The sequence below is a fragment of the Salmo salar genome, unplaced genomic scaffold (genome assembly GCF_905237065.1).
Source record: "Salmo salar unplaced genomic scaffold, Ssal_v3.1, whole genome shotgun sequence".
Lineage (NCBI taxonomy): Eukaryota > Metazoa > Chordata > Actinopteri > Salmoniformes > Salmonidae > Salmo > Salmo salar.
In genome coordinates, this window is record NW_025548478.1 from 86,912 (window position 1) to 159,000 (window position 72,089).

Consider the following 72,089-nt stretch of genomic DNA (forward strand, 5'->3'; position numbering starts at 1 on the left):
AAAACATACCCGATTTAATCTGGTTACCACTCCTACCCAGTAACTAGAATATGCATATACTTATTACATATGGATAGAAAACACTCCAAAGTTTCTAAAACTGTTTGAATGGTGTCTGTGAGTATAACAGAACTCATTTGGCAGGCAAAAACCTGACAAGGTTTCAGGCAGGAAGTGGCCTGTCTGACAAGGTGTCGTTCTTCTTGTCTCTGTTTATTGAAGAGTGAGGATCTTAGCTGTCCCGTGACACTTCCTACGGCTGCCATAGGGTCTCAGAAGGCGGTAAAAAGCTGAATCGTGGCTTTGCAGGCTCTGGCTGAAAAAAAAGTAGCGCGTTTGGGTAGTGGCTGGTTACAGTACTGTGAGACTCAGGCTCGTGCCCGCGTCGACCGAAAGCTTTGTTTACTTTCCTCAGTTTAGCTAAAAGGAGATTCCCGGTCGGAATATTATCGCTTTTTTACGAGAAAAATGGCATAAAAATGGATTTTAAACAGCTGTTGACATGCTTCGAAGTACGGTAATGGAATATTTAGATTTTTTTTGTCATGAATTGCGCCATGCGCACGACCCTGATTTACCATTTCAGATAGTGTCTGGGACGCACGAACAAAACGCCGCTATTCGGATATAACGATGGATTATTTTGGACCAAACCAACATTTGTTATTGAAGTAGCAGTCCTGGGAGTGCATTCTGACGAAGACAACAAAAGGTAATCAAACTTTTATAATAGTAAAGCTGATATTGGTGAGTGCTGAACTTGCCGGGTGTCTAAATAGCTAGCCCGTGATGCCTGGGCTATGTACTTAGAATATTGAAAAATGTGCTTTCACCAAAAAGCTATTTTAAAATCGGACATATCGAGTGCATAGAGGAGGTCTGTATCTATAATTCTTAAAATAATTGTTATGCTTTTTGTGAACGTTTATCGTGAGTAATTTAGTAAAATGTTAGCGAATTCCCCGGAAGTTTGCGGGGGGTATGCTAGTTCTGAACGTCACATGCTAATGTAAAAAGCTGGTTTTTGATATAAATATGAACTTGATTTAACAAAACATGCATGTATTGTATAACATAATGTCCTAGGGTTGTCATCTGATGAAGATCATCAAAGGTTAGTGTTGCATTTAGCTGTCTTCTGGGTTTTTGTGACATTATATGCTAGCTTGAAAAATGGGTGTCTGATTATTTCTGGCTTGGTACTCTGCTGACATAATCTAATGATTTGCTTTCGTTGTAAAGCCTTTTTGAAATCGGACAGTGTGGTTAGATAAAGGAGAGTCTTATCTTTAAAATGCTGTGAAATAGTCATATGTTTGAAAAATTGAAGTTTTTGTATTTTAGAGGAGTTTGTATTTCGCGCCACGCCTATCATTGGATATTGGAGCAGGTGTTCCGCTAGCGGAACGTCTAGATGTAAGAGGTTAACACTGTACATCGCCTCGGCACGAGAAGGCAGGGTGACTCCAAGCCCAGAGGTGTCCTTCTCCAGTTCACATCACGGATCTACAAGGAAAACCACTTTGAAAGCAGCAAAGAGCTCTACCTTCCTACGTGACAACAACCTGCGGTTTGCTGAAGACCTCCAGAAAGCAGAATAGAGAAAGGAGAGAAAAACTGTGGCCAGATGTGGAAAAAAAGGAGAAAGCAGCTGTCACGTCTACTCCCACTCCTCCCCTCCGGGGTTCAACGTCGCTGGTTTACTAACCACCGGTCCTGGCAACCATCATTACGCACACCTGGCATCAATGATTACACGCACCTGCACTTCATCATGAGGCACACCTGGACTCCATTACCTCACTCATTACCTCTCCTTCATCTGGCACTCCCTTAGGTTCATTCCCCAGGCAGTATTGACTATGTTTCATGTCTGTAGGTTACGCTTGGGTCCTGTATTGGGGCATATTCCATTTATTATTAAACTCACCACTTGCTTCCAGACTCCCAGTGTCTACGTTACAGCGGCTTACTTCATCGGAGGGCGTGCTTTCATCAACGGATCTGAAATCAGCCTTCCTCCTTGACTACTGCCATAGACTGTGACTGATGGTCAACATAGGCTACCTAGATATCTACCTCTGATGGGAGCAGATCTCACTCCTGGCTGTGGCTGATGGTCAACATACCTAGATATCTACCTCTGATGGGAGCAGATCTCACTCCCGGCTCTGAGGTGATTTAACTTTAGTGATACCTGATTGGAGAGGGTGTATTCTAACTGTACAGGACTACTGGAGTGTTGGATATTTATTATTACATTTTTTTTCTCTCTCTTTTTGCTATTTTTACCTGCAGTAAAGGCAGTGAGCTCTTTGTTTCTTGGTCTGACAGTTATCTTTGAGTGAGAATAGTATCAGCATAACAATCATTTAAATCTATATGGAGGTCAGACAGTTATCTTTGAGTGAGAATAGTGTCAGCATAACAATCATTTAAATCTATATGGAGGTCAGACAGTTATCTTTGAGTGAGAGTAGTGTCAGCATAACAATCATTTTAATCTATATGGTGTCCAGCTCTGGTTTCTTCTCAGTTTTACTGGAGTTTGTAATTGTTGTTTATCTCGTAGTACTTCCTGTTCTATATTCCACTTTGTCATTGTCTATAGTTTCACTCAATGCCGGGGGGTTTAAGAAATCATATATAGCGCAATGCCTTATTTTTATATTGCCAAACAGCTTAAAACAGATTTACGTCAACTTCTGCAGATCTCAGTGGGGAAATGATTTATGTCTTTCATGGTTCTGTACTCTCTGCTGGAGTTACCACTCTAATGAATCAGTTCAATGGTTTCTGTCTCTCTCATGGTTCTGTACTCTCTGATGGAGTCACCACTCTAATGAATCAGTTCAATGGTTTCTGTCTCTCTCATGGTTCTGAACTCTCTGCTGGAGTTACCACTCTAATGAATCAGTTCAATGGTTTCTGTCTCTCTCATGGTTCTGAACTCTCTGCTGGAGTTACCACTCTAATGAATCATTTCAATGGTTTCTGTCTCTCTCATGGTTCTGAACTCTCTGCTGGAGTTACCACTCTAATGAATCATTTCAATGGTTTCTGTCTCTCTCATGGTTCTGAACTCTCTGATGGAGTCACCACTCTAATGAATCATTTCAATGGTTTCTGTCTCTCTCATGGTTCTGAACTCTCTGATGGAGTCACCACTCTAATGAATCAGTTCAATGGTTTCTGTCTCTCTCATGGTTCTGAACTCTCTGCTGGAGTTACCACTCTAATGAATCATTTCAATGGTTTATGTCTCTCTCATGGTTCTGAACTCTCTGCTGGAGTAACCACTCTAATGAATCAGTTCAATGGAAGTATTTTGCCCTCAGACCGGGACCCTATTGGTCACTTTCTTTGTCTTGTTATCAACTGTGACATCATCATCATTATTACCAACATTTATTGGTTCAATTCCAAACTTGAAAAGGATCAGTGACTTGATTCTTTGGAAAAGCCTATTCTCCATTGGCTAACCAAGTTCCCTCATGCTTTACTTATAGTAGGTGGGGATTTATTTATTTCTCTGAATCGTTTAATTGACAGTTTATGTAAAGGTTTGATATTATTAATGTTTGGAGAGTAAAGTTTCCTAATGACTAGTCTTCCACTTGGAGTAACTAGACCCGGTCCAGACAATCACCACAGATCTTTGGTTGGTGTCTAAATGTTTTGATAAACAGGCTATTTCTGTTAACATCCTGGTCACTCCCCTTACTCATCATAGAGCTGTTTATATTGACATTACACTGTTTATCTCTGATAATGGCCCTTACTGATCATAGAGCTGTTTATATTGACATTACACTGTTTATCTCTGATAATGGCCCTTACTGATCATAGAGCTGTTTGTATTGACATTACACTGTTTATCTCTGATAATGGCCCTTACTGATCATAGAGCTGTTTGTATTGACATTACACTGTTTATCTCTGATAATGGCCCTTACTGATCATAGAGCTGTTTATATTGATATTACACTGTTTATCTCTGATAATGGCCCTTACTGATCATAGAGCTGTTTATATTGACATTACACTGTTTATCTCTGATAATGGCCCTTACTGATCATAGAGCTGTTTATATTGATATTACACTGTTTATCTCTGATAATGGCCCTTACTGATCATAGAGCTGTTTATATTGACATTACACTGTTTATCTCTGATAATGGCCCTTACTGATCATAGAGCTGTTTATATTGACATTACACTGTTTATCTCTGATAATGGCCCTTACTGATCATAAAGCTGTTTATATTGACATTACACTGTTTATCTCTGATAATGGCCCTTACTGACCATAGAGCTGTTTATATTGACATTACACTGTTTATCTCTGATAATGGCCCTTACTGATCATAGAGCTGTTTATATTGACATTACACTGTTTATCTCTGATAATGGCCCTTACTGATCATAGAGCTGTTTATATTGACATTACACCGTTTTTTTTTTTTTGAATATTTTATTTTTGCATTTTCCAATTAAGAACATTCAAAACAAAAGTGAAAATATGTTAGACAACAAAGGACAAAGTGACGGTAACAGACGAGCGTAATAAAAAATAAAAATTACATATACGGGCATACATAATACATAAAAAACATACATGATACATAAATCATAATAAAATAAATAAAAATAATAATAATGAGACATTGATTCATATGGTCACCTGCTGTAAGCTACATATTATACATTACGTGTGAAACATTATATAAGAATTATATAGAGATTCAATCAATGTGATGTGAGGGGAGATTCTCCATATAGTCAATAAAAGGTTGCCAAATTCTGTAAAATGTCTTTAACTTATTCCTCAAGCAGTAAGTGATTTTCTACAGTGGGATACAACTATTAACTTCCGAGAGCCACATTGCCACTGGCAGGGGGGAATCCGATTTCCATTTCAAGGCAATACATTTCTTGGCAATCGCTAGCAATATTTCTGTTAGCTTTATAGTATGACTTTGCCTAAGATTGGTGTTAGTATAGTTACCCAGTAGGCAGACCTCGGGGTCTAAAGGGAATGCAACCCCGTGGATTGAGGATATGGTATCGCATACCCCTGCCAGAAACCATGTAGTTTTGAACACTGCCAAGTGGAATGGAGGAATGTTCCTTCATCTGAGCCACATCTAAAACATAGGGAGGAGATATCAGGGTTGAACTTGTGCAGTCTAGATGGGGTGATATAGAGCTGATGGAGGAAATTAAACTGGATCAGTCTGTATCTGGAGTTCAATGTGGATGTAACACCATCCCTGCATAGGTCACTCCATAGGCCCTCATCAAGATCAATATCCAGATCTTTTCCCCATCTAAGTCGGGGTTTATCTAGCTCAGGCAGTGTTAGTACTGACATTAGAGCATCGTAAACACGGGAAATGGTCTTGAGTAGTGGTTGGTCTGCATGGCAGAGTTGTTCAATAGGTGACATCTTCGGTAGGTTCCATTGTCCCTTGAGAGTCACCCTAATAAAGTCTTGTAGTTGTAGGTAGCTAAAGAAGTCCCTGTTAGACAAGTGGTATTTCTGTTTCAGCTGTTCAAAAGACATAAGAACTCCCTCCTCATAACAGTGTTCCAGAAGAGTGATCCCCTTATCAGACCATGGTCTAAAGTTACTATTCTGGAAAAACATAGGGATCAATCTATTGTTCCATAAAGGGGTTTTAGGGGAGAGAAATCCCCCCTCGTCCGAAAAGCTCATGCAGTTTACACCATGCCAGGACAGAATGTATGATTAAAGGGTTGTCTGTCCTGGTTTTTATAGATTTTCTGTCCCATTTGTAAAACAATTCTGCCCCCGTGTCATCATTCATCTCAAGCTTTTCAATGTTCAACCATGAGGGGGAGGGACCATTGTCAAACCTCTGAGCCAGAAACCTAGACTGTGCAGCCCAGTAGTACATTCTAAAATTGTGGAGGTTTAAGCCCCCTTGACTGTAATCCAGGGTCAGTTTGTCCAGGCTAACCCTTAGGGTTTTGCCATGCCAGATAAACCGTCTGGTCAGCTTGTCGAGAGAGGAGAAGAATGCTGCGGGCACAGGGATAGGGAGAGATTGAAACAAATATAGAAATCTGGGCAGGATATTCATTTTAATCACATTGATTCTACCCAGTAGGGTGAGAGGCAAGTCCATCCACCTACACAGGTCACCCTCCACCTTTTGCAACAAGCCGGCCAGATTGAGTTTATAGAGGTTGTTCAGGTTACCATCCACCATTATGCCCAAATATGTGAAGCCCAGAGGCGACCATCGAAAAAGGAAACTTGTGCTTGATGGTATGATGGTCAAAGACAGACAGCGGTAAGATTTCGCTTTTATCGAAGTTAACCTTATATCCAGAGAAAGAACTATAACACTGTAGTAGGATCTGCAAGTGAGAGAGGGAGTGTTCTGGGTTTGTTAGAAATAAGATAAGGTCGTCCGCAAAGAGTGATAGTTTATGGGTATGGGGGCCCACCTCAAAGCCATGTATGTCAGGGCACAATCTAATAGCCTCAGCCAACGGTTCGATGGCGAGGGCAAAGAGGTGGGGGCTAATTGGGCAACCTTGTCTGTTCCCCTATAGAGAGGGAAAGAGGAGGAAGTAATCCCATTGGTAGCAATCCTAGCTTTAGGAGATTTGTAGAGTGATTTTATCAAATTTACAAACACGGTACCTAAACCAAACTTTTCCAAGACGCGAAAGAGGTATGGCCATTCAACCCTATCAAAGGCCTTTTCAGCATCGAGGGAGACCGTGACACTAGGTATTTTGTTTTTGTTAGCAAGATGAATTATATCAAAGAACCTTCTGAGATTATTGGAGGAGTCTATTAATTATGAAGCCAGTCTGATCTGGGTTGACCAGCAGGGGAAGACATGACTCCAGTCTCTTAGATAGCATCTTGGTGACCAGTTTACAATCTGTGTTAAGGAGAGAGATTGGTCTATAGGAGGCGCACTTTAGCGGGTTTTTCCCTTTCTTGTGGATTACAGTAATCACTGCTTGAGAGAAAGACTCTGGAAAGCAGTTGTCATCCCCGGCTTTTTTAAGTACCTCCATGAGGTAGGGGACCAACAGCTCCCTAAATTCTTTATAGACCTCTGGAGGGAAGCCATCCTCCCCAGGAGATTTATTAGAAGGTAAGGATTTAATGGCTTCCACCAATTCAGGAACTGAGAAGTTTTCACTCAGGCGCTCTCTGTCTTCCTCTGACAGGCATGGGAGGTTGAGAGAGGAGAGAAAGGAGTCGATCTCCGACAGATCATCGTTTGATTGGGAAGTGTAGAGGTCTTCATAGTATTTCTTAAAGGTATTATTAATTTCGGTAGGGTTGAAAGATATCTCATTAGTAAGGGTTTCTATAGCATTAATTGTCCTCTTACTTTCCTCTGCTTTCAGTTGCCATGCCAGTACTTTGTGAGCTTTCTCTCCAAGCTCTTAATAACGCTGTTTTGATTTAGTGATGGCCCTCTCAGCTTGATATGTGTTCAGAATATTATATTTCAGTTTTTTATTTACCAAAAGCCTATATAGATCTTTAGTCGGGCCTCTTTGGTAGGTTTTCTCCAGCTCAGAGATTTCAGATTCAAGGACATTCAGTTCCGCACCGTGTTTTCTCTTCAACCCTTTAGTATAGGAAATGATCTGTCCCCTCAGATAGGCTTTCAATGTGTCCCAAAGAATGAAACTGTCAGGAGCGGAGGGTTTGTTTGTCAAAGTAAAAATATTGATCTGCTCTTTGATAAATGCACAAAATTCAGGTTGCTTTAGGAGTGTAGGATTTAGTCTCCATCTATATGCTCCATTTACCTTGTTAGGAATGGAGATTGATAATACCAGAGGAGAATGGTCGCTAAGCAATCTGGGGAGTTACTCGATATCTAACACTCTATGAAACAGTTGGGTCGATAGTAAAAAGTTATCTATGCGTGTGTGTGTCTTGTGTGGGTGTGAATAAAAAGAGTAGTCCCTATCCTGTGGGTGCAACTGTCTCCAGATGTCTAGTAAATTAAGATCTTTCATGAATGACATGGTGAGCTTGGCGGCTTTGTTAAGAAGGGAGGGTTTATCCGAGGACCTATCAAGGACTGTATCTAAAAAATGTAGATCTCCTCCAACCAGTAGCCATCCTGGTGGTGCTTGAGCGACCTGAAGGAAGACATTCTGTATAAACATATGGTCATCGAAGTTAGGAGCATAAATATTCAACAGGGTCCAAGACTCTGAAAACATATGCCCCTGCACCAAAACAAACCTGCCTGAGGGATTAGAGATGGTGTTGTTGACGCAGAAGGGGATGTGTCTACTTATCAAAATTGCAGTTCCTCTTGCTTTGGAGTTAAAAGAGGACGCAAAAACTTGTCCTACCCATTCCCTCTTCAATTTCTTGTGTTCGCTGGCTGTAAGATGTGTTTCTTGTAGAAACACAATGTCAGCCTTTAATTTCTTAACCTGTTATGGCTAGGGGGCAGTATTTTCACGGACGGATAAAAAACGTACCCGATTTAATCTGATTAGTACTCCTGCCCAGAAACTAGAATATGCATATAATTATTAGCTTTGGATAGAAAACACTCAAAAGTTTCTAAAACTGTTTGAATGGTGTCTGTGAGTATAACAGAACTCATTTGGCAGGCCAAAACCTGAGAAGATTCTGTACAGGAAGTACCCTGTCTGACCATTTCTTGGCCTTGTTGATTATCTCTATCAATTACAGGGGATCTCTGCTCTTACGTGACACTTTCTACGGCTCACATGGACTCTCAGAGGCGGCAAAATGCTGAATCGTGGCTTTGCAGGCTCTGGTTGAAACAAAGTAGCGCGTTTGGGTAGTGGCTGGTTACAGTACTGGGAGACTCAGGCTCGTGCCCGCGTCGACCGAAAGCTTTGTTTACTTTCCTCTGTTTAGCTAAACGGAGATTCCCGGTCGGAATATTATCGCTTTTTTACGAGAAAAATGGCATAAAAATGGATTTTAAACAGCGGTTGACATGCTTCGAAGTACGGTAATGGAATATTTAGAAATCTTTTGTCACGAATTGCGCCATGCTCGTGACCCTGATTTACCATTTCGGATAGTGTCTGGAACGCACGAACAAAACGCCGCTATTCGGATATAACGATGGATTATTTTGGACCAAACCAACATTTGTTATTGAAGTAGCAGTCCTGGGAGTGCATTCTGATGAAGACAACAAAGGTAATGAAACTTTTGTAATAGTAAATCGGAGTTTGATCAGGGCTAAACTTGGTCGGTGTCTAAATGGCTAGCCGTGATGGCTGGGCTATCTACTGAGAATATTGCAAAATGTGCTTTCACCGAAAAGCTATTTTAAAATCGGACATATCGAGTGCATAGAGGAGTTCTGTATCTATAATTCTTAAAGTAATTGTTATGTTTTTTGTGAACATTTATCGTGAGTAATTTAGTAAATTCACCGGATGTTTGCGGGGGTATGCTAGTTCTGAACGTCACATGCTAATGTAAAAAGCTGGTTTTTGATATAAATATGAACTTGATTGAACAAAACATGCATGCATTGTATAACATAATGTCCTAGGGTTGTCATCTGATGAAGATCATCAAAGGTTAGTGCTGCATTTAGCTGTGGTTTTGTTTTTTGTGACATTATATGCTAGCTTGAAAAATGGGTGTCTGATTATTTCTGGCTGGGTACTCTGCTGACATAATCTAATGTTTTGCTTTCGCTGTAAAGCCTTTTTGAAATCGGACAGTGTGGTTAGATTAACGAGAGTCTTGTCTTTAAAATGCTGTAAAATAGTCATATGTTTGAAAAATGGAAGTTTTCGGATTTTAGAGGAATTTGTAATTCGCGCCACGCCCATCATTGGATATTGGAGCAGGTGTTCCGCTAGCAGAACGTCTAGATGTTTATAGACTCTTTTCCTTTTAATCGGGCTGTTAAGGCCTTTTACGTTGAATGTGACATATTTTAGTGGATTAAGCATAGGTTGGGTTTGAAATATGTAACCGAATGGAAATCTCTCATATGTAAATAGTCAGGAAATATTTCAACTTTGGTTTGAACACAGAAGTGACCTATGTGTCTCTTTAGGAAGGAAACAACAATAAACATAGAAAAAAGGAAAAAAATCCCACCCACCCCGATTGTCAGACTAAAACAACAATCCCAACAATCAAACATGAATATACTTGTAGAGATACGTTGCTGCTGGCTTTCCACCTTACTCTTACTAGCTAAACCTTGGCATAAACTAAAACCTGCGAGCTCTCTAAATTGAAAACAAACGTTGTGAATAGACATTTATGGCTGAATAATTACTGCCCACGGTAAGGGCTGCTTGAGTCTCTTTTGGGAGAGGAGAAACATAAATGGGGTGAAGCGGTGGGCCTAAACCCACTTATTGCTTCGCCCAGTGGATATTGACTAAACCAAAATATAGTCTCCTGTAAATGTAATAGAACTCACCCCGGGGAAAAACGGTTAGTTGGAAATGTACAAATCAATTATAGTGACCGGATAGCGGGGTAAACGGATCCGATATCAGCAGTTCAGTCCGGATAAGAGAAAACAAACAGATTGGATCTTATCCCCCAGAGAGACCGTTTTTCACTCGCGGTTCGGTTCTTTGAGAAAAGTGAACACTTCTCCCGGTGTGTTGAAGATATGGCATCGGCCTTTGTACTGAACTTTCATCCGAGCAGGGTGGATGAGGTAGCCGGTGATGTTCTTCTCCTTCAGTGCTTTGGCGGCAGGTCTGAACTGCTTGCGACGTCTGGCGAGATCGGCACTCATATCCGGGAAAAGGCTGACCCTCTTGCCATCGATGGTGATGTCCCCTTTGGCTCTTGCGAGTTGCAGTATCTTCTCTCTGTCTTGGAAACGGAGGAACCTGACCAGAACGGCACGTGGGGGCTCCTCTGGCCGGGGTTTCGGCGCTGATGTTCTGTGGGCGCGTTCGATTTCCAGCGGCTTGGTGAAGTTGATTATGCCTAGGACATCCGGGATCCATTGAGTGAAGAAGCGGACCGGGTCACTGCCCTCGCTGTCCTCTTTCAATCCCACCACACGGATATTACTGCGTTTGCTCTGGTTCTCCATCTGGTCTACTTTGTTTTTGAGGTAGGCATTATCCTTCTGCAGTTCTATCAGAACCTGGTCATGTCGAGCGACGGTGTCCTCAACTGTGCTAATGCGCATCTCGGCCTCAGTCGTTCTCAGAAGGAGATCATTCATGGAGGATTTCAGGTCGGCGATGGAAGAATGGAGTTCAGCCGATTTCTAGTCAATTTTCATAGAAAGACCTTTGTTACCATCCTGAATTTCCCGGAGGAGAGTAGCCAGCATGTCTTGCGAGGCTGCCGAGAGCAATAGTCTGGAACTGTCGTCTGAGATATGAGGGCTAATGCTAAACTTGCTAGCTGTGGCGTTATCGTTGTCTTGGCATTCAACGACGTTTTGGTCGTCCTTCTTGCCTCTCGGTCAGAGGTCCATGGCTCTTTGGGAAGGTAAGTATTTGACAATTTATCAGCCGATGTTAGAATATTGTTTCAACGTTGTTATTTAGGTAATAATAGGATAAATTTGAAGAGCTCGGTTTGTCAACGTCTGTTCAGCTCCGCGGCATCACGTGTCTCCGACATTACACTGTTTATCTCTGATAATGGCCCTTACTGATCATAGAGCTGTTTATATTGACATTACACTGTTTATCTCTGATAATGGCCCTTACTGATCATAGAGCTGTTTATATTGACATTACACTGTTTATCTCTGATAATGGCCCTTACTGACCATAGAGCTGTTTATATTGACATTACAGTGTTTATCTCTGATAATGGCCCTTACTGATCATAGAGCTGTTTATATTGACATTACACTGTTTATCTCTGATAATGGCCCTGGCAGAGCATCCTATTGGAAGATTAATAGCTCTATTAAAACATGAGTTGGTCCAGATGGAGATAAACAATGTAATTACACACTTCTGGAACAAAGCTATAAATAACAATTCATACAGTAATAACTGGGAGCTTTTTAAATATGAGGTTGGAAAATATGCAAGTAAACATGGGAGTATTGTTGCCAAGACCAGGAGAGCTGAAGAAGAAAGTGTTATTACAAAGATCACCTGTCTTGTTCAAAAGCCTGTTGAAAGTGTTTCAGAGGAGGATAAATCTGTTCTGTTTGATCTACAACACCAGTTGGATGATATTTATAGACTGAAAGCAGACGGAACCTTTGTCACATGTAGGTAGAAATGGCTAGAGGAGGGTGGACAAAATTAAACCAGTTTTTCTTTTCAGGTTAGAAAAATACCACTCTAAAAATAATACAATTCAGCAATGAAATATGACTGGTCTCATCACAGATGATCCCACATTAATCTCCATCTTTAGTTCAACTTCTACAGTATTGTGAGGTGTCCTCAACTCTTTCCTTTTGATTGTCTGGGGGATGTGAAATCAGTTGGTGAGGCTGACAGGGAACAGTGTGACGACCCTACTATAGTTGAACACATCATTTATTCTATTGAACAACTTAAAATAATATGTCTCCTGGGACTGATGGTGTAACTGCTGCGTTTAACAGAACTGTTTCTGTTGGAGGTCTCCTGGGACTGATGGTGTATCTGCTGAGTTTAACAGAACTGTTTCTCCCCAGTTAGTCCCTTTTCTGTTGGAGGTCTTTTCTGAAAGCATTGTAAATAATGCTCTCCCTCCCAGTTTGACTCAAGCTCTGACTACATTAATACCTGACCCCAAGAAAGACCTGTCAATATATTAATCTGTGATAGAGGATCACTCTGTAAATGTATTAATCTGTGATAGAGGATCACTTTGTAAATGTATTAAACTGTGATAGAGGATCACTCTGTCAATGTATTAAACTGGGATAGAGGATCACTCTGTAAATGTATTAAACTGTGATAGAGGATCACTCTGTCACTGTATTAAACTGTGATAGAGGATCACTCTGTCAATGTATTAACCTGTGATAGAGGATCACTCTGTAAATGTATTAAACTGGGATAGAGGATCACTATGTAAATGTATTAAACTGTGATAGAGGATCACTCTGTAAATGTATTAACCTGTGATAGAGGATCACTCTGTAAATGTATTAACCTGTGATAGAGGATCACTCTGTCAATGTATTAAACTGTGATAGAGGATCACTCTGTCAATGTATTAAACTGTGATAGAGGATCACTCTGTCAATGTATTAAACTGTGATAGAGGATCACTCTGTAAATGTATTAACCTGTGATAGAGGATCACTCTGTCAATGTATTAAACTGTGATAGAGGATCACTCTGTCACTGTATTAAACTGTGATAGAGGATCACTCTGTCAATGTATTAAACTGTGATAGAGGATCACTCTGTCAATGTATTAAACTGTGATAGAGGATCACTCTGTCAATGTATTAAACTGTGATAGAGGATCACTCTGTCAATGTATTAAACTGTGATAGAGGATCACTCTGTCACTGTATTAAACTGTGATAGAGGATCACTCTGTCAATGTATTAAACTGTGATAGAGGATCACTCTGTCAATGTATTAAACTGTGATAGAGGATCACTCTGTCACTGTATTAAACTGGAATAGAGGATCACTCTGTAAATGTATTAAACTGGGATAGAGGATCACTCTGTAAATGTATTAAACTGTGATAGAGGATCACTATGTAAATGTATTAAACTGGGATAGAGGTTCACTCTGTAAATGTATTAAACTGGGATAGAGAATCACTTTGTAAATGTATTAACCTGTGATAGTCATATAGGTTCACTCTGTAAACGCTTAAATCCCCTTTATGTCATTATTAAATCACCTTAATTATGTCATTATTAAATCACCTTAAATATGTCATTATTAAATCACCTTTATTATGTCATTATTAAATCACCTTTATTATGTCATTATTAAATCACCTTTATTATGTCATTATTAAATCACCTTTAATTATGTCATTATTAAATCACCTTTATTATGTCATTATTAAATCACCTTTAATTATGTCATTATTAAATCACCTTTATTATGTCATTCGTACAGCACCTTAATTATGTCATTATTAGATCACCTTTATTATGTCATTATTAGATCACCTTTAATATGTCATTATTAAATCACCTTTATTATATAATTATTAAATCACCTTTATTATGTAATTATTAAATCACCTTTATTATGTCATTATTAAATCACCTTTATTATGTCATTATTAAATCACCTTTATTATGTCATTATTAAATCACCTTTATTATGTCATTATTAAATCACCTTTATTATGTCATTATTAAATCACCTTTATTATGTCATTCGTACAGCACCTTAATTATGTCATTCGTACAGCACCTTAATTATGTCATTATTAAATCACCTTTATTATGTCATTATTAAATCACCTTTATTATGTCATTATTAAATCACCTTTATTATATAATTATTAAATCACCTTTATTATGTCATTATTAAATCACCTTAATTATGTCATTATTAAATCACCTTTATTATGTCATTCTTACAGCACCTTTATTATGTCATTCTTACAGCATTTGTATCTATTTATAAATGTTGATTTGCGACAAAATGGTTTATCAACTTCCATACTGATGCAGTCTGTTTGTAATTACTGTAGCTATCGAGGAGAAGGTCAATTCTGCTACTTGGCTTCGAGCTCAACTCAATTATAGTTGGATTGTCACGTCCTGACCCTAGTAAGTTGTCATTTTCTATAGTAGAGTGGTCAGGGCGTGACAGGGGCTGTTTTGTGTTTTCTATGTTTTCTACAAGACAAGACCGTGGGACAGGATTCCTGTGATATAAGGACAAGACAAGACCGTGGGACAGGATTCCTGTTATATAAGGACAAGACAAGACCGTGGGACAGGATTCCTGTTATATAAGGACAAGACAAGACCGTGGGACAGGATTCCTGTTATATAAGGACAAGACAAGACCGTGGGACAGGATTCCTGTTATATAAGGACAAGACAAGACCGTGGGACAGGATTCCTGTTATATAAGGACAAGACAAGACCGTGGGACAGGATTCCTGTTATATAAGGACAAGACAAGTCCGTGGGACAGGATTCCTGTTATATAAGGACAAGACAAGTCCGTGGGACAGGATTCCTGTTATATAAGGACAAGACAAGACCGTGGGACAGGATTCCTGTTATATAAGGACAAGACAAGACCGTGGGACAGGATTCCTGTTATATAAGGACAAGACCGTGGGACAGGATTCCTGTTATATAAGGACAAGACCGTGGGACAGGATTCCTGTTATATAAGGACAAGACAAGACCGTGGGACAGGATTCCTGTTATATAAGGACAAGACAAGACCGTGGGACAGGATTCCTGTTATATAAGGACAAGACAAGACCGTGGGACAGGATTCCTGTTATATAAGGACAAGACAAGACCGTGGGACAGGATTCCTGTTATATAAGGACAAGACAAGTCCGTGGGACAGGATTCCTGTTATATAAGGACAAGACAAGACCGTGGGACAGGATTCCTATTATATAAGGACAAGACAAGACCGTGGGACAGGATTCCTGTGAAGACACTGTAAGGACATGGAAGTGTAGTCACCAGCAGACATGGCAGAGGCGTTAGGAGACCCTTTAAGGCATGTCTGTCTGACTGACCAGCTGCACCAGACCAGCCACGATGAGGACGCTCTTCAGAAAGTAGAGTTTTAGGGCACAACTTGATACAAAAAAACTCTAATAAAAAACAGAAAGTAAAAAAGGTAAGGTTATGTTAATAGATAATGCGTGTGGTTCTTGTTAGAAAAGAAGGACAAAGCCTTTCTCACTCAGATTTCCTTGGGATATAGTGTAAGCGCAATGGCTCTGTCTCAGCTGTTGAGATCATTGACAATTTATTGTGCAGACCTTATTGAGATAGTGGGACACGGACAGGGTTCCACTAAGGACATTATAAGGACACTAGGGTGTACAAGTACCAGCAGACATGGCTTTATCATCACACTGAAGGGCTTTACTTCAACAGGTGGACATGTACCTTGTACAGTGGCAGCCATTGGAAACGCTTTGATGTCATAGCATATGAGGGTTTTTGGAGACCCTTTAAAACCTGTTAGGGCTAGGGGGCAGCATTTGCACGTCTGGATAAAAAAATGTACCCGATTTAATCTGGTTACTAATCCTACCCAGTAACTAGAATATGCATATACTTATTATATATGGATAGAAAACACTCTAAAGTTTCTAAAACTGTTTGAATGGTGTCTGTGAGTATAACAGAACTCATTTGGCAGGCAAAACCCTGAGACATTTTCTGACAGGAAGTGTATACCTGATGTGTTGTATTACCTTTAAACCTATCCCATTGAAAAACACAGGGGCTGAGGAATATTTTGGCACTTCCTATTGCTTCCACTAGATGTCACCAGCCTTTACAAAGTGTTTTGAGTCTTCTGGAGGGAGATCTGACCGAACAAGAGCCATGGAACGATGATGTCCCATTAGACACCTGGCGCGCGAGTTCATGTTGGGTACCCTCGTTCCAATACGTTATAAAAGAGTATGCATTCGTCCACCTTGAATATTATTCATGTTCTGGTTAAAAAGGCCCTAATGATTTATGCTATACAACGTTTGACATGTTTGAACGAACGTAAATATATTTTTTCCCCTCGTTCATGACGAGAAGTCCGGCTGGCTTAGATCATGTGCTAACAAGACGGAGATTTTTGGACATAAATGATGAGCTTTTTTGAACAAAACTACATTCGTTATGGACCTGTGATACCTGGAAGTGACATCTGATGAAGAGAATCAAAGGTAATGGATTATTTACATAGTATTTTCGATTTTAGATCTCCCCAACATGACGTCTAGTCTGTATCGCAACGCGTATTTTTCTGGGCGCAGTGCTCAGATTATTGCAAAGTGTGATTTCCCAGTAAGGTTATTTTTAAATCTGGCAAGTTGATTGCGTTCAAGAGATGTAAATCTATAATTCTTTAAATGACAATATAATATTTTACCAATGTTTTCTAATTTTAATTATTTAATTTGTGACGCTGACTTGACTGCCGGTTATTGGAGGGAAACGATTTCCTCAACATCAATGCCATAGTAAAACGCTGTTTTTGGATATAAATATGAACTTGATAGAACTAAAAATGCATGCATTGTCTAACATAATGTCCTAGGAGTGTCATCTGATGGAGATTGTAAAAGGTTAGTGCATCATTTTAGCTGGTTTTATGGTTTTGGTGACCCTGTCTTTGACTTGACAAAACATTACACACAACTCTTGTAAATGTACTGTCCTAACATACTCTAAATTTATGCTTTCGCCGTAAAACCTTTTTGAAATCGTAAAACGTGGTTAGATTAAGGAGATGTTTATCTTTCAAAGGGTGTAAAATAGTTGTATGTTTGAAAAATTTGAATTTTGACATTTATTTGGATTCAAATTTGCCGCTCTTGAAATGCACCTGCTGTTGATGGAGTGCACCACGGGTGGCACGCTAGCGTCCCACCTAGCCCATAGAGGCTAAGAATGGTCTAATGTTCTGTTGGCCATTAGCCCTGTATGGAATGTTTGTGCACATTCCTCAGAGGAAAACAGGAACCAAGTCGTATACTTAGGCCAGGATTCAAATGGAGGCTGCGTTGGAGAACACTTGACAGTTAAATGTAATTTCCGATTCAACCGACATCTGCAGCGTTTACCATAAATTCCATCACTGCTGACACAGGAACATTGCCTTTAAAAAGGTCTAAGGGCCCAGGGATGGGTTTCTACTAAGCTGACATAGGGAATTGTTTTAAGATGGTCATACCAAGTATCATTTAGATATTTCATTTGGACTTTTAGGACCCCTGTAAGTAATGAAAACAGATATTTGATTAGACATTGAATTTGGCCTTACTGCTATTAGCCCACAGAAACACATTGAATAACAACAGTTCTGTAAGGTTATACATGTATATGATGTAGCCTACATAGATAACGCATGCAGACACGTGCACAAAAAACACACATGCAAGCACATGTGTCGGATAGCTACGCACGCACACACACATCCACACACAAACACACCCCAATTAATGATGCGATGGAAGTGAGTCAAATGACCAAATTTCCCTCTAGTGACCTCATGGGTGGAACCTTATTAATATATTTCATCATTAATAAACATTATATTGGTTTAAACTGCGAAAATATGGTGTTTCTGTGTCAAATGGTTTTGTTATATTTCAGTCTTCTGTGATGTATATAAAGTGTAATATTGGGAGGCAAACTCAAAATTAAATACACTATATATATATATATATATATACACTATATATGGACACCCCTTCAAATTAGTGGATTCGTCTATTTCAGCCACACCCGTTGCTGACAGGTGTATTAAATCGAGCACACGGCCAAGCGATCTCCATAGACAAACATTGGCAGAAGAAAGGCCCTACTGAAGAGCTCAGTGACTTTCAACGTGGCACCGTCATAGGATGCCACCTTTCCAACACGTCAGTTCATCACATTTCTGCCCTGCTAGAGATTCCCTGGTCAACTGTAAGTGCTGTTATTGTGAAATGGAAATGTCTTGGAGCAACAACGGCTCAGCCACGAAGTGGTAGGCCACACAAGCTCACAGAATGGGACCACAGAGTGCTGAAACGGATAGCACGTAAAAATCATCTGTCCTCGGTTGCAACACTCACTACCGAGTTCCAAACTGCCTCTGGAAGCAACGTCAGCACAAACACTGTTCATTGGGAGATTCATGGAATGGGTTTCCATGGCCTGCAGCCGCCACTTTGTAAATGTATTAAACTGTTATAGAGGATCACTCTGTAAATGTATTAAACTGGAATAGAGGATCACTCTGTAAATGTATTAAACTGTGATAGAGGATCACTCTGTAAATGTATTAAACTGTGATAGAGGATCACTCTGTAAATGTATTAAACTGTGATAGAGGATCACTCTGTAAATGTATTAAACTGGAATAGAGGGTCACTTTGTAAATGTATTAAACTGGGATAGAGGATCACTCTGTAAATGTATTAAACTGTGATAGAGGATCACTATGTAAATGTATTAAACTGGAATAGAGGATCACTCTGTAAATGTATTAAACTGTGATAGAGGATCACTCTGTAAATGTATTAAACTGTGATAGAGGATCACTTTGTAAATGTATTAAACTGGGATAGAGGATCACTCTGTAAATGTATTAAACTGTGATAGAGGATCACTATGTAAATGTATTAAACTGGGATAGAGGATCACTATGTAAATGTATTAAACTGGAATAGAGGATCACTCTGTAAATGTATTAAACTGTGATAGAGGATCACTCTGTAAATGTATTAAACTGGGATAGAGGATCACTCTGTAAATGTATTAAACTGTGATAGAGGATCACTTTGTAAATGTATTAAACTGTGATAGAGGATCACTTTGTAAATGTATTAAACTGGGATAGAGGATCACTCTGTAAATGTATTAAACTGTGATAGAGGATCACTATGTAAATGTATTAAACTGTGCATTTTACCAGTTCCAGTCCCCTTCCTCCTGGGGATACTTTTTGAGAAGCTCTGTTCTGAGAAACTCAGTTCTGGTGACCAAATAAAAGTACATTCTACTCCAAAATGTATCAAAATAAAATTATGCTGACACCATCTAAAATATAATTTCCACCTCCAGAAATGAGCCCAATAAGATATTGGTAAACATGATAAATGATTTTAACACATTGGAACAAAAAACCTGTATGGATGGTATATTATCAGCTATTAGCAATAAACATTATCAACTGATGCAGCACAGTGGCTATAAATACATAGCCTGAAGCATGGGGTTTGTCTATCTACATTATCACCTGTATCAACTGATGCAGCATAGTGTCTATAAATACATAGGCTGAAGCATGGGGTATGTCTATCTACATTATCACCTGTATCAACTGATGCAGCAGTGTCCACATGGTCTGATAAACACTCCTAACAACCCCACCACTAGGAGGTGTCCACATGGTCTGATAAACACTCCTAACAACCCCACCACTAGGAGGTGTCCACATGGTCTGATAAACACTCCTAACAACCCCACCACTAGGAGGTGTCCACATGGTCTGATAAACACTCCTAACAACCCCACCACTAGGAGGTGTCCACATGGTCTGATAAACACTCCTAACAACCCCACCGCTAGGAGGTGTCCACATGATCTGATAAACACTCCTAACAACCCCACCACTAGGAGGTGTCCACATGGTCTGATAAACACTCCTAACAACCCCACCACTAGGAGGTGTCCACATGGTCTGATAAACACTCCTAACAACCCCACCACTAGGAGGTGTCCACATGGTCTGATAAACACTCCTAACAACCCCACCGCTAGGAGGTGTCCACATGGTCTGATAAACACTCCTAACAACCCCACCGCTAGGAGGTGTCCACATGGTCTGATAAACACTCCTAACAACCCCACCACTAGGAGGTGTCCACATGGTCTGATAAACACTCCTAACAACCACACCACTAGGAGGTGTCCACATGGTCTGATAAACACTCCTAACAACCCCTCCACTAGGAGGTGTCCACATGGTCTGATAAACACTCCTAACAACCCCACCACTAGGAGGTGTCCACATGGTCTGATAAACACTCCTAACAATCTCACCACTAGGAGGTGTCCACATGGTCCTAAATCACACCGTTTCCTCATTTTGTATCACATTCCAATGATAAAACTGGTCATGTTGCCTAGTGGTTAGAGTGTTGGGAATGTAGCTGAAAGGTCACTGGTTTGAATACCTGAGCTGTCAAGGTGTAAATCTGTCTATGTGCCGTTAAGCAAGGCACTTAACCCTAATTTGCTCCAAGGGAACCGTACTACTATGGCTGACCCTGTAAAACAACACATTTCACTGCACCAATATGGTGTTTGTGACAATAAAACATTTTATGTATTTTTCTCTCAATTACAACAATTCATTTAACAATGCTGGTAACAGATCTTGATGACATTCCTCCAAGGACACCTTGACTTGCATTACATTCTCACTGCAGAAAAATATTCTCATGTTATTGAACCATAAATTGTACATATATGTGTTAGATAATAACCCTGGATGATGAATGTGTGAACTATCTTGTCATCTTTTTGGGTAACTACAATGGAACATTCTAGTCTTGAAGGACATGAACTGGCAGAACAGGTTTCAGCAAAGTATGGAGTCATTGTTTTCAGGAAGGTGTACCCATGGCCAGTGGTGTAAAGTACTTCAGTAAAAATACTATAAAGTACTACATAAGTCGTTTTTTTTGGGTATCTGTACTTTACTTTTGAATTTATATTTTTGCAAATTTTACATCACTACAGTCCCAAAGAAAATAATGTACTTTTTAATCTATACATTTTACCTGATACCCAAAAGTACTCGTTACATTTTGAATGCTTAGACAGGACAGGAAAATGGTCTAATTCACTTATCAAGACAACACATGGTCATCTCTACTGCCTCTGATCTGGCGGAGTCAGGAAACACAAATGCATCTTTTGTAATTACATCTTCGTTTTGGTATGTGCCCCCTATCCATACATTTAAAAAAACAAGATAATGGTGACACCTGCTTTGCTTAATAGAAGGAATTTGAAACGATTTATACTTTTAATTTTACTTGGAGATAGGAGAGACAGGAGGCAGACTAAGGGAAAGGGATAACAAACCAGGGTCACCATACTACTGTCTGACCCTGTACAACAACACATTACACTGCACCTATCATACTACTGTCTGACCCTGTACAACAACACATTACACTGCACCTATCATACTACTGGCTGACCCTGTACAACAACACATTACACTGCACCTATCATACTACTGTCTGACCCTGTACAACAACACATTACACTGCACCTATCATACTACTGGCTGACCCTGTACAACAACACATTACACTGCACCTATCATACTACTGTCTGACCCTGTACAACAACACATTACACTGCACCTATCATACTACTGTCTGACCCTGTACAACAACACATTACACTGCACCTATCATACTACTGTCTGACCCTGTAAAACAACACATTACACTGCACCTATCATACTACTGTCTGACCCTGTACAACAACACATTACACTGCACCTATCATACTACTGTCTGACCCTGTACAACAACACATTACACTGCACCTATCATACTACTGTCTGACCCTGTACAACAACACATTACACTGCACCTATCATACTACTGTCTGACCCTGTACAACAACACATTACACTGCACCTATCATACTACTGTCTGACCCTGTACAACAACACATTACACTGCACCTATCATACTACTGTCTGACCCTGTACAACAACACATTACACTGCACCTATCATACTACTGTCTGACCCTGTACAACAACACATTACACTGCACCTATCATACTACTGTCTGACCCTGTACAACAACACATTACACTGCACCTATCATACTACTGTCTGACCCTGTACAACAACACATTACACTGCACCAATCATACTACTATGGCTGACCCTGTACAACAACACATTACACTGCACCTATCATACTACTGTCTGACCCTGTACAACAACACATTACACTGCATCTATCATACTACTGTCTGACCCTGTACAACAACACATTACACTGCACCTATCATACTACTATGGCTGACCCTGTACAACAACACATTACACTGCACCTATCATACTACTGTCTGACCCTGTACAACAACACATTACACTGCACCTATCATACTACTATGGCTGACCCTGTACAACAACACATTACACTGCACCTATCATACTACTATGGCTGACCCTGTATAACAACATCTATCATACTACTATGGCTGACCCTGTAAAACAACACCTATCATACTACTATGGCTGACCCTGTATAACAACATCTATCATACTACTATGGCTGACCCTGTAAAACAACACCTATCATACTACTATGGCTGACCCTGTAAAACAACACCTATCATACTACTATGGCTGACCCTGTAAAACAACACCTATCATACTACTATGGCTGACCCTGTAAAACAACACCTATCATACTACTATGGCTGACCCTGTAAAACAACACCTATCATACTACTATGGCTGACCCTGTAAAACAACACCTATCATACTACTATGGCTGACCCTGTAAAACAACACCTATCATACTACTATGGCTGACCCTGTAAAACAACAGCTATCATACTACTATGGCTGACCCTGTAAAACAACACCTATCATACTACTGTCTGACCCTGTACAACAACACATTACACTGCATCTATCATACTACTATGGCTGACCCTGTAAAACAACACCTATCATACTACTGTCTGACCCTGTACAACAACACATTACACTGCACCTATCATACTACTATGGCTGACCCTGTAAAACAACACCTATCATACTACTGTCTGACCCTGTAAAACAACACATTACACTGCACCAATCCGCTGTCTGTGACAATAAAACATTTTAAAAGCAAGCTAACATAGAAAATGACAGCATAGATTCTTTTTTAAATATAACAACAGTTAATTTAACAATGCTGGTTATAAATCTTGTTGACATACATCCAAGGACAGCTTGACTTGCATTACATTCTCACTGCAGAAAAATATTCTCATGAAATCACATGATTTCTAGTTAGAGAAAAGGATTCCTGTAAACACGGCCTGCTACAAGCAGGAAACAAGTTATGGACGAACCAGAAATGTAACATATATGTTTGATAGTAACCCTGGATGATGCATGTTAGAACTATCTTGTCATCTTTTTGGGTAACCACATTGGAACATTCTAGTCTTTAAGGACATGAACTGGCAGAACAGGTTTCAGCAAAGTATGGAGTCATTGTTTTCAGGAAGGTGTACCCATGGCCAGTGGTGTAAAGTACTTCAGTAAAAGTACTATAAAGTACTACATAAGTCGTTTTTTGGGGGGTATCTGTACTTTACTTTTGAATTTATATTTTTGATAACTTTACATCACTACATTCCCAAAGAAAATAATGTACTTTTTAATCTATACATTTTACCTGACACCCAAAAGTACTCGTTACATTTTGAAAGCTTAGCAGGAAAGGAAAATGGTCTAATTCACTTATCAAGACAACACATGGTCATCTCTACTGCCTCTGATCTGGCGGAGTCAGGAAACACAAATGCATCTTTTGTAAATTACGTCTTCGTTTTGGTATGTGACCCCTATCCATACATTTTAAAAAACAAGATAATGGTGATGCCTGCTTTGTTTAATAGAAGGAATTTGAAATGATTTATACTTTTAATTTCACTTTTCATACTTAACTATATATAGAACCAAATATTTTTAGACTTTTACTCAGGTATAACAATTGGGTACTTTTACACAACTGTCTATGATGATAGGAGAGAAAGGAGGCAGACTAAGAGCAAGGACAGCCACCTGAACTACTGCCCTAGAAAAGACAAGGAGCAGTCTACACACACAGCCACCTGAACTACTGCCCTAGAAAAGACAAGGGGCAGTCTACACAAACAGCCACCTGAACTACTGCCCTAGAAAAGACAAGGAGCAGTCTACACAAACAGCCACCTGAACTACTGCCCTAGAAAAGACAAGGAGCAGTCTACACACACAGCCACCTGAACTACTGCCCTAGAAAAGACAAGGAGCAGTCTACACAAACAGTGAATCTGAGAAAAATGGTTTCAAGTTTGTTTTTTAGTCCATGCATATCAACCATGACCACTGATCTGACCTATGACCCCCTATGTGTCACGGTTGTCGTAGGTTGAAGCGGACCAAGACGCAGCGGGGAAATGTGCACTCATCTTCTTTTATTTAAACGGACAAAGAAGGTGAACCAAAACACAACACAACGACTAATAACAGGCCGGTAAGGCGACAAAGCTATACCCAGCACAATCTCCCACAAAACACTAAAACAAACACATACCTAATTTATAGAACCCTCAATCAAAGGCAACGAGAAAACACCTGCCTCCAATTGAGGGTTCAACCCCCAATTAACTAAACATAGAAATACAAATAACTAGACTGAACATAGAAATACATAAACATAGAACAGTGCCCAAAACCCGGAATACTAAATCAAACACCCTACAACTAACACAACCAACCCGAACCACATAAAACAAATACCCCCTGCCACGTCCTGACCAAACTACAATAACAAATAACCCCTTTTACTGGTCAGGATGTGACACTATGACCCCTAAAACGCAAAAGAAAAGTGCAATATCTAGAAATCTGAATGTGTTTATCCAGCTTTCTTGTTGTTTTTCTGTTTGCTGGAACTAGTTGAGAGTTCTGTGTTATTTCTTATTTTATGTACCTTTATTTAACCAGGTAGGCCAGTTGAGAACAAGTTCTCATTTATAACTGCGACCTGGCCAAGATAAAGCAAAGCAGTGTGACACAAACAACACAGAGTTACACATGGGATAAATGTCATGTCCTGACCAGTAAAAGGGGTTATTTGTTATTGTAGTTTGGTCAGGGCGTGGCAGGGGGGGTGTTTGTTTTGTGTGTTTCGGGGTTTTGATGTATGTTCTATATTTTCTATTTCTATGTTTATTCTAGGTTTCTCTTTCTATGTTGTATTTTTCAATGACCTCCAATTAGAGGCAGCTGGTGGTTGTTGTCTCTAATTGGAGGCCATATTTAGTGTGTTTTTGTTTTCACTTGTGTTTGTGGGTGGTTGTTTCCGGTTTAGTCTGTGCACCTTACTGGACTGTTATCGTCTTTATTTTGTTTGAGTGTGTTTACCTTCAATAAATACGAAGATGAGCAATATACCCGCTGCATATTGGTCCGATGATTTTTCCTCTTCAGACGATGAAGTTTATGACAATTAACAAACGTACAGTCAATAACACAATAGAAAAGTCTATATACAGTGTGTGCAAATGTAGTAAGATTAGGGAGGTAAGGCAATAAATAGGCCAGAGTGGAGAAATAATTACAATTTAGCAATTAAACACTGGAGTGATAGATGTGCAGAAGATGAATGTGCAAGTAGAGATACTGGGGTGCAAAGGATAACAAAAAAACAAAATGGGGATGAGGCAGTTGGTTGGGCAATTTACAGATGGGCTATGTACAGGTGCAATGATCGGTAAGCTGCTCTGACAGCTGATGCTTAAAGTTAGTGAGGGAGATGTGAGTCTCCAGCTTCAGTGATTTTTGCAGTTCGTTCCAGTCATTGGCAGCAGGGAACTGGAAGGAAAGGCGGCCAAAGGAGGAATTGGCTTTGGAGGTGACCAGTGAAATATACCTGCTGGAGCGCATGCTACGGGTGGGTGCTGCTATTGTGACCAGTGAGCTGAGATAAGGCGTGGCTTTACCTAGCAAAGGCTTATAGATGACCTGGAGCCAGTGGGTTTGGCGACGAATATGAAGCGAGGGCCAGCCAACGAGAGCATACAGGTCGCAGTGATGGGTAGTATATCGGGCTTTGGTGACAAAACGGATGGCACTGTGATAGACTACATCCAATTTTCTGAGTAGAGTGTTGGAGGATATTTTGTAAATGACATCACCGAAGTCAAGGATCGGTAGGATAGTCAGTTTTACAAGGGTATGTTTGGCAGCATGAGTGAAGGATGCTTTGTTGCAGAGTTGTATGGCATTGAAGGTCGTTTGGAGGTTTGTTAATTAACACAGTGTCCAAAGAAGGGCCAGATGTATACAGAATGGTGTCGTCTGCGTAGAGGTGGATCAGAGACTCACCAGCAGCAAGAGCGACATCATTGATGTATATAGAGAAAAGAGTTGGCCCGAGAATTGAACCCTGTGGCACCCCCATAGAGACTGCCAGAGGTCCGGACAACAGGCCCTCCGATTTGACACACTGAACTCTATCTGAAAAGTAGTTGGTGAACCAGGCAAGGCAATCATTTGAGAAACCAAGGCTGTTGAGTCTGCTGATAAGAATACGGTGATTGACAGAGTCGAAAGCCTTGGCCAGTTCGATGAAGACGGCTGCACAGTATTTTCTTTTATCAATGGCGGTTATGATATCGTTAAGGACCTTGAGCGTGGCTGAGGTGCACCCATGATCAGCTCTGAAACCAGATTGCATAGCGGAGAAGGTACAGTGGGATTCGAGATGGTCGGTGATCTGTTTATTAACTTGGCTTTCGAAGACTTTAGAAAGGCAGGGTAGGATAGATATAGGTCTTTAATAGTTTGGGTCTAGAGTGTCACCCACTTTGAAGAGGGGGATGACCGCGGCAGCTTTCCAGTCTTTAGCGATCTCAGACGATACGAAAGAGAGGTTGAACAGGCTAGTTATGTAGTTGTGTTTTCATGTTTTGAATGTTGTATTGCAGTAGGCCTAACCCTCACCAATTATTCTGGTGATGGAGAGAGACACCAGACAAGACACAGAGACATAAACAGAAGAATAGGATATGTGTGTGTGTGTGAGAGAGAGAGAGAGAGAGAGAGAGAGAGAGAGAGAGAGAGAGAGAGAGAGAGAGAGAGAGAGACTTTAATCAGTTTGGCTCATTGGACAGGTCAGAGTCTATGTTTGAAGTTGTTGAGTCATTTTTGGCAATACACTGGTGTTGTATTCATGGTTTTAGCTGTTGAAATTCCGTCCCGGACCCAGCTACTGGCTATGAGCTAAGCCACCAATGTCTTCACATCCTAGGGGAGAGAGGAGCTGCTACCCCTGGGGAGAGAGGAGCTGCCTCCCCTGGGGAGAGAGGAGCTGCTACCCATGGGGAGATAGGAGCTGCTACCCCTGGGGAGAGAGGAGCTGCAACCCCTGGGGAGAGTGGAGCTGCTACCCCTGGGGAGAGAGAGGAGCTGCTACCCCTGGGGAGAGAGGAGCTGCCTCCCCTGGGGAGAGAGGAGCTGCTACCCATGGGGAGATAGGAGCTGCTACCCCTGGGGAGAGAGGAGCTGCAACCCCTGGGGAGAGTGGAGCTGCTACCCCTGGGGAGAGAGAGGAGCTGCTACCCCTGGGGTGAGAAGAGCTGCAACCAGCAGAGACTGCGACCATGCTCGGGAAGAGCTTAGTGATTGGTGATTGTTGGGGCATGATTGGCAGGAGCTTCAGTAATGAAGACTGCTGCACTTGCTGATGTTTCACAATATGCCACGGCCGTCTCAGTCACCAGGTCTCAACACAATAGAACACCACCATCCCTCCAATAGACTTCCAGACAGTTGTAGAATGTTTGCCAAGGCTCATTGTAAGAGCTGTAAAGAGAGAGGGACTCGGAGAGAGAACAGGTAGAACCTGATATGTAAATGAGCAGAGCAAACGAATGTAACTTTCAACGACCGAATGATCATTCAGACTCTGTTTCTATTGAGAGACAAAAGGTAAGACGACGATTGTTATGTGTATTAATATAGTTGATGATATTGTTGTGTGTATTAATATAGTTGATGATATTGTTGTGTGTATTAATATTGTTGATGATATTGTTATGTGTATTCATATAGTTGATGATATTGTTGTGTGTATTCATATAGTTGATGGTATTATTATGTGTATTCATATAGTTGGTGATATTGTTGTGTGTATTCATATAGTTGATGGTATTGTTATGTGTATTAATATAGTTGGTGATATTGTTGTGTGTATTAATATAGTTGATGATATTGTTATGTGTATTAATATAGTTGATGATATTGTTATGTGTATTCATATAGTTGATGATATTGTTATGTGTATTCATATAGTTGATGATATTGTTGTGTGTATTCATATAGTTAATTATATTTTGGGGGGGACAGTGTGATAATAGTCCTACTCTCCTTAAAATGTTTTGATATAAATTAGATGCGTGGGGTGAATTCGTTTCTGTGCCCATCTGTGTGCCCCAGGGTGATCGCTCCTACACTATCTACAATCTAAAAGGGTTCTTTGGCTGTCCCCATAGGAGAACCCTTTGTAGAACCCTTTTTTGGTACTAGGTAGAACACTTTTGGGTTCCGTGAAGAACCCTTTCCACAGAGGGTTCTACATGGAAGCCAGAAGGGTTCTACCTGGAACCCAAAAGCGTTCTCCTATGGGGACGGCCGGAGGACCCGTTTGGAACCCTTTATTCTAAGAGTGTACTGTATCATAGGTCTATAGACTTGTCTTCTCAAAACAGGCTTAAAACACAACAAGCAACAAACAAACATGTTCTCTTTATAATCTACAGTTAACTCTTTTCACTCAGGAAGGTATGTTGTGTGAAAGAGAGACTAATAAATATTGTTTGAGAGACTAACAACAACTTACACTTCCTCAAAACAGGCTGAGTGTATTCATTAGTGCCCACCGTAGCAAAACGTTTGGCAACAGAAACCGTTTAGGTCACATTGTACAGCGTTTAGAGTAAACGGTTTATGTTTTATTTAACATCTTAAAACTGTTGGCTGTGGAGTAAACTAATGAATACAACCCAGGTTGTAGCCTACGACTCGGCATGTTGATACCTGCCTCTTGCTGAAACCTGAACGTAGCCTGAAGGGTATACTATGATACAGGCTTGATATACTGGTTTTCTAAAGCTAGCCAGCTTCAGTTAGCTTCACATTCCAGCTCAGGCCTCATCCATCAGAATATACACAACAGAACAGAAAAAAATCTCAATGAAGTTTCAAGGTGAGAATCCTGCCTGGGATTATTGTAAAGTGTGTAGATAAATAAATTTACATTTACATTTAAGTCATTTAGCAGACGCTCTTATCCAGAGCGACTTACAAATTGGTGCATTCACCTTATAATATCCAGTGGAACAACCACTTACAATAGTGCATCTAAATCTTTTAAGGGGGGTTAGAAGGATTACTTTATCCTATCCTAGGTATTCCTTAAAGAGGTGGGGTTTCAGGTGTCTCCGGAAGGTGGTGATTGACTCCGCTGTCCTGGTGTCGTGAGGGAGCTTGTTCCACCATTGGGGTGCCAGAGCAGCGAACAGTTTTGACTGGGCTGAGCGGGAACTGTGCTTCCTCAGAGGTAGGGGGGCCAGCAGGCCAGAGGTGGATGAACGCAGTGCCCTTGTTTGGGTGTAGGGCCTGATCAGAGCCTGAAGGTACGGAGGTGCCGTTCCCCTCACAGCTCCGTGGGGCAAGCACCATGGTCTTGTAGCGGATGCGAGCTTCGACTGGAAGCCAGTGGAGAGAGCGGAGGAGCGGGGTGACGTGAGAGAACTTGGGAAGGTTGAACACCAGACGGGCTGCGGCGTTCTGGATGAGTTGTAGGGGTTTAATGGCACAGGCAGGGAGCCCAGCCAACAACGATTTGCAGTAATCCAGACGGGAGATGACAAGTGCCTGGATTAGGACCTGCGCCGCTTCCTGTGTGAGGCAGGGTCGTACTCTGCGAATGTTGTAGAGCATGAACCTACAGGATCGGGTCACCGCCATGATGTTAGTGGAGAACGACAGGGTGTTGTCCAGGGTCACGCCGAGGCTCTTAGCACTCTGGGAGGAGGACACAAGGGAGTTGTCAACCGTGATGGCGAGATCATGGAACGGGCAGTCCTTCCCCGGGAGGAAGAGCAGCTCCGTCTTGCCGAGGTTCAGCTTGAGGTGGTGATCCGTCATCCACACTGATATGTCTGCCAGACATGCAGAGATGCGATTCGCCACCTGGTTGTCAGAAGCGGGAAAGGAGAAGATTAATTGTGTGTCATCTGCATAGCAATGATAGGAGAGACCATGTGAGGATATGACAGAGCCAAGTGACTTGGTGTATAGCGAGAATAGGAGAGGGCCTAGAACAGAGCCCTGGGGGACACCAGTGGTGAGAGCACGTGGTGCGGAGACAGATTCTCGCCACACCACCTGGTAGGAGCGACCTGTCAGGTAGGACGCAATCCAGGCGTGGGCCGCGCCGGAGATGCCCAGCTCGGAGAGGGTGGAGAGGAGGATCTGATGGTACACAGTATCAAAGGCAGCAGATAGGTCTAGAAGGATGAGAGCAGAGGAGAGAGAGTTAGCTTTAGCAGTGCGGAGAGCCTCCGTGACACAGAGAAGAGCAGTCTCAGTTGAATGCCCAGTCTTGAAATGTAATGTTAGTATAGTGAATGAAAGTAAAACTCTCCTAACAGTCTACTACTACTGAGACAGGTTGGTGTAATGTTAGTATAGTGAATGACAGTAAAACACTCCTAAGAGTCTACTACTACTGAGACAGGTTGGTGTAATGTTAGTATAGTGAATGACAGTAAAACACTCCTAACAGTCTACTACTACTGAGACAGAAAACTCAAGTCTGAAATTTCTAAGTGGAAATTACAGACTTCAGAAGCCTTTTTAAACCTCAAATACACTACAAGTTTTACATTTCCTGCATTGCTGGAAAGTTCTTCTGCAGTGGGGGGTGATCAAATTAAGATCCTACATCTGTACACATAATTGTACATGGGGATATGTATGGGGGTCTATAACATCCAATCACAGAGGTTTACATCAGCTGACAGTTGCAATGTTATTCCTAATAACTCAAACTGCCCTTTTCAGATAAAGACATAAAATCTGTACAGATGTAGGATCTTAATTTGATCACCCTGTTGCAGAAAAACTAAACTTGTAGTATATTTGAGTGTAATTAAACTTTAGAAAAGGTTTCTGAAGATGATAAATTCCACTTTTCCATTTTAAAACTGTTCATTAATTATAATCCACACAATAATTCAAATGTCCTGTTTCTGCAGGATTATTTTCCTGGTGTAGCAAACTGGCTCAAATTAAGATCCAACATCTGCAGCAATATACCTCTCTAATGAATATGGCTCTATTGAGATTCACTTTTGACCATTTGACATCTTGTATTTCCTGTTGTTTAGGCTGGTTGAATGAGCTGCCTGTGAAAGCTACTTCATCTGCAAGAAAACAGGCGGCTGCACCAGTGACTGTCAGAAGTTTTGTGATTTCCTCATATGAACGTGAAAGTAAGTGTGTTGTCTACGCAGTTACAAAAATGGCTGTTGAAACTGTGGCACATATTTCTCGGTAACATTGAATAAATGTGTTGGTATGTAGGAAAGACGGGCAGACTCTCGTACTGTTGGTCTAGACTACCTACAAACTATTATAAGGCTATGATCACTTATCATGCAGACAAACCTGATGTTCTCTGTGAACTGATCTGAACAGGTTTAGGCTGGTCATCTATGATATGTAGGTTATATACAGTACATTCTCTGTCCTGCTACTGGTAGGACTATAACATTATGTTGATCTGAACAAGTTTAGACTGGTCATCTATGATATGTAGGTTATATACAGTACATTCTCTGTCCTGCTACTGGTAGGACTATAACATTATGTTGATCTGAACAGGTTTAGGCTGGTCATCTATGATATGTAGGCTATAGCCGAGGTATAGACCTTGATCTGCATATCACAAACAAACTGCTATTATACATTATAACCTAGTCTACTTTACATAATATAACCTCTCTCACTTGATGCAAAAAACCTTTCTGAATGGATCAACAATTTCCTCCTCGGATCAATCATGTCCGTTTTAGCCCTTCTGTCTACATTCTCAGATACGTTTAGAAAAGAACAGATTGAAAGACAATAAATAGCCTACTGTTAGTGAATACAAATACGTGTGAGACATGGCCTTGTGTTGCTGTACTGTCTATAACTACCTTAACAAACAGTGACTTATTATTATTATTATTATTATTATTATTATTATTATTGTTATTACTATTATTATTGTTGCTGTACTGTCTATAACTACCTTAACAAACAGTGACTTATTATTATTATTATTATTGTTGTTGCTGTACTGTCTATAACTAACAAACAGTGACTTATTATTATTGTTATTATTATTATTATTATTGTTGTTGCTGTACTGTCTATAACTACCTTAACAAACAGAGATTTATTATTATTATTATTATTGTTGTTGCTGTACTGTCTATAACTACCTTAACAAACAGTGACTTATTATTATTGTTATTATTATTATTATTATTATTATTATTGTTATTGTTGTTGTTCTGTCTATTACTACCTTAACAAACAGTGACTTATTATTATTATTGACAGTTACCATGAAGATGAAATGTCACAACTACATGTTCATGTGATGCATTAAATCACCTGACTGTTTCTATGTGTCTGTTAGTAAATGTTTTATTTCTCTAAGAAATAATGAATACATGAGAACAATTGACAGTCAAGAACTAGTTGTCACTGTGTTAACCACAACCAACATGCTGGATCTCTGTTTAGTTGTCACTGTGTTAACCACAACCAACATGCTGGATCTCTGTTTACAGGGGTCAGTGCTCTAAAATGAGTCTCTCTGGGGAGAGAGAGGAGGGGGGCCCTGCCTCTAAAATGAGTCTCTCTGGGGAGAGGAAGGAGGGGGGCCCTGCCTCTAAAATGAGTCTCTCTGGGGACAGAGAGGAGGGGGGCCCTGCCTCTAAAATGCATCTCTCTGTGGAGAGAGAGGAGAGGGGCCCTGCCTCCAAAATGCATCTCTCTGGGGGACATAACACCAAAGCTAAGAGGTGAGATAACAATTTTATGAATAATTCATTAAGTTTATTTCCTAAATAAATATCTATCTTAATAAGGTGAATACACTTACTGTAAATCTCTCTGGATAAGAGCATCTGCTAAATCAGGGGTTCTCAATCCGGGGTCTGCGGAGGTACTGCAGGGGTTCTGCAGGAAGCGTCGGGAGTGGTGGTGTATCCAGGGAGAAAACTAAACTAATATTCTGAAATGTCATTGTGGTCTTATGTTCCCATCTATTGGAATTATTTAGCAACTGCAGTAGTACTGAAAAAATGTGTTATTCCTTACTAAAGTAGTAATTACTGAGAATTGAAAAATATACCATGTTCTTGTTAATTTTATCACTTACAACCATAAAAAAACAATTTATAGCATAACAAACAATTAAACTTACATAAACCAAAAACACTATATATGTAGTTATTCAGTTAATTACCAAATTGAGCCGGTCGGTCACATTTGAGAGTGAGGGAGATATATAGCATTTTGCATAAAAAACATGATTTTTGTCTCTCTGCAATGAAACCATCAAGTGATAGATTTTAAACAAATCCTTGTCTGTGAGAGATGTAATAATTAATACATAATTTCTTTAAACAATAAAAGCTCATTTCTGTAAAGAGATATGTAGCGTTTTGGAACTCTTCTTATGTTTCCCCATCTGAGATCAGAGTAGATGAGAGATGTAATGTTTGTCTCTGTTGTGTTGAAGACCAATCAAGCAGGAGAGACCAGCCTCCCCTGTACCCAGCTGTGTGTCCATGAAGAGTGACAAGTCTATGGAGCCTCCTATATTCTTTAGAGAGGGAGACGTTTCTACTGAACAAAGGTAAGAAGAACTCATGGGTCATGGTCAGTGAGTTAAACAACACTGTCTCTAGTCATTTCTCCTCTCCCATTTTCACAATTCTTTTTGTTGTTTTCATAATCCATAGGCTAATCCTTTAGTCCATTTTCATAGTCCTAAAACAATATTAAACAAACACAACGTTCCCTCCCTGCGTGGTGTGTGTGTGTGTGTGTGTGTGTGTGTGTGTGTGTGTGTGTGTGTGTGTGTGTGTGTGTGTGTGTGTGTGTGTGTGTGTGTGTGTGTGTGTGTGTGTGTGTGTGTGTGTGTACTCCCTGGTTGAGGAGATGTAATCTCATGTTTTGTCCACAGAAACCAACAGGAGAGATCAGCGTCAGAGATTCTCAGTGGTCAGTCTTCCCAGAGTCATCAAACAGACCTGGACTCTATATTCAGTGTATGTGGTCCTGTTATGTACATTTGTTTTTGTTTACCTCAAGTAAAGTTTATCTGTCAATTATTCATGAATGTGTTAATGAGAAAGCATTTCTTCTCTTGCTTAACTTATTTACTTTATTTATTTCAGATGCTTGAAGAGAAAATGATGACATTTGTGAAGAACGAGCTGAAGATGTTCAAGAGGATTCTTAGTCCAGAACTCCCAGAAGGCTTTGAGAGTCAGAAGCAGGATGAGGAAGTGGTGGATGCTGAAGATGAGAAGCAGGAGAGCAGTGCCAGAGAGGGGGCTCTGAAGATCACACTGCACATCCTGAGGAAAATGAACCAGAAGGAGCTTGCTGACACACTGGAGAAATGTAAGATCTGTCTGCCTCATGTTGAATGATGTTTTATAACATTTAAAAGCTGTAGCTAAAGTAGCTGTGAAACACAATGATATTGTAGCAGCCTTAACGCAACACCTTGTGACCTCATCAAGTAGCAGCAGGGATGTGTTGTGGTGATTAATTTAGAGAGAGAGAAGAGGAGAGACAGAGGACAGAGAGACAATTAGAGAGGGAAAGAGAGAGAGAGAGGAGGGAGGGACAACACTAATAATATCATCAATAATACCAATAATAACATAATGGAAACATTTATACAATCAGTTAAGAGAAGAAATTATTATAATTTAAACTTTATAACAGTCCTACAATACTGTAGGCATGAAAACAGATGTAATATTAATATCCTCTGTGGTATTTCTTTATTCAGATGAGCTTGCTGTGATTTGCCAACGTGAACTCAAATCTAATCTAAAGAAGAAGTTTCAATGTGTATTTGAGGGGATCGCTAAACAAGGAAACCCAACACTTCTCAATCAGATCTACACAGAGCTCTACATCACAGAGGGTGGAACAGGACAGGTCAATAATGAACATGAGCTGAGACAGATTGAGACAACAACCAGGAAACAAGCAAGACCAGAGACTGCAATCAAATGTAACGACATCTTCAAACCCTTAACTGGACAAGACAAACTTATCAGAACTGTGCTGACAAAGGGAGTCGCTGGCATTGGAAAAACAGTCTCTGTCCAGAAGTTCATTCTGGACTGGGCTGAAGGAAAAGCAAATCAGGATGTCCAATTTGTGTTTTCATTCCCTTTCCGGGAGCTGAATTTGATGAAAGGGGACAAAAACACTTTGATTGAACTTCTCAATCACTTCTCAATGGAAACCAAACAATCAAGAATCTCCAACTACGGCAAGTACAAAGTTCTGTTCATCTTTGATGGTCTGGATGAGTGCCGACTGCCCCTAGACTTCCAGAAGAACAAGATCTGTTGTGACGTCACAGAGTCAACCTCAGTGGATGTTCTGCTGACAAATCTCATCAAGGGAAACCTGCTTCCCTCTGCTCTCCTCTGGATAACTACCCGACCTGCAGCAGCCAATAAGATCCCTTCAGGGTGTGTTGACCAGGTGACAGAGGTACGAGGGTTCAATGACCCACAGAAGGAGGAGTACTTCAGAAAGAGATTCAGTGATGAGGACCTGGCCAGCAGAATCATCTCACACATAAAGACATCAAGGAGCCTCCACATCATGTGCCACATTCCAGTCTTCTGTTGGATTTCTGCAACAGTCCTTGAACACATGCTGAAACATAAGAGAGAAGAGATGCCCAAGACTCTGACTGAGATGTACACACACCTTGTGGAGTTTTATACCAAACAGAAGAATGAAAAGTATCTTGGGAAAGAAGAGACAGGTCCACACTGGAATAAAGAGAGCATTCTGTCACTGGGAAAACTGGCTTTTCAACAGCTTGTGAATGGCAATCTGATTTTCTATGAAGAAGACCTGAAAGAGGCTGGCATTGATGTCAATGAAGCCTCAGTGTACTCAGGATTGTGCACACAGCTCTTTAAAGAGGAATGTGTTCTGTACCAGGACAAGGTGTACTGCTTCGTTCATCTGAGCATTCAGGAGTTTCTGGCTGCTGTGTATGTGTTCCTCTCATTCATCAACAACAATGAGAATCTAATGGCCGAACCGCAATCAACGTCCAGGACCCTATCTGTGATGTTCAGAGACAAGCCTAAAGTTTCTTTCTACAAGAGTGCTGTGGATAAAGCCTTACACAGTGAGACGGGAAACCTGGACCTGTTCCTCCGCTTCCTTCTGGGCCTCTCACTGGAGTCCAATCAGAAGCACTTACGAGATCTACTGACAAAGACAAGAAGCAGCTCAAAGACCCATGAAAAAACAGTCAAGTACATCAAGGAGAAGATCAGGGAGAATCCCTCTCCAGAGAGGAGCATCAATCTGTTCCACTGTCTGAATGAACTGAATGACCATTCTCTAGTGGAGGAGATCCAAAGCTTCCTGAGATCAGGAAGTCTCTCAGAACCCAACCTGTCACCTGCACAGTGGTCAGCTCTGGTCTTTGTGTTGCTGACTTCAGAAAAGGAGCTGGATGTGTTTGACCTGAAGAAATACTCCAGATCAGAGGAAGGTCTTCTGAGGCTGCTGCCAGTGGTCAAAGCCTCCAGAGCTGTTCTGTGAGTAAATAAAATGACATATAAAAACTAATCATCAGGAAGAAATATTCAGGTTAAAGAAAAATATGCATTATAATATGTGTTTAATATTATATTGAAAACATTGAATAAACGCATTGATTTTCACATTAGTATAACAATATGACCATACAACTCTAGGAGACAGAAGAAGAATATATATGTTGTTTGGGAGAATTAACCAAATGCATCTGCCATTGTCCTTCTACACTAAATTAACAATGTGTTTGAAGTCATGATCTCTTTGTCAGGCTGTGGAGTCACAGAGGAAGGCTGTTCTTCTCTGGTCTCAGCTCTGAGGTCAAACCCAACACATTATTTGTAAATGGGTAACAGCGTAAACAGAGAAAGCTAAGCGTATCATTTTAATACAACCTGTCTGTCATTGTATTTCTTCTGTGTTTGCAGACTCACTGGCTGTAAACTCACAGACACATCCTGTAAAGTGTTGGCCTCAGTTCTCAGTTCAAACCCCTCACACCTGAGAGAGCTGGACCTGAGTAACAATGACCTGAAGGATTCAGGAGTGAAGCTGCTCTCTGCTGGACTGGGGAATCCCCACTGTAAACTGAAGACTCTGAGGTCAGTATTATCAGATATGAAAGTACTTTATGCATGTAGTTCTCCCATTTGAAAAAGTCGTAATTATTCGGACATATTACTTATAGTGTATTAAAATAGTCATAAGTTTAGCATGTTGTCCCATATTCCATGCCTGCTGTCACGTTTCTCTAAGACAGAACCCAGAAGCAGACCAGGACAAGGTGAGTAAAATGAAGGTGAGTATTTATTGGTAGTCTTGATGTGTAATTTGAGTGATCCAGGAGACAGAGCGGCAGCGGAGGTGAGTTGATGAGAGTAGATGGGTGGATTCAATGAAGTCACTGTATCCACCGACGTCCAGGCAAGGGAGTTGAATGTTCCGGGAGGATGACTGTAGACAGAGTAAACGGGGAGTGAGTAACCAGTAACAAGAACAAAACAACAAGACTAGCTCAGGAAACATGAGGCTGTTCGTTGCTAACGAACCAGCAGGGAATGGATGTCAGCTCAGGGCTTATGAAGAGGTGATGATCAGGACCAGGTGTGCAGAAGGTTGATGAGATGCAGGTGTAGGGTAATCACTAGATCTCCCGCCTAACTTCGTCGCCTGGCAACCAGACAGGGTAATAATATCACTAGATCTCCCGCCTAACTTCATCGCCTAGCAACCAGATAGGTTTCTGAACGCACCCTTAGACTCCAAACAGAAAACAGTCAGCTCAGGCAGAAACAGACTCAGGAAGCGGGATTCCTGACACCTGCAGTGATTACATCAAGCTTGTGATTCTACTAACTTGTTGAATTCATTTGCAGTTGGTCTTGGTTGTGTTTTGGATGATGTTTTTCCTAATAGATACTGAATAGTAAATAATGTCCTGTCATTTTGGCGTCACTTCACTTTTATTGTCAGTGACTTCTACATTCATGTGGATGCTACCATGATTATGAATAACCATGAATGAATCGTGAATGATGATAAATGAGAAACGGAGGCACAAAGATCTAACCCCCTCTGTTATTGGTAATGGTGAGAGGTTAGCATGTTTTGTTGTATCCTCTGTTATTGGTAATGGTGAGAGGTTAGCATGTTTTGTTGTAGCCTCTGTTATTGGTAATGGTGAGAGGTTAGCATGTTTTGTTGTAGCCTCTGTTATTGGTAATGGTGAGAGGTTAGCATGTTTTGTTGAAGCCTCTGTTATTGGTAATGGTGAGAGGTTAGCATGTTTTGTTGTAGCCTCTGTTATTGGTAATGGTGAGAGGTTAGCATGTTTTGTTGTAGCCTCTGTTATTGGTAATGGTGAGAGGTTAGCATGTTTTGTTGTAGCCTCTGTTATTGGTAATGGTGAGAGGTTAGCATGTTTTGTTGTAGTCTCTGTTATTGGTAATGGTGAGAGGTTAGCATGTTTTGTTGTAGCCTCTGCTATTGGTAATGGTGAGAGGTTAGCATGTTTTGTTGTAGCCTCTGTAATTGGTAATGGTGAGAGGTTAGCATGTTTTGTTGTAGCCTCTGTTATTGGTAATGGTGAGAGGTTAGCATGTTTTGTTGTAGCCTCTGTTATTGGTAATGGTGAGAGGTTAGCATGTTTTGTTGTATCCTCTGTTATTGGTAATGGTGAGAGGTTAGCATGTTTTGTTGTATCCTCTGTTATTGGTAATGGTGAGAGGTTAGCATGTTTTGTTGTAGCCTCTGTTATTGGTAATGGTGAGAGGTTAGCATGTTTTGTTGTAGCCTCTGTTATTGGTAATGGTGAGAGGTTAGCATGTTTTGTTGAAGCCTCTGTTATTGGTAATGGTGAGAGGTTAGCATGTTTTGTTGTAGCCTCTGTTATTGGTAATGGTGAGAGGTTAGCATGTTTTGTTGTAGCCTCTGTTATTGGTAATGGTGAGAGGTTAGCATGTTTTGTTGTAGCCTCTGTTATTGGTAATGGTGAGAGGTTAGCATGTTTTGTTGTAGCCTCTGTTATTGGTAATGGTGAGAGGTTAGCATGTTTTGTTGTAGCCTCTGTTATTGGTAATGGTGAGAGGTTAGCATGTTTTGTTGAAGCCTCTGTTATTGGTAATGGTGAGAGGTTAGCATGTTTTGTTGTAGCCTCTGTTATTGGTAATGGTGAGAGGTTAGCATGTTTTGTTGTAGCCTCTGTTATTGGTAATGGTGAGAGGTTAGCATGTTTTGTTGTAGCCTCTGTTATTGGTAATGGTGAGAGGTTAGCATGTTTTGTTGTAGCCTCTGTTATTGGTAATGGTGAGAGGTTAGCATGTTTTGTTGTAGCCTCTGCTATTGGTAATGGTGAGAGGTTAGCATGTTTTGTTGTAGCCTCTGTAATTGGTAATGGTGAGAGGTTAGCATGTTTTGTTGTAGCCTCTGTTATTGGTAATGGTGAGAGGTTAGCATGTTTTGTTGTAGCCTCTGTTATTGGTAATGGTGAGAGGTTAGCATGTTTTGTTGTATCCTCTGTTATTGGTAATGGTGAGAGGTTAGCATGTTTTGTTGTATCCTCTGTTATTGGTAATGGTGAGAGGTTAGCATGTTTTGTTGTAGCCTCTGTTATTGGTAATGGTGAGAGGTTAGCATGTTTTGTTGTAGCCTCTGTTATTGGTAATGGTGAGAGGTTAGCATGTTTTGTTGAAGCCTCTGTTATTGGTAATGGTGAGAGGTTAGCATGTTTTGTTGTAGCCTCTGTTATTGGTAATGGTGAGAGGTTAGCATGTTTTGTTGTAGCCTCTGTTATTGGTAATGGTGAGAGGTTAGCATGTTTTGTTGTAGCCTCTGTTATTGGTAATGGTGAGAGGTTAGCATGTTTTGTTGTAGCCTCTGTTATTGGTAATGGTGAGAGGTTAGCATGTTTTGTTGTAGCCTCTCTTATTGGTAATGGTGAGAGGTTAGCATGTTTTGTTGTAGCCTCTGTAACTTTCTCACTCATTCTGATTCATGATTTATTCATGATTTTTCTTAATCATGGCATCATCAGAATTTAATTTTTAATCGTCAATCACATACAGTTGAAGTCGGAAGTGAACATACACTTAGGTTGGAGTCATTAAAACGTGTTTTTGAACCTCTCCACAAATTTCTTGTTAACAAACTATATAGTTTTGGCAAGTCGGTTAGGACATCTACTTTGTGCATGACACAAGTAATTTTTGAAACAATTGTTTACAGACAGATTATTTCACTTATAATTCACTGTATCACAATTCCAGTGGGTCAGAAGTTTACATACACTAAGTTGACTGTGCCTTTAAACAGCATGGAAAATTCCAGAAAATCATGTTATGGCTTTAGAAGCATCTGGTAGGCTAATTGACATCATTTGGATGTATTTCAAGGCCTACCTTCAAACTCAGTGCCTCTTTGCTTGACATCATGGGAAAATGAAAAGAAATCAGCCAAGATCTCAGAAAAAAAACTGTAGACCTCCACAAGTATGGTTCATCCTTGGGAACAATTTCCAAACGCCTGAATGTAACGCGTTCATCTGTTCAATCAATAGTACGCAAGTCTAAACACCATGGGACCACACAGCCGCCATTCCGCTCAGGAAGGAGACGCGTTCTGTCTCCTAGAGATGAACTTACTTTGGTGCAAATCAATCCCAGAACAACAGCAAAGGACCTTGTGAAGATGTTGGAGGAAACAGGTACAAAAGTATCTATATCCACAGTAAAACGAGTCCTATATCGACATAATCTGAAAGGCCGCTCAGCAAGGACGAAGCCACTGCTCCAAAACCACCATAAAAAAAGCCAGACTACAGTTTGCAACTGCACATGGGGACAAAGATCGTACTTTTTGAAGAAATTTCCTCTGGTCAGATGAAACAATACAAGAACTGTTTGGCCATAATGACCATCGTTATGTTTGGAGGAAAAGGGGAGGCTTGCAAGCCAAAGAACACCATCCCAACCGTGAAGCCCGGGGTGGCAGCATCATGTTGTGGGGGTGTTTTGCTGCAGGAGGGACTGGTGCACTTCACAAAATAGATGGCATCATGAGGGCGGAAAATTACGTGGATATATTGAAGCAACATCTCAAGACATCAGTCAGGAAGTTAAAGCTTGGTCACAAATGGGTCTTCCAAATGGAAAATGACCCCAAGCATACTTCCAAAGTTGTGGCAAAATGGATTAAGGACAACAAAGTCAAGGTATTGGAGTGGCCATCACAAAACCTTGACCTCAATCCTATAGAAAATTTGTGGGCAGAACTGAAAAAGCGTGTGCGAGCAAGAGGCCTACAAACCTGACTCAGTTACACCAGCTCTGTCAGGAGGAATGGGCCAAAATTCACCCAACTTATTGTGGGAAGCTTGTAGAAGGCTACCCGACACGTTTAACCCAAGTTAAACCATTTAAAGGCAATGCTACCAAATACTAATTGAGTGTATGTAAACTTCTGACCCACTGGGAATGTGATGAAAGAAATAAAAGCTGAAATTAATCATTTTCTCTACTATTATTCTGACATTTCACATTCTTAAAATAAAGTGGTGATCCTAACTGACCTAAGACAGGGGATTTTTACTAGGATTAAATGTCAGGAATTGTAAAAATTGAGTTTAAATGCATTTGGCTAAGGTATATGTAAACTTCTGACTTCAACTGTATGTATTAAAATACCCTCAAATAAAAGGTGACATTATATACTGTAACCTCATATGAAACATTTGATCTGAAATCCAAAATGTTGGAGTATAGAGCCACATTTAAAATGTTAGCTTCACTGTCAAAATAGATATGGTGTGGACTGTATACTCAATACAATCTAAATCTGATACCTCACTGTCTGTCTTTTGACTGATACTGCTTTTAAACTGGTCTGGTCAGTCTACTCAAATATTTGTACTATACATGTTTCTATCTGCAGGCAATACTTTGATCATTTGTCATTTTTAATGATGATACATTAATTTACGAATAGATATGGAAGGTTTCAGGACACTGATGTATCTGAATATGTTGAAGAAATATACTGCCACTATTTTCACCACCAAAGAATAGCAGTGTGATTTGAATATGATTTGACTCTTTGCAGGCTGTCAGGCTGTCTAGTCACAGAGGAAGGCTGTGCTTCTCTGGCCTCAGCTCTGAGGTCAAACCCCTCACACCTGAGAGAGCTGGACCTGAGTAACAATGACCTGAAGGATTCAGGAGTGAAGCTGGTCTCTGCTGGACTGGGGAATCCCCACTGTAAACTGGAGACTCTGAGGTCAGTATTCCTGTAGTTGGTCAACAAGTGATAACTGTTCACCAGATCCACATGTGTTTACCAGACACACATAGTCCACACCATATGTGTTTGGACAGTGAAGCTTACAGTTTTACATTTGGTGCTATGCTCCAGCATTTTGGATTTGAGATGTTTCATATTAGGTGACCTTACAGAATGTCACCTTTTATTTGACGGTATTTTCATACATATCTGTTTTACCGTTTAGAAATTAAAGCACTTTCTGTACGTAGTTCTCCCATTTGAAGAAGTCTTAATTATTTGGACAAATTTACTTATATTGTATTAAAGTAGCCATAAGTTTAGTATTTGGTCCCATATTCCATGCCTGCAGTGATTACATCAAGCTTGTGATTCTACTAACTTGTTGAATTCATTTTTCAGTTTGTTTTGGTTGTGTTTTGGATGATGTTTTTCCTAATAGAAACTGAATGGTGAATAATATCCTGTCATTTTGGAGTCATTTCACTTGTATTGTCAGTAAGAATAGAATATGTTTCTGAACACTTCTACATTCATGTGGATGCTACCATGATTATGAATAATCATGAATGATTCGTGAATAATGATAAATGAGAAAGTTACAGAGGCACAAAGATCAGACCCCCTCTGTTATTGGTGTTATTCTGTATACTTCTGGCCCTTCTTTGGACACTGTGTTAACTAACTAACCAGACGAGCTTCAATGCCATACAACTCTCCTTCCGTGGCCTCCAACTGCTCTTAAATACAAGTAAAACTAAATGCATGCTCTTCAACCGATCGCTGCCTGCACCTGCCCGCCTGTCCAGCATCACTACTCTGGACGGTTCTGACTTAGAATATGTGGACAACTACAAATACCTAGGTGTCTGGTTAGACTGTAAACTCTCCTTCCAGACTCACTATAAGCATATCCAATCCAAAGTTAAATCTAGAATTGGCTTCCTATTTCGCAACATAGCATCCTTCACTCATGCTGCCAAACATACCCTTATAAAACTGACCATCCTACCGATCCTCGACTTCGGCGATGTCATTTACAAAATAGCCTCCAATACCCTACTCAATAAATTGGATGCAGTCTATCACAGTGCCATCCGTTTTGTCACCAAAGCCCCATATACAGTGGGGGAAAAAAGTATTTGATCCCCTGCTGATTTTGTACGTTTGCCCACTGACAAAGAAAGGATCAGTCTATAATTTTAATGGTTTATTTGAACAGTGAGAGACAGAATAACAACCAAAACATCCAAAAAAACTCATGTCAGAAATGTTATAAATTGATTTGCATTTTAACGAGGGAAATAAGTATTTGACCCCGTCTCAATCAGAAAGATTTCTGGCTCCCAGGTGTCTTTTATACAGGTAACGAGCTGAGATTAGGAGCACACTCTTAAAGGGAGTGCTCCTAACCGCAACTTGTTACCTGTAAAAAAGATACCTGTCCACAGAAGCAATCAATCAATCAGATTCCAAACTCTCCACCATGGCCAAGACCAAAGAGCTCTCCAAGGATGTCAGGGACAAGATTGTAGACCTACACAAGGCTGGAATGGGCTACACGACCATCGCCAAGCGGCTTGGTGAGAAGGTGACAACATTTGGTGTGATTATTCGCAAATGGAAGAAACACAAAAGAACTGTCAATATCCCTCGGCCTGGGGCTCCATGCAAGATCTCACCTCGTGGAGTTGCAATGATCATGAGAACGGTGAGGAATCAGCCCAGAACTCCACGGGAGGATCTTGTCAATGATCTCAAGGCAGCTGGGACCATAGTCACCAAGAAAACAATTGGTAACACACTACGCCATGAAGGACTGAAATCCTGCAGCGCCCGCAAGGTCCCCCTGCTCAAGAATACATATACATGCCCGTCTGAAGTTTGACAATGAACATCTGAATGATTCAGAGGACAACTGGGTGAAAATGTTGTGGTCAGATGAGAACAAAATGGAGCTCTTTGACATCAACTCAACTCGCCGTGTTTGGAGGAGGAGGATTGCTACCTATGACCCCAAGAACACCATCTCCACCGTCAAACATGGAGGTGGAAACATTATGCTTTGGGGGTGTTTTTCTGCTAAGGGACAGGACAATTTCACTGCATCAAAGGGACGATAGACGGGGCCATGTACCGTCAAATCTTGGGTGAGAACCTCCTTCCCTCAGCCAGGGCATTGAAAATGGGTTGTGGATGGGTATTCCAGCATGACAATGACCCAAAACACACGGCCAAGGCAACAAAGGAGTGGCTCAAGAAGAAGCACATTAAGGTCCTGGAGTGGCCTAGCCAATCTCCAGACCTTAATCCCATAGAAAATCTGTGGAGGGAGCTGAAGGTTCGAGTTGCCAAACTTCAGCCTTGAAACATTAATGACTTGGAGAAGATCTGCAAAGAGGAGTGGGACAAAATCCCTCCTGAGATGTGTGCAAACCTGGTGGCCAACTACAAGAAACGTCTGACCTCTGATTGCCAACAAGGGTTTTGCCACCAAGTACTAAGTCATGTTTTGCAGAGGGGTCAAATACTTATTTCCCTCATTAAAATGCAAATAATTGTATAATATTTTCGACATGCGTTTTTCTTGATTTTTTTGCTGTTATTCTGTCTCTCACTGTTCAAATAAACCTACCATTAAAATTATAGACTGATCATTTCTTTGTCAGTGGGCAAACGTACAAAATCAGCAGGGGATCAAATACTTTTTTTCCCCCACTGTACTACCCACCACTGTGACCTGTACGCTCTCGTGGTCTGGCCCTCACTTCATACTCGTTGCTAAACCCACTGGCTCCAGGTCATCTACAAGACCCTGCTAGGTAAAGTCCCCCCTTATCTCAGCTCGCTGGTCACCATAGCAGCACCCACCTGTAGCACCCGCTCCAGCAGGTATATCTCTCTGGTCACCCCCAAAGCCAATTCCTCCTTCGGCCGCCTCTTCTTCCAGTTCTCTGCTGCCAATGACTGGAACGAACTACAAAAATCTCTAAAACTGGAAACACTTATCTCCCTCACTAGCTTTAAGCACCAGCTGTCAGAGCAGCTCACAGATTACTGCACCTGTACATAGCCCATCTATAATTTAGCCCAACTACTTCTTCCCCTACTGTATTTATTTATTTAGCTCCTTTGCACCCAATTATTTCTACTTTGCACTTTCTTCCACTGCATATCTACCATTCCAGTGTTTTACTTGCTATATTGTATTTACTTTGCCACCATGGCCTTTTTTTGCCTTTACCTCCCTTATTTCACTTCATTTGCTCACATTGTATATAGACTTATTTTTCTACTGTATTATTGACTGTATGTTTGTGTAATACCCTTGTTTGAACCAAGTATTGAGTTTATTTGTTATAATTAATTGGTATTATATTTAAAAGATGATTGAATTGCTCCTAAACTGTAATGTTGTTAATGCATTATGCTTTTTGAAGAAATATTTATTTAATGTATAAGTGAATAGTTTGTTTTACTTTGAAGTTTACGTTTTGACCAATAAGGTCGCTTGTTAAGTTGTGGCCAATGGGAGTTGACCTGGTTGACCTGGTTAAAATGTTTTAATACACATATGGAACATTATGTATGTTGCCTTGGTGGAGTCATTAATTGTTTTAATTTAATGCATGGGATGGTTTATCCTGATTCAATAACAGAAACCTATAATCATTTCATCTGAAGTTAATACCCTATTGTCATAACCCTAGATAGTTTACAATAGGAATTCTTATTGGAGATGTCCTTCTCACCTAACATCCCATGCTGCTGAGATACTCTACATATGTTAATGTTGTGACAGTCATATTCAAGCCTGGTGAGAGGGTTACATTTGTTTAACTCCATGTGTCACTCTGTGTTGTTATATGTGTCGAACTGCTTTGCTTTATCTTGGCCAGGTCGTAATTGTAAATGAGAACTTGTTCTCAACTTGCCTACCTGGTTAAATAAAGGTGAAATAAATAAATAAATTGGTAATGATGAGAGGTTAGCATGTTTTGTTGTAGCCTCTGTTATTGGTAATGGTGAGAGGTTAGCATGTTTTGTTGTAGCCTCTGTTATTGGTAATGGTGAAAGGTTAGCATGTTTTGTTGTAGCCTCTGTTATTGGTAATGGTGAGAGGTTAGCATGTTTTGTTGTGGCCTCTTGTAACTTTCTCACTCATTATGATTCATGATTCATTCATGATTCTTCTTAATCATGGCATCATCAGAATGTAAGTTTTAATTGTGAATCACATACAGTTGAAGTCGGAAGTGTACATACACTTAGGTTGGAGTCATTAAAACGTGTTTTTGAACCTCTCCACAAATTTCTTGTTAACAAACTATAGTTTTGGCAAGTCGGTTAGGACATCTACTTTGTGCATGACACAAGTAATTTTTGAAACAATTGATTACAGACAGATTATTTCACTTATAATTCACTCTATCACAATTCCAGTGGGTCAGAAGTTTACATACACTAAGTTGACTGTGCCTTTAAACAGCTTGGAAAATTCCAGAAAATGATGTCATGGCTTTAGAAGCATCTGATAGACTAATTGACATAATTTGGATGTATTTCAAGGCCTACCTTCAAACTCAGTGGCTCTTTGCTTGACATCATGGGAAAATGAAAATGAATCAGCCAAAATCTCAGCAAAAAAAATTGTAGACCTCCACAAGTCTGCTTCATCCTTGGGAGCAATTTCCAAATGCCTGAAGGTAACACGTTCAATCAATAGTATGCAAGTCTAAACACCATGGGACCACACAGCCGTCATACCATCCCAACTGTGAAGCACGGCGGTGGCAGCATCATGTTGTGGGGGTGCTTTGCTGCAGGAGGGACTGGTTCACTTCACAAAATAGATGGAATCATGAGGCAGGAGAATTATGTGGAAATATTGAAGCAACATCTCAAGACATCAGTCAGGAAGTTAAAGCTTGGTCACAAATGGGTCTTCCAAATGCACAATGACCCCAAACATACTTCCAAAGTTGTGGCAAAATGGATTAAGGACAACAAAGTCAAGGTATTGGAGTGGCCATCACAAAAGCCTGACTTCAATCCTATAGAAAATTTGTGGCCAGAATTGGAAAAGCGTGTGCGAGCAAGGAGGCCTACAAACCTGACTCAGTTACACCAGCTCTGTCAGGAGGAATGGGCCAAAATTCACCCAACTTATTGTGGGAAGCTTGTAGAAGGCTACCCGAAACGTTTAACCCAAGTTAAACCATTTAAAGGCAATGCTACCAAATACTAATTGAGTGTATGTAAACTTCTGACCCACTGGGAATGTGATGAAAGAAATAAAAGCTGAAATAAATCATTCTCTCTACTATTATTCTGACATTTCACATTCTTAAAATAAAGTGGTGATCCTAACTGACCTAAGCCAGGGAATTTTTATTAGGATTAAATGTCAGGAATTGTAAAAATTGAGTTTAAATGCATTTGGCTAAGGTGTATGTAAACTTCTGACTTCAACTGTATGTAAAATACCCTCAAATAAAAGGTGACATTATATACTGTCACCTCATATGAAACATTTGATCTGAAATCCAAAATGTTGGAGTTTAGAGCCACATTTAAAATGTTATCTTCACTGTCAAAATAGATATGGTGTGGACTGTATACTCAATACAATCTAAATCTGATACCTCACTGTCTGTCTTTTGACTGATACTGCTTTTAAACTGGTCTGGTCAGTCTACTCAAATATTTGTATTATACATGTTTCTATCTGCAGGCAAAACTTTGATAATTTGTCATTTTTAATGATGATACATTCATTTACGAATAGATATGGAAGGTTTCAGGACACTGATATCTGAATATGTTGAAAAATGATACTGCCACTATTTTCACCACCAAACCATAGCAGTGTGATTTTAATATGATTTGACTCTTTGCAGGCTGTCAGGCTGTGGAGTCACAGAGGAAGGCTGTGATTCTTTGGTCTCAGCTCTGTGGTCAAACCCCTCACACCTGAGAGAGCTGGACCTGAGTAACAATGACCTGAAGGATTCAGGCGTGAAGCTGGTCTCTGCTGGACTGGGGAATCCCCACTGTAAACTGAAGACTCTGAGGTCAGTATTCCTGTAGTTGGTCAACAAGTGATAACTGTTCACCAGATCCACATGTGTTTACCAGACACACATAGTCCACACCATATGTGTTTGGACAGTGAAGCTTACAGTTTTAAATGTGGTGCTATGCTCCAGCATTTTGGATTTGAGATAGAATGTTTCACATTAGGTGACTGTACAGAATGTCACCTTTTATTTGAGGTTAAAGGTGAGAGGTTAGCATGTTTTGTTGTAGCCTCTGTTATTGGTAATGGTGAGAGGTTAGCATGTTTTGTTGTAGCCTCTGTTATTGGTAATGGTGAGAGGTTAGCATGTTTTGTTGTAGCCTCTGTTATTGGTAATGGTGAGAGGTTAGCATGTTTTGTTGTAGCCTCTGTAATTGGTAATGGTGAGAGGTTAGCATGTTTTGTTGTGGCCTCTGTTATTGGTAATGGTGAGAGGTTAGCATGTTCTGTTGTGGCCTCTGTAACTTTCTCACTCATTCTGATTCATGATTTATTCATGATTTTTCTTAATCATGGCATCATCAGAATTTAATTTGTAATCGTCAATCACATACAGTTGAAGTCGGAAGTGTACATACACTTAGGTTGGAGTCATTAAAACGTGTTTTTGAACCTCTCCACAAATTTCTTGTTAACAAACTATATAGTTTTGGCAAGTCGGTTAGGACATCTACTTTGTGCATGACACAAGTAATTTTTGAAACAATTGTTTACAGTCAGATTATTTAACTTATAATTCACTGTATCACAATTCCAGTGGGTCAGAAGTTTACATACACTAAGTTGACTGTGCCTTTAAACAGCATGGATAATTCCAGAAAATCATGTTATGGCTTTAGAAGCATCTGGTAGACTAATTGACATCATTTGGATGTATTTCAAGGCCTACCTTCAAACTCAGTGCCTCTTTGCTTGACATCATGGGAAAATGAAAAGAAATCAGCCAAGATCTCAGAAAAAAATTGTAGACCTCCACAAGTATGGTTCATCCTTGGGAACAATTTCCAAACGCCTGAAGGTAACACGTTCATCTGTTCAAACAATAGTACGCAAGTCTAAACACCATGGGACCACACAGCCGCCATTCCGCTCAGGAAGGAGACGCGTTCTGTCTCCTAGAGATGAACTTACTTTGGTGCAATTCAATCCCAGAACAACAGCAAAGGACCTTGTGAAGATGTTGGAGGAAACAGGTACAAAAGTATCTATATCCACAGTAAAACGAGTCCTATATCGACATAATCTGAAAGGTTGCTCAGCAAGGAAGAAGCCACTGCTCCAAAACCACCATAAAAAAAGCCAGACTACGGTTTGCAACTGCACATGGGGACAAAGATCGTACTTTTTGGAGAAATGTCCTCTGGTCAGATGAAACAATACAAGAACTGTTTGGCCATAATGACCATCGTTATGTTTGGAGGAAAAAGGGGGAGGCTTGCAAGCCAAAGAACACCATCCCAACCGTGAAGCCCGGGGGTGGCAGCATCATGTTGTGGGGTGTTTTGCTGCAGGAGGGACTGGTGCACTTCACAAAATAGATGGCATCATGAGGCAGGAAAATTACGTGGATATATTGATGCAACATCTCAAGACATCAGTCAGGAAGTTAAAGCTTGGTCACAAATGGGTCTTCCAAATGGACAATGACCCCAAGCATACTTCCAAAGTTGTGGCAAAATGGATTAAGGACAACAAAGTCAAGGTATTGGAGTGGCCATCACAAAAGCCTGACCTCAATCCTATAGAAAATGTGTGGCCAGAATTAAAAAGCGTGTGCGAGCAAGGAGGCCTACAAACCTGACTCAGTTACACAAGCTCTGTCAGGAGGAATGGGCCAAAATTCACCCAACTTATTGTGGGAAGCTTGTAGAAGGCTACCCGAAACGTTTAACCCAAGTTAAACCATTTAAAGGCAATGCTACCAAATACTAATTGAGTGTATGTAAACTTCTGACCCACTGGGAATGTGATGAAAGAAATAAAAGCTGAAATAAATCATTCTCTCTATTATTATTCTGACATTTCACATTCTTAAAATAAAGTGGTGATCCTAACTGACCTAAGACAGGGTACTTTTACTAGGATTAAATGTGAGGAATTGTAAAAATTGAGTTTAAATGTATTTGGCTAAGGTGTATGTAAACTTCTGAATTCAACTGTATGTATTAAAATACCCTCAAATAAAAGGTGACATTATATACTGTCACCTCATATGAAACATTTGATCTGAAATCCAAAATGTTGGAGTTTAGAGCCACATTTAAAATGTTATCTTCACTGTCAAAATAGATATGGTGTGGACTGTATACTCAATACAATCTAAATCTAATACCTCACTGTCTGTCTTTTGACTGATACTGCTTTTAAACTGGTCTGGTCAGTCTACTCAAATATTTGTACTATACATGTTTCTATCTGCAGGCAATACTTTGATCATTTGTAATTTATAATATGATACATTAATTTATGAATAGATATGGAAGGTTTCAGGACACTGATATATCTGAATATGTTGAAGAAATATACTGCCACTATTTTCACCACCAAAGAATAGCAGTGTGATTTTAATATGATTTGACTCTTTGCAGGCTGTCAGGCTGTGGAGTCACAGAGGAAGGCTGTGCTTCTCTGGTCTCAGCTCTGGAGTCAAACCCCTCACACCTGAGAGAGCTGGACCTGAGTAACAATGACCTGAAGGATTCAGGAGTGGAGCTGCTCTCTGCTGGACTGGAGGATCAACACTGCAGACTGAAGACTCTGAGGTCAGTATTCCTTTCGTTGGTCAACAAGTGGTAACTGTTCACCAGATCCACATGTGTTTACCAGACACACATAGTCCACACCATATGTGTTTGGACAGTGAAGCTTACAGTTTTAAATGTGGTGCTATGCTCCAGCATTTTGGATTGGAGATGTTTCATATTAGGTGACCTTACATAATGTCACCTTTTATTTGAGGGTATTTTCATGCATATCTGTTTTACCGTTTAGAAATTAAAGCACTTTCTGTACGTAGTTCTCCCATTTGAATAAGTCTTAATTATTTGGACAAATTCACTTATATTGTATTAAAGTAGTCATAAGTTTAGTAGTTGTACCATGTTCCATGCCTGCAGTGATTACATCAAGCTTGTGATTCTACTAACTTGTTGAATTCATTTTTCAGTTTGTCTTGGTTGTGTTTTGGATGATGTTTTTCCTAATAGAAACTGAATGGTGAATAATGTCCTGTCATTTTGGAGTCACTTCACTTGTATTGTCAGTAAGAATAGAAGATGTTTCTGAACACTTCTACATTCATGTGGATGCTACCATGATTATGAATAATCATGAATGATTCGTGAATAATGATAAATGAGAAAGTTACAGAGGCACAAAGATCAGACCCCCTCTGTTATTGGTGTTATTCTGTATACTTCTGGCCCTTCTTTGGACACTGTGTTAACTAACCTCTAGACGAGCTTCAATGCCATACACCTCTCCTTCCGTGGCCTCCAACTGCTCTTAACTACAAGTAAAACTAAATGCATGCTCTTCAACCGATCGCTGCCTGCACCTGCCCGCCCGTCCAGCATCACTACTCTGGATGCTTCTGACTTAGAATATGTGGACACCTACAAATACCTAGGTGTCTGGTTAGACTGTAAACTCTCCTTCCAGACTCACTATAAGCATCTCCAATCCAAAATTAAATCTAGAATTGGCTTCCTATTTTGCAACATAGCATCCTTCACTCATGCTGCCAAACATACCCTTAGAAAACTGACCATCCTACGGATGTCATTTACAAAATAGCCTCCAATACCCTACCATTAAAATTATAGACTGATCATTTCTTTGTCAGTGGGCAAACGTACAAAATCAGCAGGGGATCAAATAAATTTTTCCCCCACTGTACTACCCACCACTGCGACCTGTACACTCTCGTTGTCTGGCCCTCGCTTCATACTCGTCGCCAAACCCACTGGCTCCAGGTCATCTACAAGACCCTGCTAGGTAAAGTCCCCCCTTATCTCCGCTCACTGGTCACCATAGCAGCACCCAACTGTAGCACGCGCTCCAGCAGGTATATCTCTCTGGTCACCCCCAAAGCCAATTCCTCCTTCGGCCGCCTCTTCTTCCAGTGCTCTGCTGCCAATGACTGGAACAAACTACAAAAATCTCTAAAACTGGAAACACTTATCTCCCTCACTAGCTTTAAGCACCAGCTGTCAGAGCAGCTCACAGATCACTGCACCTGTACATAGCCCATCTATAATTTAGCCCAACTACCTCTTCCCCTACTGTATTTATTTATTTAGCTCCTTTGCACCCCATTATTTCTACTTTGCACTTTCTTCCACTGCATATCTACCATTCCAGTGTTTTACTTGCTATATTGTATTTACTTTGCCACCATGGCCTTTTTTTGCCTTTACCTCCCTTATTTCACTTCATTTGCTCACATTGTATATAGACTTATTTTTCTACTGTATAATTGACTGTATGTTTGTGTAATACCCTTGTTTGAACCAAGTATTGAGTTTATTTGTTATAATTAATTGGTGTTATATTTAAAAGATGATTGAATTGCTCCTAAACTGTAAGGTTGTTAATGCATTATGCTTTTTGAAGAAATATTTATTTAATGTATAAGTGAATAGTTTGTTTTACTTTGAAGTTTACGTTTTGACCAATAAGGTCGCTTGTTAAGTTGTGGCCAATGGGAGTTGACCTGGTTAACGGGAGGGAAAAAGACGTTGATGAAAGGATGGACGTTTTACCTCAGGACGGTTGGTGAAGAAAAATTATAAAAGAAGACGACAGAACTACAACAAAACCCATAGCTACTAAGACATGAAGGGAAATACATGTTTTATTTAATAAAAGAGTTGTTATAATTTAGTTAAAACTTAGTAAAGACTGAAGCTACCGTCTCATCATGGAGGTATTAGCCAGCCTAGAGGTTAGCCTAGCATCGTGTGACACCGGGAGATAATTGCTTGGGAAGCTTAACGAGTTGGTGTTGCCATGGGGATATCGGTTACTAAGGAGTACTGTCTGCATGGGTAGCTGTGCTGCCTTGGACTTGGTGAGGAAACCTGCATGGAACTGCCATACTTCGCTGAGGGAATATCTACCATGTAGTGAGTAACCACAATGTGAGGGGCTTATAAATAAATACATTGGTAATGGTGAGAGTGAGATATGGAACATTATGTATGTTGCCTTGGTGGAGTCATTAATTGTTTTAATTTAATGCATGGGATGGTTTATCCTGATTCAATAACAGAAACCTATAATCATTTCATCTGAAGTTAATACCCTATTGTCATAACCCTAGATAGTTTACAATAGGAATTCTTATTGGAGATGTCCTTCTCACCTAACATCCCATGCTGCTGAGATACTCTACATATGTTAATGTTGTGAGAGTCATATTCAAGCCTGGTGAGAGGGTTACATTTGTTTAACTCCATGTGTTACTCTGTGTTGTTATATGTGTCGAACTGCTTTGCTTTATCTTGGCCAGGTCGTAATTGTAAATGAGAACTTGTTCTCAACTTGCCTACCTGGTTAAATAAAGGTGAAATAAATAAATAAATTGGTAATGGTGAGAGGTTAGCATGTTTTGTTGTATCCTCAGTTATTGGTAATGGTGAGAGGTTAGCATGTTTTGTTGTATCCTCAGTTATTGGTAATGGTGAGAGGTTAGCATGTTTTGTTGTAGCCTCTGTTATTGGTAATGGTGAGAGGTTAGCATGTTTTGTTGTAGCCTCTGTTATTGGTAATGGTGAGAGGTTAGCATGTTTTGTTGTAGCCTCTGTAACTCTCTCACTCATTATTATTCATGATCTTTCTCAATCATGGTAGTCACAGGCTTGATGTAGTCATTGCAGTCAAAGAATATGGGACCAAATAATAAACTTTTGCCTAATTTAATACACTATGAGTGAATTGGTCAGAAAACATATGACTTTTTTAAATAGGGGGACTAGATACATGAAGTGCTTTCATTTTTCTAAATGGTGAAACAGATATGTATGAAAATATCCTCAAATAAAAGGTGACATTATATACTGTCACCTCATATGAAACATTTGATCTGAAATCCAAAATGTTGGAGTACAGAGCCACATTTAAAATGTTATCTTCACTGTCGAAATAGATATGGTGTGGACTGTATACTCAATACAATCTAAATCTGATACCTCACTGTCTGTCTTTTGACTGATACTGCTTTTAAACTGGTCTGGTCAGTCTACTCAAATATTTGTACTATACATGTTTCTATCTGCAGGCAAAACTTTGATAATTTGTAATTTATAATATGATACTTTAATTTACGAATAGATATGGAAGGTTTCAGGACACTGATATATCTAAATATGTTGAAAAAATATACTGCTACTATTTTCACCACCAAAGAATAGCAGTGTGATTTTAATATGATTTGACTCTTTGCAGGCTGTCAGGCTGTCTAGTCACAGAGGAAGGCTGTGCTTCTCTGGTCTCAGTTCTCAGTTCAAACCCCTCACACCTGAGAGAGTTGGACCTGAGTAACAATGACCTGAAGGATTCAGGAGTGAAGCTGCTCTCTGCTGGACTGGGGAATCCCCACTGTAAACTGGAGACTCTGAGGTCAGTATTATCAGATATGAAAGTACTTTATGCATGTAGTTCTCCCATTTGAAAAAGTCGTAATTATTCGGACATATTACTTATAGTGTATTAAAGTAGTCATAAGTTTAGCATGTTGTCCCATATTCCATGCCTGCTGTCACGTTTCTCTAAGACAGAACCCAGAAGCAGACCAGGTGAGTAAAATGAAGGTGAGTATTTATTGGTAGTCTTGATGTGTAATTTGAGTGATCCAGGAGACGGAGCGGCAGCGGAGGTGAGTTGATGAGAGTAGATGGGTGGATTCAATGACGTCACTGTATCCACCGACGGCCAGGCAAGGGAGTTGAATGTTCCGGGAGGATGACTGTAGACAGAGTAAACGGGGGGGGGGAGTAACCAGTAACAAGACTAAAACAACAAGACTAGCTCAGGAAACATGAGGCTGTTCGTTGCTAACGATCCAGCAGGGAATGGATGTCAGCTCAGGGCTTATGAAGAGGTGATGATCAGGACCAGGTGTGCAGAAGGTTGATGAGATGCAGGTGTAGGGTAATCACTAGATCTCCCGCCTAACTTCGTCGCCTGGCAACCAGACAGGGTAATAATATCACTAGATCTCCCGCCTAACTTCATCGCCTAGCAACCAGATAGGTTTCTGAACGCACCCTTAGACTCCAAACAGAAAACAGTCAGCTCAGGCAGAAACAGACTCAGGAAGCGGGATTCCTGACACCTGCAGTGAGGCTTGTGATTCTACTAACAAAGATCAAACCCCCTCTGTTATTGGTAATGTTGAGAGGTTAGCATGTTTTGTTGTATCCTCTGTTATTGGTAATGGTGAGAGGTTAGTATGTTTTGTTGTAGCCTCTGTTATTGGTAATGGTGAGAGGTTAGCATGTTTTGTTGTATCCTCTGTTATTGGTAATGGTGAGAGGTTAGCATATTTTGTTGTAGTCTCTGTTATTGGTAATGGTGAGAGGTTAGCATGTTTTGTTGTAGCCTCTGTTATTGGTAATGGTGAGAGGTTAGCATGTTTTGTTGTAGCCTCTGTTATTGGTAATGGTGAGAGGTTAGCATGTTTTGTTGTAGTCTCTGTTATTGGTAATGGTGAGAGGTTAGCATGTTCTGTTGTAGTCTCTGTTATTGGTAATGGTGAGAGGTTAGCATGTTTTGTTGTAGACTCTGTAACTTTCTCTCTCATTATTATTGATGATTCATTCATGATTTGTATTAATCATGTTATCATCAGGATTAATTTAGTAGTGTTTAGAAACATGTTATCTACTCACTTAGACAGAAAATTATCCAGTCATCATCCACCATTTTATTATTGGGCAAAACACAACCAAAACAAACTGGAAATGCAACCAACTAGTTTACAACCAAACACTAATCTTTTGACTACTTTAATACACTATAAATGAATTGGTCAAAATACTTATGACTTCTTCAAATAGGGGGACTAGATACATAAAGTGCTTTCATTTTTAAACGTGAAACAGATATGTATGAAAATATCCTCAAATAAAAGGTGACATTTTATACTGTCACCTCAAATGAAACATTTGATCTCAAATCCAAAATGTTGGAGTATAGAGCCACATTTAAATTGTTATCTTCACTGTCAAAATAGATATGGTGTGGACTGTATACTCAATACAATCTAAATCTGATACCTCACTGTCTGTCTTTTGACTGATACTGCTTTTAAACTGGTCTGGTCAGTCTACTCAAATATTTGTACTATACATGTTTCTATCTGCAGGCAAAACGTTGATAATTTGTAATTTATAATATGATACATTAATTTCTGAATAGATATGGAAGGTTTCAGGACACTGATATATCTGAATATGTTGAAGAAATATACTGCCACTATTTTCACCACCAAAGAATAGCAGTGTGGTTTTAATATGATTTGACTCTTTGCAGGCTGTCAGGCTGTCTAGTCACAGAGGAAGGCTGTGATTCTCTGGTCTCAGCTCTGAGGTCAAACCCCTCACACCTGAGAGAGCTGGACCTGAGTAACAATGACCTGAAGGATTCAGGAGTGGAGCTGCTCTCTGCTGGACTGGGGAATCCCCACTGTAAACTGGAGACTCTGAGGTCAGTATTCCTGTAGTTGGTCAACAATTGATAACTGTTCACCAGATCCACATGTGTTTACCAGACACACATAGTCCACACCATATGTGTTTGGACATTGAAGCTTAAAGTTTTAAATTTGGTGCTATGCTCCAGCATGTATCTTCTCACTTAGACAGAAAACATCCACCATTTTAATATTGTGCAAAACATAACCCAAAACACAACCAAAACAAACTGCAAATGCAACACACGACTTTGAGTCACAAGCTTGATGTAGTTGTTGCATTAAAGGAATATGGGACCAAATACTAAACGTTTGACTATTTTAATACACTATGAGTGATTTGGTCAGAATACTTATGACTTCTTCAAATGGGGGGACTAGATACATAAAGTGCTTTTATTTGTCTAAATGGTGAAACAGATATGTATTAAAATATCCTCAAATAAAAGGTGACATTATATACTGTCACCTCACATGAAACATTTGATCTGAAATCCAAAATGTTAGAGTTTAGAACCACATTTAAATTGTTATCTTCACTGTCAAAATAGATATGGTGTGGACTGTATACTCAATACAATCTAAATCTGATACCTCACTGTCTGTCTTTTGACTGATACTGCTTTTAAACTGGTCTGGTCAGTCTACTCAAATATTTGTATTATACATGTTTCTATCTGCAGGCAAAACTTTGATAATTTGTCATTTCTAATAATGATACATTAATTTATGAATATATATGGCAGGTTTCAGGAGACTGATGTATCTGAATATGTTAATAAAAATATACTGCTTCTATTTTCACCACCAAAGCATAGCAGTGTGATTTTAATATGATTTGACTCTTTGCAGGCTGTCAGGCTGTCTAGTCACAGAGGAAGGCTGTGCTTCTCTGGTCTCAGCTCTGAGGTCAAACCCCTCACACCTGAGAGAGCTGTACCTGAGTAACAATGACCTGAAGGATTCAGGAGTGAAGCTGCTCTCTGCTGGACTGGGGAATCCCCACTGTAAACTGGAGACTCTGAGGTCAGTATTCCTGTAGTTGGTCAACAAGTGATAACTGTTCACCAGATCCACATGTGTTTACCAGGCACACATAGTCCACACCATATATGTTTGGACAGTGAAGCTTACAGTTTTAAATGTGGTGCTATGCTCCAGCATTTTGGATTTGAGATCGAATGTTTCATATTAGGTGACAGTACAGAATGTCACCTTTTATTTAAAGGTATTCATACATATACAGTCGTGGCCAAAAGTTTTGAGAATGACACAAATATTAATTTTCACAAGTCTACTGCTTCAGTGTCTTTAGATATTTTTGTCAGATGTTACTATGGAATACTGAAGTATAATTACAAGCATTTCATAAGTGTCAAAGGCTTTTATTGACAATCACATGAAGTTGAAGCAATGAGTCAATATTTGCAGTGCTGACCATTCTTTTTCAAGACCTCTGCAATCTGCCCTGGCATGCTGTCAATTAACTTCTGGGCCACATCCTGACTGATGGCAGCCCATTCTTGCATAATCAATGCTTGGAGTTTGTCAGAATTTGTGGGTTTTTGTTTGTCCACCTGCCTCTTGAGGATTGACCACAAGTTCTCAATGGGATTAAGGTCTGGGGAGTTTCCTGGCCATGGACCCAAAATATCGATGTTTTGTTCCCAGAGCCACTTAGTTATCACTTTTGCCTTATGGCAAGGTGCTCCATCATGCTGGAAAAGGCATTGTTCGTCACCAAACTGTTCCTGACTGGTTGGGAGAAGTTGCTCTCGGAGGATGTGTTGGTACCATTCTTTATTCATGGCTGTGTTCTTAGGCAAAATTGTGAGTGAGCCCACTCCCTTGGCTGAGAAGCAACCCCACACATGAATGGTCTCAGGATGCTTTACTGTTGGCATGACACAGGACTGATGGTAGCGCTCACCTTGCCTTCTCCGGACAAGCTTTTTCCGGATGCCCCAAACAATCGGAAAGGGGATTCATCAGAGAAAATGACTTTACCCCAGTCCTCAGCAATCCAATCCCTGTACCTTTTTCAGAATATCAGTCTGTCCCTGATGTTTTTCCTGGAGAGAAGTGGCTTCTTTGCTGCCCTTCTTGACACCAGGCCATCCTCCGAAAAACTCACACCTGCCTGCTGCCATTCCTGAGCAAGCTCTGTACTGGTGGTGCCCCGATCCCGCAGCTGAATCAACTTTAGGAGACGGTCCTGGCGTTTGCTGGACTTTCTTGGGCGCCCTGAAGCCTTCTTCACAACAATTGAACCGCTCTCCTTGAAGTTCTTGATGATCCAATAAATGGTTGATTTAGGTGCAATCTTACTGGCAGCAATATCCTTGCCTGTGAAGCCCTTTTTGTGCAAAGCAATGATGACGACACGTGTTTCCTTGCAGGTAACCATGGTTGACAGAGGGAGAACAATGATTCCAAGCACCACCCTCCTTTTGAAGCTTCCAGTCTGTTATTCGAACTCAATCAGCATGACAGAGTGATCTCCAGCCTTGTCCTCGTCAACACTCACACCTGTGTTACCGAGAGAATCACTGACATGATGTCAGCTGGTCCTTTTGTGGCAATGTTTTTGGGGATTCAGTTCATTTGCATGGCAAAGAGAAACTTGGCAATTATTTGCAATTGATCTGATCACTCTTCATAACATTCTCGAGTATACGCAAATTGCCAGCATACAAACTGGGGCAGCAGACTTTGTGAAAATTAATATTTGTGTCATTCTCAAAACTTTTGGCCAAGACTGTATTTTTTACCGTTTTAGATATGAAAGCACTTTCGGCATCTAAACTCAGCAAAAAAGAAACATCCCTTTTTTCAGGACCCTGTCTTTCAAAGATAATTCGTAAAAATCAAAATAACTTCACAGATCTTTATTGAAAAGGGTTTAAGCACTGTTTCCCCATGCTTGTTCAATGAACCATAAACAATTAATGAACATGCACCTGTGGAACGGTCATTAAGACACTAACAGCTTACAGATGGTAGGCAATGAAGGTCACAGTTATGATAACTTAGGACACTAAAGAGGCCTTTCTACTGACTCTGAAAAACACCCAAAGAAAGATGCCTAGAGTCCCTGCTCATCTGTGTGAACGTGCATTAGGCATGCTGCAAGGAGGCATGAGGACTGCAAATGTGGCCAGGGCAATAAATTGCAATGTCCGTACTATGAGACGCCTAAGACAGCGCTACAGGGAGACAGGACGGACAGCTGTTCGTCCTCACAGTGGCAGACCATGTGTAACAACACCTGCGCAGGATCGGTACATCTGAACATCACACCTGCGGGACAGGTACAGGATGGCAACAACTGCCCGAGTTACACCAGGAATGCACAATCCCTCCATCAGTGCTCAGACTGTCCTCAATAGGCTGAGAGAGGCTGGGCTGAGGGTTTGTAGGCCTGTTGTAAGGCAGGTCCTCACCAGACATCACCGGCAACAACGTCACCTATGGGCACAAACCCACCATCGCTGGACCAGACAGGACTGGCAAAAAGTGCTCTTCATTGACGAGTCGAGGTTTTGGCTCACCAGGGGTGATGGTCGGATTCGCGTTTATCGTCGAAGGAATGAGCGTTACACCGAGGCCTGTACTCTGGGGCGGGATCGATTTGGAGGTGGAGGGTCCGTCATGGTCTGGGGCAGTGTGTTACAGCATCACCGGACTGAGCTTGTTGTCATTGCAGGCAATCTCAACGATGTGCGTTACAGGGAAGACATCCTCCTCTCTCATGTGGTACCCTTCCTGCAGGCTCATCCTGACATGACCCTCCAGCATGACAATGCCACCAGCCATACAGCATGTTCTGTGCGTGATTTCCTGCAAGACAGGAATGTCAGTGTTCTGCCATGGCCAGCGAAGAGCCCGAAATCTCAGTCCCATTGAGCACATCTGGGACCTGTTGGATCGGAGGGTGAGGGCTAGGGCCATTCCCCCCAGAAATGTCCAGGAACTTGCAGGTGCCTTGGTGGAAGAGTGGGGTAATCTCACATCAAGAACTGGCAAATCTGGTGCAGTCCATGAGGAAGAGATGCACTGCAGTTCTTGATGCAGCTGGTGGCCACACCAGATACTGACTGTTACTTTTGATTTTGACCCCCCCTTTGTTCAGGGACACATTATTCCATTTCTGTTAGTCACATGTCTGTGGAACTTGTTCAGTTTATGTCTCAGTTGTTGAATCTTGTTATGTTCATACAAATATTTACACATGTTAAGTTTTCTGAAAATAAACGCAAATGACAGTGAGAGGACGTTTCTTTTATTGCTGAGTTTAGTTCTCCCATTTGAAGAAGTCTTAATTATTTGGACAAATTTATTTAATCATAAGTTTAGTATTTAGTCCCATATTCCATGCCTGCAGTGATTACATCAAGCTTGTGATTCTACAAACCTGTTGAATTCATTTTGCAGTTTGTCTTGGTTGTGTTTTGGATGATGTTTTTCCTAATAGAAACTGAATGGTGAATAATGTCCTGTCATTTTGGAGTCACTTCACTTGTATTGTCAGTAAGAATAGATGTTTCTGAACACTTCTACATTCATGTGGATGCTACCATGATTATGAATAATCAGGAATTAATTGTGAATGATGAGGAATGAGCCTCTGTTATTGGTGATGGTGAGAGGTTAGCATGTTTTGTTGTAGTCTCTGTTATTGGTAATGGTGAGAGGTTAGCATGTGTTGTTGTAGCCTCTGTTATTGGTAATGGTGAGAGGTTAGCATGTGTTGTTGTAGCCTCTGTTATTGGTAATGGTGAGAGGTTAGCATGTTTTGTTGTAGCCTCTGTTATTGGTGATGGTGAGAGGTTAGCATGTTTTGTTGTAGTCTCTGTTATTGGTAATGGTGAGAGGTTAGCATGTGTTGTTGTATCCTCTGTTATTGGTAATGGTGAGAGGTTAGCATGTGTTGTTGTAGCCTCTGTTATTGGTAATGGTGAGAGGTTAGCATGTTTTGTTGTAGCCTCTGTTATTGGTTATGGTGAGAGGTTAGCATGTTTTGTTGTAGCCTCTGTTATTGGTTATGGTGAGAGGTTAGCATGTTTTGTTGTAGCCTCTGTTATTGGTAACGGTGAGAGGTTAGCATGTTGTGTTGTATCCTCTGTTATTGGTAATGGTGAGAGGTTAGCATGTTTTCTTGTAGCCTCTGTTATTGGTAATGGTGAGAGGTTAGCATGTTTTGTTGTATCCTCTGTTATTGGTAATGGTGAGAGGTTAGCATGTTTTGTTGTAGCCTCTGTTATTGGTAATGGTGAGAGGTTAGCATGTTTTGTTGTAGCCTCTGTTATTGGTAATGGTGAGAGGTTAGCATGTTTTGTTGTAGCCTCTGTTATTGGTAATGGTGAGAGGTTAGCATGTTTTGTTGTAGTCTCTGTTATTGGTAATGGTGAGAGGTTAGCATGTTTTGTTGTAGTCTCTGTTATTGGTAATGGTGAGAGGTTAGCATGTTTTGTTGTAGCCTCTGTTATTGGTAATGGTGAGAGGTTAGCATGTTTTGTTGTAGCCTCTGTTATTGGTAATGGTGAGAGGTTAGCATGTTTTGTTGTAGCCTCTGTTGTTGGTAATGGTGAGAGGTTAGCATGTTTTGTTGTAGCTTCTGTAACTTTCTCACTATTATTCATGATTCATTCATGATTTTTCTTAATCATGGCATCATCAGGATGCTTTTAGTAGTGTTTAGAAACATGTTATCTACTCACTTATAAATAAAATGACTCCAGTCACCATCTGTAATGAACACGATGGGAGACAGAGAGCTGGTTTCAAGTGCAGGGCTCAGCAGGTGTTTATTGTAAAGGACCACAGGTCCAGGGGCAGGCAGAAGATCAAAAAGGGTCCAAAAATGCAACAGGCAGGGAAAAGGCCGTGGTCCGGGAGATCAGGCAATAGGTTGATAACAGGAAATCCAATAGGCTAAGGTACAGGCAGGGAATAGGTTGATAACAGGAAATCCAATAGGCTAAGGTACAGGCAGGGAATAGGTTGATAACAGGAAATCCAATGGGCTAAGGTACAGGCAGGGAATAGGTTGATAACAGGAAATCCAATGGGCTAAGGTACAGGCAGGGAATAGGTTGATAACAGGAAATCCAATGGGCTAAGGTACAGGCAGGGAATAGGTTGATAACAGGAAATCCAATGGGCTAAGGTACAGGCAGGGAATAGGCAAAAGGCGTCGTTAGGGAGGCAGGCAAAAACTATCATACACGGGAGGAGTAAATTAAAGGAAACTCAGCGCTCCGAATAGCCGTGTGTCGCAAATCAAACATTACATCACAATGATGGGGGTGCAAAGAACTGAACTAAATAGAGTTTGATAATGACATACAGGTGTGTGAACAGGTGATCAGAATTCAGGTGACTGGGATCTGGAGAGTGAGCTGCGTTCAGGGGGATCTACGTGTTTGAGAGTGTGAGCTGGAAGCAGACGTTACACCATCCACCATTTTAATATTGGGCAAAACACAACCCAAAACACAACCAAAACAAACTGAAAAATCAATCAACGAGTTTGAGTCACAAGCTTGATGTAGTCGCATGCGTTCAAGGAATATCGGATCAAATACTCAACTTGTGACTACTTTAAGCCACTATGAGTGAATTGGTCAGAAAACATATGACTTCTTTAAATAGGGGGGACTAGATACATAAAGTGCTTTCATTTTTCTAAATAATGAAACAGATATGTATGAAAATATCCTCAAATAAAAGGTGACATTATATACTGTCACCTCATATGAAACATTTGATCTGAAATCCAAAATGTTAGAGTTTAGAACCACATTTAAATTGTTATCTTCACTGTCAAAATAGCTATGGTGTGGACTGTATACTCAATACAATCTAAATCTGATACCTCACTGTCTGTCTTTTGACTGATACTGCTTTTAAACTGGTCTGGTCAGTCTACTCAAATATTTGTACTATATATGTTTCTATCTGCAGGTAACACATTGATAATTTGTAATTTATAATATGATACATTCATTTCTGAATAGATATGGAAGGTTTCATGAACTGATATATCTGAATATGTTGAAGAAATATACTGCCACTATTTTCACCACCAAAGAATATCAGTGTGATTTTAATATGATTTGACTCTTTGCAGGCTGTCAGGCTGTCTAGTCACAGAGGAAGGCTGTGCTTCTCTGGTCTCAGCTCTGAGGTCAAACCCCTCACACCTGAGAGAGCTGGACCTGAGCTACAATCACCCAGGAGACTCAGGAGTCAGACTGCTCTCTGCTGGACTGGAGGATCCACACTGCAGACTGGAGAAACTCAAGTATGTAGAGGGTTTATGTCAATGTTCATATCAGACATGTTTGACTTTTCAGGCTAGTTAATACAAACATTCTGACCACCACTTGGACAAAGCTATATGCTGTGTGTGTGTGTGTGTGTGTGTGTGTGTGTGTGTGTGAGAGTTCAGGTGTATCCCTCAATGACTGTCTGTTCTTCTGCTTACCGCTACAGTGTGGAACATGGTGGAGAGAACAGAATGAAACCTGGACTTAGAAAATGTGAGTGTTGACTGCTGTGAAGAATATGACTAAGAATAAGTCTTAATTCAAGTTAAGTCAAAGACCACCATCATTACTGACTTGGTCATATTAAATATCATCTGTAGTTCTACAGAAGCAGAAATCAGGGACACCAACGTTTACAAAGAGTTGGTGTGTGTGTGTGTGTGTGTGTGTGTGTGTGTGTGTGTGTGTGTGTGTGTGTAATTAATGTGAATAAGTGTGTATTATATTACCATACAGTATAACATATGATCATTCAACAAGTCTCAAGTTACCTTAACTTCTCCTTTTGATACCTAGAAACATCTACATTAAATGAATTAGTGAAAAGTGAGTTAACATTCTAATGTGAATGATGATGATTTCTAATATTGTGTCTGGTTTCATCCATCAGATGTCTGTGATCTCACACTGGACCCAAACACAGTAAACAGACTCCTCTCTCTGTCTGAGGAGAACAGAAAGGTGACATGTAGGACAGAGGAGCAGCCGTATCCTGATCACCCAGAGAGATTTGAGGACTGGGGACAGGTGCTGTGTAGAGAGGGTCTGACTGGGCGCTGTTACTGGGAGGTAGAGTGGAGTGGGATAATGGGGGCTGGTATAGGAGTGACATATAAAGGAATCAGCAGGAGAGGAAGGGGTGATGACTGTTGGCTTGGATACAATGACAAGTCCTGGAGTCTGTTCTGCTCTGACAACAGATTCATTGCCAGGCATAATAATAATCCCACTACCATAGACGTCCTCTCCTCCAGCTGGTATAATAATAACTCCACTACCATAGACGTCCCCTCCTCCAGGTGGTATAATAATAACTCCACTATCATAGACGTCCCCTCCTCCAGCTGGTATAATAATAACTCCACTACCATAGACGTCCCCTCCTCCAGCTGGTATAATAATAACTCCACTATCATAGACGTCCCCTCCTCCAGCTGGTATAATAATAACTCCACTACCATAGACGTCCCCTCCTCCAGCTGGTATAATAATAACTCCACTACCATAGACGTCCCCTCCTCCAGCTGGTATAATAATAACTCCACTACCATAGACGTCCCCTCCTCCAGATCCCACAGAGTAGGAGTGTATCTGGACTGGTCAGCCGGCACTCTGTCCTTCTATAGAGCCTCCTCTGACACACTGACCCACCTGATCACATTCACCTCCACATTCACTGAGCCCCTCTATCCAGGGTTTGGGTTTTGGGATGTTGGCTCTTCAGTGTCCCTGAAATAATAACTGGACACACACACACACACACACACTGGACACACACACACACACACACACACACACACACACACACACTGGACACACACACACACACACACACACACACACACACTTACACACACACACACACACTGGACAAACGAAAACACTCACACACATACACACACACACACTGGACACACACACACACACACACACACACACTGGACAAACGAAAACACACACACACACACACACACACACACACACACACACACTGGACACACACACACACACACTGGTCAAACAAAAATACACACACACACACACACACACTGGACACACACACACACACACTGGACAAACAAAGTGGACAAACACACACACTGGACACACACACACACAAACACTGGATACACACAGACACACACACACTGGACACACACACTAGACAAACACACACACACACACACTGGACTCACACACACACACTGGACACACACACACACTGGACACACACACACACACACTGGACACACACACACACACACTGGACACACACACACACACTGGACACACACACACACACTGGACACACACACACACACTGGACACACACACACACACACACACTGGACACACACACACTGGACACACACACACACACACTGGACAAACACACACACACACACACACACACTGGACAAACACACACACACACACACACTGGACAAACACACACACACACACACACTGGACAAACACACACACACACACACACACACTGGACAAAACACACACACACACACACACTGGACAAACACACACACACACACTGGACAAACACACACACACACACACTGGACAAACACACACACACACACACACACACTGGACAAACACACACACACACACACTGGACAAACACACACACACACACACTGGACAAACACACACACACACACACACTGGACAAACACACACACACACACACACTGGACAAACACACACACACACACACTGGACAAACACACACACACAAACTGGACAAACACACACACACACACACACACACTGGACAAACACACACACACACTGGACAAACACACACACACACACTGGACACACACACACACACACTGGACACACACACACACACACTGGACACACACACACACACACTGGACACACACACACACACACTGGACACACACACACAAACACTGGACAAACACACACACACACACACACTGGACAAACACACACACACACACACTGGACAAACACACACACACACACACACTGGACAAACACACACACACACACTGGACAAACACACACACACACACACACACTGGACAAAAACAAACACACACACACACACACACACACTGGACAAACACACACACACACACACACACACTAGACAAACAAACACACACACACTGGACTCACACACACACACACACACACACACTGGACACACACACACTGGACACAACACACACACACACACACACACACACACACACACACACACACACACACACACACACACAAACAGGACACATACACACACACATGCGCATCTTCCTATAATTGTGAGGACCTTGACCCATGACCTCTTACAATAACACCGTTAGTCTTTCCACAAGACTCCCATGAAGTTATAGTGTGACGTTATGAGTCGACGTTAAAGTAACATTCTCACAACATACTGCACTTGTTTTATCCTGTTTTAGATGTATCCTCTGTTTAAACATTTAAACTCTTACAATAACACTGTTAAAATACCAATGTGATCATTTCTTGTCTTTTATGTTGGAAAAACAAATTGTACAATTATATGTGGACATACGCTCCATAGTTGTACAAGTATACATGGATATATTGTACTTTTCATAATAAAACATACTTGAAACAAGAAAAAGCATGTTTATTGTGAAAACAATTTCGTTATTGATTTTTACATTGCTTCTCCCTGTCTCATGTTGACGTTTGTCATGAATCTTGACCTGGAGGCAGAACTGTGCGATTTCCTCTAGATATGTCAGCTGCAAAGTCAGAATTGGCTGTGGAAAATAATGTTGTTTTATGGTCTTAATTTAAGGGAAGGATTAGCAGTGTGGTTAGGGTTGAGGTAAGGATTAAAATCTGATTGTATTACTTTGTGCCTGTGCCAGCTAGTGAATACTTTGCTGAACTGCCTAGAGGGCAAGATTCATACCAATAAATGCCAACCTGCCTCCAGGGCAAGATTCATGACAATAAATGCCAACCTGCCTCCAGAACAAGATTCATGACAATAAATGCCAACCTGCCTCCAGAACAAGATTCATAACAATAAATGCCAACCTGCCTCCAGGGCAAGATTCATGACAATAAATACCAACCTGCCTCCAGGGCAAGATTCATGACAATAAATGCCAACCTGCCTCCCATTCATCCCCTCCTTATCTTTACAAGGCTGCAGAACCTGCAAGCTAGTGATGTGGGGGTTCTCTCATAACCCTCAGTCCCCAGGTGGGTAGATGGCAGGTTGAATAAAGAGAAGCTAGTGATGTGGGGGTTCTCTCATAACCCTCAGTCCCCAGGTGGGTAGATGGCAGGTTGAATAAAGAGAAGCTAGTGATGTGGGGGTTCTCTCATAACCCTCAGTCCCCAGGTGAGTAGATGGCAGGTTGAATAAAGAGAAGCTAGTGATGTGGGGGGTTCTCTCATAACCCTCAGTCCCCAGGTGGGTAGATGGCAGGTTGAATAAATAGAAAACAATAGGCTATATAAATCAATCCATAAATGTATAGTTATTATGTAATTTACACAAAACATTAAGGACACCTTTCTTTCCATGACAAACTGACCAGGCGTAACTCAATATTAGGAAGGTATCCTTAATATTTTGTCCACTCAGTGGCTCTGACCCTTTACGTAACAGTCAATCCTCTTTACCAGGAAACCTTCCTTAAATTTCCCCAAATGTTTCCACACTGCTGCTCTCTCACAGCTGCTCCAGGGCCTCTTGGGTTGAGGAGTCATTCTCTTCTAACCTGATCACAGCTGCTCCAGGGCCTCTTGGGTTGAGGAGTCATTCTCTTCTAACCTGATCACAGCTGCTCCAGGGCCTCTTGGGTTGAGGAGTCATTCTCTTCTAACCTGATCACAAACAAAGACAAGATTCAAAAAAATAAACATGATGGTCCAACATAATGGGGGGGGTATAGGGAAGGTAGGGGAGAGGAGGGGGGTATAGGGAAGGTGGGGGAGAGGAGGGGCTATCGGGAAGGTAGGGGAGAGGAGGGGTTATAGGGAAGGTAGGGGAGAGGAGGGGGTATAGGGAAGGTAGAGGAGAGGGGGGGTTATAGGGAAGGTAGGGGAGAGGAGGGGGTATAGGGAAGGTAGGGGAGAGGAGGGGGTATAGGGAAGGTAGGGGAGAGGAGGGGTTATAGGGAAGGTAGGGGAGAGGAGGGGTTATAGGGAAGGTAGGGGAGAGGAGGGGGTATAGGGAAGGTAGGGGAGAGGAGGGGGTATAGGGAAGGTAGGGGAGAGGAGGGGGCATAGGGAAGGTGGGGGAGAGGAGGGGGTATAGGGAAGGTAGAGGAGAGGAGGGGGTATAGGGAAGGTAGGGGACAGGAGGGGGTATAGGGAAGGTAGGGGAGAGGAGAGGGGTATAGGGAAGGTAGGGGGAGAGGAGGGGGGTATAGGGAAGGTAGGGGAGAGGAGGGGGTATAGGGAAGGTAGGGGAGAGGAGGGGGTATAGGGAAGGTAGGGGAGAGGAGGGGGGTATAGGGAAGGTAGGGGAGAGGAGGGGAGGTATAGGGAAGGTAGGGGAGAGGAGGAGGGTATAGGGAAGGTAGGGGAGAGGAGGGGGTATAGGGAAGGTAGGGGAGAGGAGGGGGGGTATAGGGAAGGTAGGGGGAGAGGAGGGGGTATAGGGAAGGTAGGGGGAGGAGGATTAGGGTATAGGGAAGGTAGGGGAGAGGAGGGGGTATAGGGAAGGTAGGGGAGAGGAGGGGGTATAGGGAAGGTAGGGGAGAGGAGGGGTTATAGGGAAGGTAGGGGAGAGGAGGGGGTATAGGGAAGGTAGGGGAGAGGAGGGGGTATAGGGAAGATAGGGGAGAGGAGGGGGTATAGGGAAGGTAGGGGAGAGGAGGGGTTATAGGGAAGGTAGGGGAGAGGAGGGGGGTATAGGGATGGTAGGGGAGAGGAGGGGTTATAGGGGAGAGGAGGGGGTATAAGGGAGAGGAGGGTGTATAGGGAAGGTAGGGGAGAGGAGGGGGTATAGGGAAGGTAGGGGAGAGGAGGGGGTATAAGGGAGAGGAGGGGGTATAGGGAAGGTAGGGGAGAGGAGGGGGGTATAGGGAAGGTAGGGGAGAGGAGGGGGTATAGGGAAGGTAGGGGAGAGGAGGGGGGTATAGGGAAGGTAGGGGAGAGGAGGGGGTATAGGGAAGGTAGGGGAGAGGAGGGGGTATAGGGAAGGTAGGGGAGAGGAGGGGGTATAGGGAAGGTAGGGGAGAGGAGGGGGTATAGGGAAGGTAGAGGAGAGGAGGGGGTATAGGGAATGTAGGGGAGAGGAGGGGGTATAGGGAATGTAGGGGAGAGGAGGGGGTATAGGGAAGGTAGGGGAGGGGGTATAGGGAAGGTAGGGGAGAGGAGGGGGTATAGGGAAGGTAGGGGAGAGGGGGGGTATAGGGAAGGTAGGGGAGAGGAGGGGGTATAGGGAAGGTAGGGGAGAGGAGGGGGGTATAGGGAAGGTAGGGGAGAGGAGGGGGTATAGGGAAGGTAGGGGAGAGGAGGGGGTATAGGGAAGGTAGGGGAGAGGAGGGGGTATAGGAAGGTAGAGGAGAGGGGGGGTATAGGGAAGGTAGGGGAGAGGAGGGGGTATAGGGAAGGTAGGGGAGAGGAGGGGGTATAGGGAAGGTAGGGGAGAGGAGGGGGTATAGGGAAGGTAGGGGAGAGGAGGGGGGTATAGGGAAGGTAGGGGACAGGGGGTATAGGGAAGGTAGGGGAGAGGAGGGGGGTATAGGGACGGTAGGGGAGAGGAGGGGGGACTTCCTCCATGTCCTCCAGACTTCGTGTCAGGTAAGCAGCCTCCAAGTCTACCCTCACCAACTGACCAGACTGAGTGAGTTCTGAACATCCCTCTCTGTCCTCTGATGCTGCGTCCAAGTCTTCTTGGGTCTTTCTGGTGTCTCTGTCTTGACTCTTTAGTGAGTTTTTTCAGTTCTTTCCCAGGCTGCCTGAAAAACACAAAAGATGGCAACTACATAAGAGTTATAAACTATCAAAATAAAGAGAATCCCACACTCCATATATAAACTCCCAGTAATTTATTGGGTATTTACCAACGTTTCAGCATCACTGTGCCTTCTTCAGGGTGATGTCATCAATACTTGAACCAGGTTATGTTGACAAACAGTGCAATTAGTGCAACCAATGACAATAGAGA

At 41.2% G+C, this 72,089-nt stretch overlaps 2 long non-coding RNA genes across 2 annotated transcripts; both read left to right on the forward strand.

Annotated features, from left to right (window-relative positions):
- The first annotated feature begins 27,986 nt into the window (after nucleotides 1-27,986).
- Nucleotides 27,987-33,409, forward strand: LOC123733089 (uncharacterized). The gene is made up of 3 exons (XR_006763568.1): nucleotides 27,987-28,380; nucleotides 31,845-31,949; nucleotides 33,300-33,409. It is a non-coding gene; the product is annotated as an uncharacterized lncRNA (long non-coding RNA).
- Nucleotides 33,410-33,472: 63 nt separating this feature from the next.
- LOC106595704 (uncharacterized) lies at nucleotides 33,473-34,755 on the forward strand. Its single transcript, XR_006763569.1, has 3 exons — nucleotides 33,473-33,533; nucleotides 34,256-34,372; nucleotides 34,703-34,755. It is a non-coding gene; the product is annotated as an uncharacterized lncRNA (long non-coding RNA).
- Nucleotides 34,756-72,089: the final 37,334 nt, after the last annotated feature.